This window comes from Clarias gariepinus, chromosome 21 (genome assembly GCF_024256425.1).
Source record: "Clarias gariepinus isolate MV-2021 ecotype Netherlands chromosome 21, CGAR_prim_01v2, whole genome shotgun sequence".
Classification (NCBI taxonomy): Eukaryota; Metazoa; Chordata; class Actinopteri; order Siluriformes; family Clariidae; genus Clarias; species Clarias gariepinus.
Window position 1 is genome coordinate 8,525,078 of NC_071120.1, and position 72,089 is coordinate 8,597,166.

Consider the following 72,089-nt stretch of genomic DNA (forward strand, 5'->3'; position numbering starts at 1 on the left):
ATTGCATACGGATCGAGAACGTTGACAGCAGCAGAACAAAAGTATCATTTGCACAGTGGAAAGTTGGAATTCCTGGCTCTAAAATGGGCCATTACAGAAAAGTTCAGAGACTATCTATACTATGCCCCAACGTTTACCGTGTACAGTGACAACAATCCCCTCACTTATGTCTTGACATCTGCCAAATTGAACGCGACAGGATGTAGATGGGTAGCAGAGCTTGCCAATTTCCATTTCACTATCCGGTATCGGCCAGGAAAGGAAAACATTGATGCTGATGCATTATCCAGATTGACCACGGTCTCAGAGGAGACTATGCCAGAGTATACAGAGGAACTTTCATCGGATTCGATTGGAGCGATGATACAGGTAGTGGAAGCCCAGTTGGAATCAGATGTGCCATGGTCCTTTGCTGTACCTTGCCAAAGTCCACCAATAAGAATTGAAATGTGTACGGCTTCAACAGAACCCCTGTCAAAGGAAGAAATCAGAAGGGCTCAAAGGGAAGATAAGGACATAGAGATTGTCATTAATCACTTACAATCAGGAGTAAGACTTCCTGCTAAACAGTGGAGGTCTGTGGGCCCCACCGTCAAAGGATTGATCAGGGGCTGGGACAAGTTGATGCTGGATGACGATGGTATCCTGCAGAGAAAGACAGCACAGAGAACTCAGCTGGTCCTGCCAGAGAAATTCAGAAAAATGGCACTTGAAGAATTACATGATAAAATGGGACACCAGGGTGTTGATCGAACCACAAGTTTGATAAGAGACCGCTTCTTTTGGCCCCACATGCAGCAAGATATTGAGCATTACGTGTTAAGATCTTGCGCTTGCATTAAACAGAAGAAACCGTATAGAGAGGTGAGGGCACCCCTTAAACCAATTACGACGACTTGCCCATTTGAGCTTGTCTCAGTGGACTTTCTTCATTTAGAAAAATGTACAGGAGGATACGAGTATATTCTGGTCATTGTTGACCATTTTACAAGATTTGCACAAGCGTATGCAACAACATCAAAGTCCGGCAAAACGGTGGCAGACAAAATATTTAATGACTTTGCTCTCAAGTTTGGATTTCCGCTGAGAATCCACCATGATCAAGGGAGTGAGTTTCAGAACCAGCTGTTTACTCAATTGCAAAAGCACAGTGGGATCACTACATCAAGAACCACCCCTTACCACCCCCAGGGGAATGGACAGGTGGAGAGATTTAATCGAACACTGTTGCAAATGTTGAAAACTCTCACCGAAAAACAGAAATCAACTTGGAAAAGTTCACTGAATAAATTGATCTATGCCTACAATAGTACAAAAAGTGAAGTGACTGGCTTCTCTCCATTTCAGCTCTTGTTTGGTCGCTCCCCGAGACTCCCCATTGACGTACTCTTCGGGTTTAGTGAAGGTAGCTCATATACGAGCCAAAGTGAATACCTGAAAGCATGGAAACAAGGGATGTGGGAAGCACAAGAGATAGCCAGGGAACATGCAAAAAAGGCAAGTGAACGCAATAAAAAGAATTATGACCAAAAGGTGAGATATACTGATCTGGACCCTGGCGGCAGAGTCCTAGTGAGGAACTTGACCCCAAGGGGAGGACCAGGAAAACTCCGGAACTATTGGGAAGAGCAAGTCCATGTTGTTGTACGTAAAGTGGCAGAGGATGCACCAATATATGAGATAAAGCCTGAACAAGGGAAAGGAAGGTCGCGAGTATTACACAGAAATCTTCTAATGCCCTGCGATCACTTACCTCTTGAGATGGTGCCCACGAGACACAAACCAAAGCGGAGACAAGTACAGGAGAAATCCAGCGTACCTGTAGACAGGATGGGAGAAAGTGAATTGGAAAGTGACAGTGACTCTGAGCATTATGTGCCAGTTGAGCTAGGACAGTTGAAGGAACATCCAAGTAGTTGTGGTCAGAGACAAGAGGAAGTACAAATACAGCCTGTTCCCACTGAGTTGCTGGCGCGTGAGAATGAATCGGACAATTCTGCATCACTAGAGCTTGAATCGGCGCAGTTACCTTCAGTAGAGACAGAACAAGATTTTCCAACACCCATTAATATACCTGTGCAGGAACCAGCTGAAACAGGAGAGTCAAGTGATAGGTCTGGGGGGATGTATTGTAAAAATTCAGTAAGGCAAAGACAACCACCAAAAAGATTCACGTATGACAGTTTAGGCACGCCTACCTGTTACAAAATCCAAATAACTGTTCCAGAATGTAATCGACCTATTCCTAATGTGTGGACACCTGCTGTAATGCCTTGGGTGCCAATGATGGTCGCCTACCAGGGACAACACTCGGTCTGTCTTTAAGCAGGCATTGACACTAAAATTACAATAACATATAAATTTTTTTTTTGGACTTTGAAAGAACTGGTACAGGACTGTGAACTTTTGCATACACACATACACTTGGGCTGCACAGTTTTGATTCCTGAGGAACATGGACTGTTTTGCAAGGCCCATGAGAATATTAAGTGAACATTTAAAAAAAAAAAAAAAAAGAAGAAGAGTTTTTGACACATAAGAGACTTTGAATCGTTATTTTTTTTGTTTGTCTACTTGGCACCGGCCTGGGACTTAACAGTTTTTATTGTTTTTGTGAGGAAGTAGAGATCCTGGACTTTAAATCCTTTTTTTCCCCCTCCCCTTAAACTGGACATGGTATATTGCATTTGGGGCACGAAAGACTTTTACCAGGTGCCCAAGATTATGTAAAAAAAAAAAAAAAAAAAAAGTAAAATGTTGTTAAAGTGTGTGACTGAATCTGCGTAGGTTGGAAGACAGTTCCTTAACGGAAAGTGTTTAGAAGTTTATTAGGACATTAGTGGATGTCGAGACGACATCTTATTCTGTAGGGGAGAGTGTGATAACTATAGTAAATGCACATTATGTTAAATGTTTTGATAAGATTGCTAAGTCTGCTTAGTGTGATATACAGTACATTGTATACATGTCATGTTGATGTGATTCTGAAAATGGTTGTTGACTGCTTACTTGTGCTTACTCAAGGAAAGGGTGTTCTGTGCCTTTAAATAGTGCTCCCTGTTAATCGGCATACCTGTGTCATGACGTCATCGCATGCCTCAGTAGGTGGCGCGCATGTGCTGTGCTTCATTCGTGTAAAATACAGCGTTGAGGAAGCCATCACTGCTGCGCATGTCTTTAATTAATTTTCTTAATTAAATCTTCTGTTCAGGTATTTGCAATAATTAAATGCACAAAACACACTTCCATTAGGTACACTGTTCATATTCATACACTGTTCAAGTGATATTGCTGAGTTCTGTGTTTAAAGTAGTGTTTAAAGTAGTTAATTGAACTAAATTGATGGTGTGCCATGAGGTCGGCATGCTAAGCACACGAATAGCATGGGTGCTTCGTGACTAGCACGATAGCCTGATAGTTATGAAAAACGGCTAATGTGCTAATGTTATTTAAGAATTGTTGATGTTAAGTTATGGTTTAGCTTGCCCTTGACCAATTTGGGTAACTTAACTCCATTTCTCTGGTCCATTATATCTGGTCACTGGGATTTAAGCATTGCAAATGTTAATCATTTAAGTGTGCCTTTGTTGTGTTGAATGTGCTGAATGCAATGGACTGCGCAAGTGTTTTGATATGAGTGTATGGCTAATATGGTAATTGTATAGTTGCATTATTAAGGTCATACAGTTGTGTCATTGTTGAGTGAAGATTATATATGCATATATTTATATAAGACTATATATTTTCTCCGTGTGCATATGTATTTTGAAAATGATTCTGATTCTGCTTGTCAAAGTCTAATGTTTGGGTGTCAACTGTGAATGACGTTTTTTTTCTGTTTAGTATGCTAATAGTGTGGAAGATGCTGAATTTCATAATTTCATGTTTCTTCTAGAGTAATCTAAATTATGTAGAATCTCATGTTGATAGCCAGTTACTACTGTAACCATTAATGTGTAGAGCTGTCATAGTTTCATTTTTTTATTGATTCGTGTAAAATACAGCGTTGAGGAAGCCATCACTGCTGCGCATGTCTTTAATTAATTTTCTTAATTAAATCTTCTGTTCAGGAGTGTTACAATCACGCACACACAGGTGTGTTATAAGAAGCTGTACACGCACGCTTCCGAACACAAAATAAAATATGTTTTACACACACACGGGGTCACAGTGTTATAGTAAACAGTAGATGCGTTCACGGACGTTGATTATACCAGTAAGAGACGAGCACTAAGACCCAGCAGGAGAGATGCTTACCCACAATTCTGCAGTGCAAGGGAGAGAAAAACCGTTGACTCAGTTGTGATGACGTGACGCTCGGCGTCAAAACAAGAAGCGCATGCGTGAAACATGATACTCAGTGCTCATAAACCAAGACAATGCTCGTTTTCCAAGTCAAATTTTATTAAAAATCTTTTAACCAATTTTTCCGCATTGTTTATTGACAATATTCCATATCTTGGCAATATTTCTGAGGTGAAAGAATGCTATCCTGGTTTTGCTATTTACATATGTTTCAAATGAAAGACTGGAATCTATAGTCACATCAAGGTCTTTTCTGTTCCATCAAGTGCAACAGTAAAGGCCATCTAAAGTTACAGTATGATCGAAAAGCTTGCTTCTAGTCACATATGGTCCTATGACTAAAACTTCTGTTTTGTCAGGATTAAGCAGACGGAAGTTAATTAACATTCCTTTCTCTTAATTCCTACTACTTTTTCCAATCTGTGAAGGAGATTAATATGATGAGTGGTGTCAAAAGCTGCACTCAGGTCAAGTAACATAAACATAGTGACAGAACCCTTATCAGAGGCCAATAGACTATGCCTATGTAGACATACAGTAAACATAGCTGCTGCGCTACCATCTTTTCCAAAATTTTAAAGAGAAGGGGGAGGTTTGATATATTGGCCTGCAATTGGACAGCTGACAGGGGTTTGAGGTCAGGTTGCTTAATTAGTGGATGTTCTCCTTCCATGCTATTTGAAATACTTACAATTTAGTTCATATAGTTTATGATTTAGTATCATAATATATATATATATATATATATATATATATATATATATAACAGAAAAACAATAACAAACATTATCTGTTCAAACTTTACAAGTACTATATATATTTTTATATATTCTGGTCCTCCCTCCATCTCTCTCTTGCATTTCTAAACCAGCTTTTTAAACTTATTGCCACTTCTAATGATGTGGATCAGCTGGTTTTTGACACAGCATCTAAAGAGAATAACAGTCAAAATATAAAAGCAACGTACCTGCATGTATGTCATGAAAAATGCCCATGATTATCGGGAGGGGGGATATTAATTCAAGGGCTTAAAATTACCTTTTGGGTCAGATAGTGATTGAAAATAGACATTCAAATCTATGGTATCACATGTGCATGTGCATGTACAGAACTGAGCTCATAATTGTGCATGTATAGAGGTCTCAACCTGACATCCAAAGATATATATACAGTAATAGTTGTAATTTTTCCAAATCTGTCTTAAAGAGATGGTTCTGATTTAAAAGTCTCTTTTAATTTTCCTGCAAACAGTCATATGGTTAGCCAGAACTAGCCATCTGGCTAAAAAGAACTAGTCTTATAGAACTATTTCTTTTTTCAACTAAATATAACATGATGTAGCTCAAGAGGACCATAGAAGCTTCGAATAAGCCCAGCTAAAAAATTTTATATATTTTTGCAAAGGACAAATGTTGTGGAAATTTACCCTGATTGCTTTCATTTTACCTGCATTCTGGGTGACAAATGGGTGAGTCTGTTTACAGAGTAGGAAAATTTATAACAACCAAAAACTACTGTAACATAATTATATGTACCTCAAATTTGTGACAGACAGGAAAAAAATCCCTTTAAAACAGAGGTGTCAAATCAAACTCAGAGATGGCTGGTGTAAGTGCTGGCCTTCATTCCAACCAAGCAGGAGCGACATAGGCATGCCTGCACCCACACTGTATAAGATCTTATAAATTTTTGTATAGGATTTGACTCCACTGCTTTAAAACATTGTTCTTTACAATTAAATTTAAACTTATTATTAAACATGAACATAACACACTGTACCTATGACTGATCTGCACAGCATCATTTCACTAAATGACACTTTCTGGCCAGATCCTTGCCAGCAGGGTTGATGGGCAAGTGGGTTTGTTAAGAGATGAACAAGGATCCATCTGGTGCTCTGGGCATTCGGTCCACCATTCGGGTTGCCAAATACTTGGCCGAAATGCAGATAGAAATGTATTAGTTTATTGACAATACTACACCAAACAGGAAGAAAAAATTAATATACCTGCATTTGTAGAATATAATATTTAAAGGGAACATCCAGAAACATGTTTTTAGTAAATGTTAATATGATCTTTAGGGTCCTAATGAAAAGTTAGTAATATATTTAATTAAAAATTCTCAATGGTTGTGTAAAAAAAAACACTACTTTTAACTGGTAAAAACTAGCTCTGTTCTCAGCAACCTATTTCAGTGCATGTTCCTTTAAATGCTTATGATCTGCTGAGCCCGCCCCCCTAGTTCTGTGGGGCGTGTCTTCACAAAACACGTGGGGTATAGCCACGGAAGTGTAGTCCAGTGCGGGCAATGCTTTGGACTGCATTACCCACAAAGCATTGCCCACAACGCAGTGCTTTGTGGGTAATGCAGTCCAAACTGGAAAACGCTGGAATATAGAGCCTGAGCCTGTTTTCTTCAGTCGTTTTTTGGTTTGATTTAAGTACGGAACCTACGCGGAAGTTTGTAATATCGCCTGACAACGCAGAAATTAAAAGAATGGACATGCATCGACTCGATTTGTCTTTCTCATCACTGCATGGGCATGAATTAACGGGCTGTTACGCTGCCGCGAGCAACAACAACATAAAGTGAAGAAACTTACTGAGAGAGATACGGACGCGATGTGTTTACTGATGTGTTTACATGACTTCTTAATCTTCGACAGACATCGTTATAAACCATCTAACGTAACAAAGGTAAGCATAATATAGTTTTCCGACTACGTACACCGTTTGCAACTAGACAATCACCTTAATGCATTGTTTATTATAAACGGGCGATTAGGGATTATATAGAGACGGATGTACACAGAGAAGAAGCCATGACCATGTTCTATGAGAGTGTAAGGTAACTTACACTCCGCATTCATCGTGATTATTAGAAAAGGCGATCTGCAAAGAGTCATAGAAAAAGAAATTACTCACTGAGCCTGGTGAAGATGAAGCAGGAACACGAAGCGTTAGTACAGATCCATTTTTTAGGAGCTGCTTTCTAGTAAAACCTGCTTTATATTGACCCGCGTTTATAAAGCAGTCTGGTGAAAAATGATTATCGCAAACATGAACGCATTTAGGTAGATCGGCGGGGACGTTAGCTTTAAAAACTAAATTCAGCCACTGCGTCCTCAGCGGCTCAGATATTGGTACACTGTAAACCCTAAAGCTTAAAGTAATTAAACATATTGAGTACTGTTAACTTAAATAATTACAATTAGTTCAAATTAATAGACCGTTATGAGTATTTAGAACTTTTTGGTATTCATGAGTTTGTAGAAATGACACTTTTCAAGTTAGCTGAACAAATTTTATTTTATGTATCTTTTAAGTACTTAAGTAACAGTAACTGTCACCTTAAAGTTCCACCAACTTAAAATCTTTTAGACTAGTGATTTTGTGTCTGACGTCATCAGGGCAATGGGGCACTGCTGGCTTAGTGGTAGGTGTTTCACCTGCCATGTGAAAGGCCCGGGTTCGATTCCCAACAACTGGATGAAGTGCCTGTCCCAAGACCAGATAAAATGGAAGGGTTACGTCACATCTGGTGTAAAACCTGTGCCAAGCTTGTGTGCGGTACGGATTGTCTGCTGTAGCGACCCATTGCCAGGAGCAGCCGAAAGACCAACAACAATTTATTTGATTTGCAACAACTAAAAAAAATGAGTACAACAAACTCAAAAACTTATAGTTCCATTTACTTAAAACTTTTGCCAACTTATTCGGATTTACAGTGTAGTGAATGACGACCGCTGTGTTCGCTATTACACCCAACAACTGTACACAACACTCGCTTAGGCGCCATTTTGCTCCAGCGGCGAAAAACAATGGCCGACAGCTTCTTCTCACTCGGGGCGGGTCTTTGCTAAAACACCAGTGTCAATCAACTATAGTACACTGAAAAAAATATCCAGCCTGATCTACTTAAAAAAATTAAGGTAACTTTTTGCATCAGATAATTATGTAGTTCAAGCAAGACCATTCTTTGTAGTTACTACTTACATTTCTTTATGTAAAAAATATTTTTTGCTAGTAAAGTTTACTTAATTTTTTTCTAGTTAAGTTTATTTAATTTCGCAAGTAAACCCTACTTAATTTAATAAATTCCCTAGTCATTCTTTTATGTCCATGCTACTTAACTTTAAGAGTTTCAAATATGTATTTTTAATTGAAATTTAACTATTTTTTTAAGTTTCCACATTACTTGGAGTGGGGCCTACTTTGTTTTATTTTTAAATGTCCTAGTCTCTTTTTAAAGTTATATATACTCACATTATCTAGTTAGGCATTTCTTATATATTATAGTTAAAATACTAGTTGTGTAATTTTGTACTTTGAAATGCAACTTCATCCAGCACAAAACTTGAAGTAAGAACCACCCTAAAAAATACTGGGTAAATATTGCTGGGTTAATTTAACCCAGCAAAATTGGTTATTTGTTTAACCCAGCAAGATGGGTTAAATATTCAACCTAAATGCTAAGTCACATTTAACTATAATGCTGGGTTAATTTTACCCAGCAAAATGGGTTATTTGTTTATAGTGAATCAGTAAAAAAAAAAAAAAAATGAATAAAAAAAATGTCTATTAAATAGTTAAAATACTTTTTTTTTAAGTTTTGCAAACCATACATATATGCAATAAACATCATACTATTAAATGTTCCTAGAAAAAATATTTATTTTTCAAAAGCACAAGAACAGATAATCAACAGCAACATCATTACTATACTATTACTCACAAGGGCAGAATGGAGTAATTGCACAAATAGGCTGAGGCAGCTTCTACAGAGCAGTAGACTCCAGAGCACACAGTCTCTGTGACTCCAAATATCTTTTTTGCAGAACAAAACTATCCAGCCCTGGTCTCATTTTAACATACAAACACTGTCTATGACTTTTCAAGTAAGCCTAGCTATTTTATAGCAACATTACGAAAAGTCCTATACAGAAGCACACTCCTTTGGATAGTTTATGTCAAAAATATAAAATGCCTTTAAGCACACATCAACCGCCCCAAGTAGTGTGCATTGCTCCAGAGCCTGTCCCACCAGAATGACGAATGCCTAAGAGCAGCGCTGGTCATTTTCTCCCAACGTCAGGATGTACAGTAGGGGTACGGCCTTGACACTTCAGCCTGCTGGAGGTATTTCACCATGTTGGTTCCAACCTTAGAAAGAAAAAAAATGAAAGAAAGTAAACAATTTTGTTGAATAGCAAGGATTAAACTGAATAAAAAATGACAAAGCTGTCCAATAAGATAGGGTATAGGTAACCTGAAACAAAAACATGGAGACAGCTACTTCTTCTTTGTCTTTCGGCTGTTCCCTTTCAGGGGTCGCCACAGCGAATCATCTGCCTCCATCTAACCCTATCCTCTGCATCCTCTTCTCTCACACCAACTAACTTCATGTCCTCTCTCACTGCATCCATAAATCTCCTCTTTGGTCTTCCTCTAGACCTCCTGCCTGGCAGTTCCAACCTCAGCATCCTTCTACCGATATATTCACCATCTCTCCTCTGAACATGCCCAAACCACCTCAATCTGGCCTCTCTGACTTTATCTCCAAAACATCTAACGTGGGTTGTCCCTCTGATAAACTCATTCTTAATCCTATCCATCCTTGTCACTCCCAAAGAGAACCTTAACATCTTCAGCTCTGCTACCTCCAACTCTGCCTCCTGTCTTTTCTTCAGCGCCACTGTCTCTAAGCCGTAGAGCATCGCTGGTCTCACCACTGTCCTGTACACCTTTCCTTTCATTCTCGCTGATACTCTTTTATCGCACAACACACCTGACACTTTTCTCCACCCATTCCAACCTGCCTGTACCCGCCTCTTCACCTCCTTTCCACACTCTCCGTTGCTCTGGACCGTTGACCCCAAGTACTTAAAATCCTGCACCTTCTTTACCTCTGCTCCCTGTAGCCTCACCGATCCTCCTGGGTCCCTCTCATTCACACACATGTATTCCGTCTTGCTGCGGCTAACCTTCATTCCTCTGCTTTCCAGAGCATACCTCCACCTCTCCAAATTTTCCTCCACCTGTTCCCTGCTCTCGCTACAGAGCACAATGTCATCTGCAAACATCATAGTCCATGGGGACTCCTGTCTTACCTCATCTGTCATCCTGTCCATCACCAGAGCAAACAAAAAGGGGCTTAGAGCCGATCCTTAATGCAGACCCACCTCCACCTTAAACTCTTCTGTCACACCTACAGCACATCTTACCACTGTCTTACAGCTCTCATACATGTCCTGCACCACTCTAACATACTTCTCTGCCACTCCAGACTTCCTCATACAATACCACAGCTCCTCTCTTGGCACCCTGTCATACGCTTTCTCTAAATCTAAAAAGACACAATGCAACTCCCTGTTACCTTCTCTGTACTTCTCTGCCAGCATCCTCAAAGCAAATACTGCATCTGATGTACTCTTTCTAGGCATAAAACCATATTGCTGCTCACAAATGCTCACTTCTACCCTTAACCTAGCTTCCACTACTCTTTCCCACAGCTTCATTGTCTGGCTCATTAGCTTTATACCTCTATAATTGCCACAGCTTTGCACATCTCCCTTGTTCTTAAAAATTGGCACCAATACACTTCTCCTCCATTCCTCTGGAATTCTCTCACTCTCCAAGATCTTGTTAAACAAACTTGTCAAAAACTCTACTGCCACCTACTACCAAAAGAAAAACAGCAAAATAAGCATGTCTTTTAGGATAAAGTTTTTTTTTTATGTCAGACTAGTTGATCTTGTGGTCTGCGTTAATTTTAAGCTAATTACCGAAAAAAATGTCATAGCTGGGGTCATACTGGCACAGTCACCCAAATATTAATACTTTCATCTAGTAGTTACCTGTTCAGCTGTGGTACTTTTTCCTGTGGTTTTTGTTAGGTAGTTTGTAATTAAATACAGTGGAACCTTGGATTGCGTGCATAATTCGTTCCAGAAATGTGCTTGTATATCAAAACACTTGTATATCAAAGTGAGTTTCCCCATTAGAAATAATGGAAACACTGATGATTCGTTCCAGAAACCAAAAATATTAATATAAAAATAATTAATACAAAATATAAAGTAAAAGTAAAACAAAATATACGATGACGGGCCCAAGCTCGGCGCCACCGCCACCCGGGCACACCAGTAAGATAGTGGGCAAAGAATGCACGTGCCCTTAAAGTGGATTGCCTAAAGGACAAACGTGACAGTTTGGTCTAATGAAACAGATTATAACAATGTCCACTAATGTCAAAAGAGACACAGTATCTAAACTCTGATGTCTAGTCTGACAGTGTGTGTGTGTGTGTGTGTGTGTGTGTGTGTGTGTGTGTGTGTGTGTGTGCATTTGTATGACATTAACAGCCAGTTTTCAGCATGAGGCATCACCATGGCTAAACTGTTTGAGATATTATAAATCCCATTGCAATTTTGCATCCTCAATGTTTTGAGATTATACGGGCCCGGTTCGGTGAAGATGATAATGGTGCAGGTGCTTGGGCCGGTCACTGTTTTTGCGGGATGTGCAGTGTGTGTGTATAGGATGTGTAATGTATGTAGTGCGTTAACGATGTGTAGTCAGTGTAGAATGTGTAGTGTGTGTAGTGTGTGTAGTGTGTGTGTGTGTGTGTGTGTAAGATGTGTAATATGTGTGTAGGGTGTGTAAAGTGGTGGGGTGGGGTGTGTGTGGTGTGTATAACGACGCCCTTGTACACCAGATTGAATGTTTGTAATGTTTATATCTTTTATTTCTGCATAGGTTTAAATTTTAAACATGAAGCCATATTAAAATAAAGCATGAAATGCTAGTTTCATCTAGTGGACATAGTTTAGTACTGAAGGAGTCAGGCCAAAACCATGTCTAGGAAATGGACTCATAAATGTAAAATATTGTTGTGAGCCATATGAGCATCACAAAATCATAAAACTAAACAAATTTATTCACAACCAGCTGTTCTTTCCACATAAAATGTTTTGAAACATTAGGACTTTCGACTTGTTAGAAATAAGTACCTTATCAAAATATCAAAAAGTCCTTTACAGTTTCAAATCAGCTGTCTTCAAATTATTGTGCCTCATTTTGAAGCCAATTAGCTGAAAAGTAGTCAAAATATTTAAGATAAAAAAAAATTAGACACTTTCCGCTGCCAGTTGGTGGCGCTATGAGTTATGCAGCTAAATGGCGCGTTGACTAGTTAATTTAGCCTGAGTCACAGGCAACTTTGGTTAAAGAGGGCTACCTGGTTAGCTTACATGCAATTACTGGTGATACATTTGCATACTTATCAAAGGGGGAAAGGTGTAAAATATTGTTATACCTCGGGAGAAATTTGAGTAAATTACTAACTAGTGAAAAACGGGAGGTTAGCAGGTGTGTATATTTGTGAGACGATCAATGTTTTGTATCACCCCAGCATTTTATTCTCTCAAGCAGTGAGATTAATAAAGTTCTAATCTTAATGTGTTTGCTAACGCTAGTAACCTAACTAAATGCCTGCGTCATGCTAGCACTACAGTTAACGGTTTAGCGTTCATTCATCACTTCAGCATCTTCGTCACTCCGCAAACATTCTACAGAGAAAGATAAAAAGCTTAGACATCTTATCCGTTTCTTTCACACACAGCTGGGGTTCTTTGGCTAACTATAGCAGCTATTGTCAGCTAAATTATCTTACCTCAGACCAGCCTGAAAGTTTAAGTGTAACCTTAACACGGTAACAGTAATAAATGTCACATATAGTAATAATTTTTCAGTCATATGTGACTTAGGTGAGTGAACATGTGTATACAGACCTTGTATTTAACGCAATTTTCCCTTAAATGCCCGAGGAGGATGAACCGTCATCAGCGGTGTGGGAGCTCAAGAGAGACACGAAGCTCTGACTGACAGCCGCTGAATCCACCGGTGAACTTTGGGGGGGAGCCAAGCAAACTTCAACCCAGCAGCTGGGTTACACAAAAACTACCCAACTCTCTGTAAATAACCCAGAAAAATTACCCAAGAGCGGCAACCCAGCGTTTGGGTAGAAAAAACAACCCGTTAAAACTTTTTACACACGAGGTGAACATAATGCTCTAAAGAGTTGTTTCCTACCGCAATGAGGCTTTGGTACACTAATTTGATACGGGGTTTCCCATGCTTTTTCCATGGGGAGGCAGTTTTATTTAAACAGAGTAAAATGAACAAGATTATTGCTTGTTGTGTGTGTCCACTTAAAAAGATTGTCAGGGATTACGTTAAAAATATATGTTAAGGAAAAAATGCACATTGTCTTGTATTCTTAACAAATGCAGGTTAGGTTCTAACTTAGATATATTTATGTAAACGTACAAACTTGATTATTTATTGTTGAATACACAGATTTAATTATGCTACATTTACAACATCTCAGATTCATTTTTTTCAGTGTAGGAGCGGCCTCTTGTGGTGTGGCGTCACATCGACAGGCATTTGCGATTGGCCTGATTTCAGAAGGGGCATGTTATTGTAATAAATGAAAAGAAAACCACTGGGCGGCTCTTTATCATCGTAGAGTGGTTGTGTACGCACTCTCCTAACACACAGTTCAGTCCAAACAGCTTAAAAAAAGTGCATGTAGGCCTGTATGACCCCTTTAAGAAACAAAACTTAAATATCATAACTTTATTACTTATTACTTATAACTGTATTAATTCACTATAGAAGACCTTCTCCTTAAGCAGGATCTGCTTGATTACAGCAATCTCTTCTTTTAGGTGCTTCAGTTGCCTGCTCACACTTTTATTGCTGTTGACAGTAAGTTATATGATGTGCTTCCAAGTCCATCTAATCTACACACATGGGGCATTGCAGAAACACCAGCATGCCCTTTGTGTTCCAAGAGAGGCACCTTAGAGCACATACTCAGCTGCTGCAGTACGGCACTTGGAGAAGGGCGATACCGGTGGAGACATGATCAAGTCCTGAAGACCATCGCTGAAGTTATCAGCACGGGACTGGTGTGGGCGAAGCAGTTTCGTCCCTCCAAGAAAACAATCGCCTTTGTTAGAGCTGGGGAGCAGGTAACCTCAGTCAAAAGAACTCCAGTAGGGATCCTGACCTCAGCTAGGGATTGGCAGCTTTTGGTGGACCTTGAACGACAGCTGAAGTTCCCCAGCCACATTGCTGTTACCACCCTTCGACCAGACATTGTACTTGTGTCTGAGGCTACTAAGCAAGCTGTGCTGTTGGAGCTTACAGTCCCATGGGAAGACCGCTTGGAGGAAGCCTTTGAAAGGAAGCTATCCAGGTACGCGGGACTGGTCAGTGACTGTCAGCAGGCTGGGTGGAGAGCAAGGTGCCTTCCAGTGGAGGTAGGATGCAGAGGTTTTGCGGCCCGTTCCTTAGCCCGAGCTCTAAGTAGTTTAGGCATCATTGGAGAGCGAAAGAGAAGAGCTATCCGCAGTACCACCGAAGCGGCAGAGAGGGCCTCAAGATGGCTGTGGCTTAAGAGAGGCCAACCATGGAGTCATGGTAGCTAGTTAGTCATCTGGACACAAGCTAGGGTCTGATCAACCCTGGCTGGGTCACCTGGTTGAGGGTGTATGATGTTGAAAGACCCGAAACACCCAATGATTCCAGGAACATCACTGAAGATGTGTCCAGATGCATCAGCAGATGTATTTACATAGTGTACACCCTGAGACATCAGTGACAGCCAGGAAAGACTGGATGACAACCATGAATAGTGTGGTGACTACTGGAGAGACAGTGACAGCTTGGAGAGACAGCAACCAGGGCAGAGTGGGCTGGCAACCCATTCTGTGTCCACCGAGAGGAGGACACCAATCTAGCTACTACGAATTCATTAGGAAAATACCCCCAGGGGTGCCCGAGAGGGGGGGAGGATGAGCATCCCAAACTGATGGACACATTGGTAACAGACACAGGCAACGGACAAACGACAATGAGCAAACAGTGTACATGTGGTAAAGTCTGCAAGAACATCCATGGCTTAAAAATCCACCAAACAAAGATGAAGTGTTTGTTGGGAGCAGGAGCAACACAACGCACAGGTGCTCAACCTGGTGAGACGCAGGAGGAGCCTGGCCCGGAGTCACCCCACAGTGCCCGGAACCTCCAAGTGCTGTCGACTAATCCCTTAAACATCAAGTCAGATCGGAGGCGGATTAAATGGCCTGCAGCCACCATGACGTCATTGTGGAAACAGTTTGACGATGATGTTGACCAAATGCTGGAGATAACAACAAAAGGAGAGGCTGACCGGAAACTTCAAGTTATGACTACCATTATTGTCAGCATTGCAGCTGAACGGTTTGGTGAGGAGGAGAAGCGAAGCTCCGGGACTTCTTACATAAAAAATCAGAGAGCAGCGAAGATACATGACATCAGGAAGGAGATGAAAGCTCTGAAGTCCCAGTATAAGGGGGCAGGGGAGGAAGGACGCATTGGACTTGCCCAGTTAATGTGTATCCTCCGGAAGAAGATAAGGGTTCTCCGCCGGGCAGAGTGGCACAGGAGGCGACGCCGCGAGAGGGCACGCAGACGAGCAAGCTTTATTGCCAACCCTTTCAAGTTTACTAAAGAGCTGCTGGGGCAGAAGCGCAGTGGAAGACTTGGCTCTTCTCAGGAAGAAATTAACCATCACCTCACGCAGATGTACAGTGACTCCTGTAGAATGCATGAGCTGGGAGAGTGTAATACTCTCATAGATCCACCAGAACCAGAGGTGCAGTTTAATACATCAGATTTGCAGCTAAAGGAAGTCAGAGAGGTTGTACACAAAGCAAGGGCGAGTTCTGCTCCGGGACCTAGTGGCACTTCATACAAAGTGTACAAGTACTGTCCCAAACTCCTACAGCGTCTGTGGAAAATTTTGCGAGTCTTCTGGAGGAAGGGAAAGATCCCAGATCAATGGCGAGTGGCAGAAGGGGTGTGGATTCCAAAGGAGGAAAACTCCACCCATTTAGATCAGTTCCGCATTATTTCCTTGCTGTGTGTGGAGGCAAAGATCTTCTTTAGTACCATTTCCAAGAGGCTGTGCACCTACCTTACAAAGAACAAATATATTGATACATCAGTGCAGAAGGGTGGCATATCAGGTATGCCTGGCTGTGTGGAGCATACTGGTGTGGTGTCACAGCTAATTCGGGAGGCCAGAGAGAACAAAGGCAACCTGTCAGTGTTATGGCTTGACCTGGCAAATGCGTTCGGCTCCATTCCACACAAGTTAGTCCAGCTCACTCTGATAAAACATCATGTTCCAAATAGGTGCAGAGACCTCATAGCTGATTACTACAACAATTTCAGAATGAGGGTCTCTTCAGGAACAACCACATCAGTTTGGCATAAGGTGGAGATAGGTATCATCACAGGTTGCACTATCTCTGTGATGCTGTTCTCCCTGGCCATGAATATGCTGACCAAGTCCGCTGAGTCAGAGTGCAGAGGGCCCCGAATGAATTCTGGACAACGGCAGCCATCCATCAGGGCGTTCATGGATGACCTAACAGTCACGACAGAATCGGTGCCAGGCTGCCGATGGATTCTAAAGGGACTTGAGAAGCTAATGGAATGGGCCCGGATGCATTTCAAACCTTCCAAATCAAGGTCTATGGTGCTGAAGAAAGGCAAGGTGGACGACAAGTTCCGGTTTTACATCAAAGGTATAGCCATACCAACAATCTCAGAGAAGCCAGTCAAGAGCTTGGGCAAGGTTTTTGACAGCTCTCTGAAAGACTCATCATCTATCCAGTCAACTTGTGCTGAGTTGGATGGCTGGCTGAAATCTGTGGACAAGTCTGGTCTACCTGGAAAGTTTAAAGCCTGGGTCTACCAGCATGGCATCCTTCCCAGAATCCTGTGGCCCCTCCTCATCTATTCTGTTCCAATTTCTACTGTTGAGATCCTAGAGAGGAAAGTCAGCAACCACCTGCGGAGATGGCTTGGGTTGCCAAAGAGCCTGAGCAGCATCGCACTTTATGGGCGTAACAACATACTGCAGCTGCCCTTCAAATCCTTGGAAGAGGAATTTAAGGTAACAAAGGCTAGAGAAGTGTTGCAGTACAGGGACTCTAGTGATCCAAAGGTGGCTAAGGCTGGGATCCAAGTGAGGACAGGCAGGAAGTGGAGGGCAGAGGAGGCAGTCCAGGAGGCTGAGGCAAGGCTACGGCAGAGGAGCTTGGTGGGAGCGGTCTCAAAAGGCAGAGCTGGCTTAGGATCCTTTCTAACTTCCCAAATAAACACCAGAGGGGAGGGTAGGCGGCGTCTTGTTCAAGAGGAGGTAAGAGCAGCAGTGGAGGAGACGAGATCCTGCAAGGCTGTAGAAATGAGGCTACAGGGGGCTTGGACAAGATGGGAGAATGCGGTTGAGAGGAAAGTGACCTGGACTGAGATCTGGAAAGCCGAGCCGCACCGCATTAAATTTCTTATTCAGGCAGTGTATGATGTGCTTCCAAGTCCATCTAATCTACACACATGGGGCATTGCAGAAACACCAGCATGCCCTTTGTGTTCCAAGAGAGGCACCTTAGAGCACATACTCAGCTGCTGCAGTACGGCACTTGGAGAAGGGCGATACCGGTGGAGACATGATCAAGTCCTGAAGACCATCGCTGAAGTTATCAGCACGGGACTGGTGTGGGCGAAGCAGTTTCGTCCCTCCAAGAAAACAATCGCCTTTGTTAGAGCTGGGGAGCAGGTAACCTCAGTCAAAAGAACTCCAGTAGGGATCCTGACCTCAGCTAGGGATTGGCAGCTTTTGGTGGACCTTGAACGACAGCTGAAGTTCCCCAGCCACATTGCTGTTACCACCCTTCGACCAGACATTGTACTTGTGTCTGAGGCTACTAAGCAAGCTGTGCTGTTGGAGCTTACAGTCCCATGGGAAGACCGCTTGGAGGAAGCCTTTGAAAGGAAGCTATCCAGGTACGCGGGACTGGTCAGTGACTGTCAGCAGGCTGGGTGGAGAGCAAGGTGCCTTCCAGTGGAGGTAGGATGCAGAGGTTTTGCGGCCCGTTCCTTAGCCCGAGCTCTAAGTAGTTTAGGCATCATTGGAGAGCGAAAGAGAAGAGCTATCCGCAGTACCACCGAAGCGGCAGAGAGGGCCTCAAGATGGCTGTGGCTTAAGAGAGGCCAACCATGGAGTCATGGTAGCTAGTTAGCCATCTGGACACAAGCTAGGGTCTGATCAACCCTGGCTGGGTCACCTGGTTGAGGGTGTATGATGTTGAAAGACCCGAAACACCCAATGATTCCAGGAACATCACTGAAGATGTGTCCAGATGCATCAGCAGATGTATTTACATAGTATCATGTTATACATAAAACTCCTCTGCATTACAGCACAGGGATTTTAACATCTCTTCCTGTGTAAAATGATTTAACTTGTATGACTAGCAGAGGTGGGTGGAGGAGCTAAAAATGTAATCTAGCTGTACTTAATAATGTAATAATAATATTACACGGGTAGAAGTAAAAAATAGTCATCCAAAATATTACTCAAGCAAAAGTAAAAAAAGTATTTGGTGAAAAGACTACTCAAGTACTAAGTAACAGTTTCAATCATAATATCCAATTAATTTTTTGTTTAGAAATTATATCCAAATCCAAAGAGGAGTTAAGAAAAATACCGTGGAGTATAGATTCACTGTCTTACTCTCTAAATCTACCCATGTTATAACTATCTGATTTGAAAGTGTTGGTTGTCTCTGCCTTCTTGACTTTTTTTCCCGGGCTCTCTCATAATACACTATCGACAAAAAGGCTGTTTAATTGTTATGACAATCATTACTGCTATTGCTATAATTTACATAATATAATTATATAATATTACATTGCTATAAATTTTAACTAATTAGTAGAGAAATGTAAGAGAACAGCATCCAACATGTAGCTGTGGGAGAGCCTGAATAGGTCACAAACCCTGCCCTTTCCACGATAATATCTGGGACCTATACTAAATGACATGCCTCTTTTGAACAGTGACCGGAGTTTGTACATCTGCAAGTCTGCTCCTAGCTGTTCATGTTGTAGCTGTGCTTGCTCAATGTGCTTGGGAAATTTGTATGGTGGCCAATAGCAGTCATCCCCACCAACCATCCAAACACTGTTTACTACCTCCAACTCACCCAGTCCCAAAATGTCCACCATGTGGAAGAAGGGGGAGCTCATCTAACGTACTGAATAAGACATTGTTAATTGGATTAATTATTTAATATTTTACATTCCAAAAAATATTTTAACTAGTAAATAGTCTGATACTAACTAACTTTATTTATTTGCTGGAAGATCAGACAAAACATACTGCTGTACATCATGTAAATGTAAATGAGTAATCTTCATGTGTTTTTAAAACAAAATAATATGTACTGATTATTATAAATTATTTTTTTATATTATACAAGAACACATAAATTAATAAAGAGGCAGTCAGACACAAAAGTGCACTTAAATCTAATTTAAGTGCAGCTGAGTGGTTGTTGCCCACCCAGATCAACAAGTAAAAGAAATGGTAAAGTGGTAAGAGAACATACTTTGTCTTAATATCACAAAGTTTGTACACATACTGTATATAAAAACGTTTCTCAGGAGTCAAGTAGACACTATGCACCAGTTTCCAGTGTAACTTTTAATGATTAGGGAAGACAATTTAAACATTCCCCATACCTAATCCAAAAATAGAACATGCACATCCTTATTAAGATTGATTGCCCAGACAGTTGTAATGGATAAGGGTTTGTATAACCCTCAGGTTCTGTTCGTTTGTGGCTCACACTCATAATGTTCCTGGTCACTTTTGACCTGAGCATTTTAGTTCTTTATAAATCCACAATAATACATATATTGTCAAATAATGTTGTATTGAATCTTTTTATGAACTTCAACTCTTGTGAACATTGCATGTTTTGAACTTGTATTTGTTGTGTATGTCCGGTAGGCCTCATTTTCCTGATCTCATAGCACTCATTTTTTCAGGGAAAAAAAACATTTCCTCAAAGATATTATTTTAATGACAACAAATACTAAGATGAAAACTATTGTACTATTTATCACAGAGTACTTCATTGAAATGTTTACCAAAGTCACTTTTTTTAAACAAGGTAAAAAATTTTAACTGTGGCACAAAATAACAACTTTTGTGTTCCCAGTCAAAACTGATTGGTATAAAGGTCCAAATGTAAATACACAGAGAAAACTTAACTGCATTGCAAATATAATGCTTTACCCACTCAATGTATGAACATATTTACAATTTTAAAGTAACCTTGCTGTCATTTCTAGGACCACCCCACCCACCAATTCCCCCGTTTTTCTCACCATCAGCCAGTTTGCCTGTGTACACTTGTTCCAGGCATAACATGTCGTCACATAACATGCTGTCTATATCTTTATACTATACTTAGATGGTTTGTTTGGCATATATTGCTTAAATGGTCACCATCCCCTTAAACCGATGAGATGCTCACACTCTAAAAAATAAAACTGTGCTGTACTCAATTTTTTTGGTGAAACATTTTTACACTTAAAAATATTGAGTAAATATAAAAAAATATAAAAATCATGTAAAATATACTTCATGAATTGAGTACAAGTCAGTAAAAAAGTTAAGTAGACCTGAATAACTATATTTAGTACAATGATGTACAAAATTTAGTAAATGTAATGAAAATCTAAAGTTAATGCAAAGTGAAAATGGGTAAAATAATTGAGTAGATATAATTGAAATGGAAGGTAGAATATACTGAAAATTATACTATTATTTAACAAACAAATGTGCTACATTTACTAGATATTTTAACTAAATGAAAGAAACAATACACACATTTTAATTTTAATGAAACATTTATTTGCCAAAATTAACAAGACATGAAGTCTAAACTTAACCTGGTTTACATGCAAATGACATGTAACAAGATCATAAACAAAGAGCTGAATTTATGTTATTAGTAAACAGTTTCAGAAACAATACTTCTGCCACAAGTATTATACAGTTGACACATGGAAAGTAGACTTTTGTATTAGAATCTAATGAGTCACATTTTACATCTAAAAGATTGCAAACCTTCACACTTCAGTTTCCTGCAAACTGTGGGATCCATACAAATGTGTGTGCAGACCTTCTCAGGTCTTAAAGAAGCAATGACAGTCTAAATGAACACAGGACACTAAATATCCATGACCAACAGTACCATGCTTCACTCGGTAATGATCGAAATTCCTTTTGATGATGCGACAAATGTGCAGAGCTTACAGTGCCATCCCATAATGCTGGCACCTGAAAAAGGAACAATAGTATACAAGTAAGTACAAGTGTGACTGTTAATATAAAGTCTACCAGACTGGTAAAATAGTACTTCTGTTCAAATACATACTTTTTGGACTAATAGTCTATTTCTATTTTTGATTCAATGGTTACACATTTAATACTTCTGTAACATTTAAAAAAGTTGATATTTACCTCCTGTTTTATCTCTATTCAACTTCTCTTCATTAGTGGTGTTGGTGCTGTGAAAGAGATATAGAAAATATATAACATGTTTCACACAAACACACAAAATCAATCAGTTTTAGGTTCTTTTACTTACATAATGTTTCACTTCAATATTTTAACTTCATATTACTTTCTCCCAATTCTAATTCTGAGAGAAATGTTGTATTTTCACTAAATCTTTATATTTCATAGCTTTAGTTACTAGTACAGTACTTAGCACATTTATTTTATAACATCTGCTGCTGCTGCTTGCTCAGTGTTTAATCATGTTAAAAATACTCATATACAGTAACGGATAAAACACTGCCAGAACCCGGACACTGCACCTCATTTCTGCTGTTTAAACCGGATTTGTTCTGAGTTTCTTCCTTAAAGTGTCGGAGTGACCGAGCAGACTCGCGGTTCAGTGTGTGAGGTGGACCGTTACAAATGCGTTAATTACTGTATTTGAACGTGTTAGTTTTATATCCTCGCCACAGTGGCGGTTGGCTGCACAAAATTATCGCATTTGGCGGAAGAAATTCAAAAATTGCGGCACAACCGCCGCCGGTTACACCGAGAAACCCGGAAAAAACCGGACATGCACGCGCTGCTGCTCGGTGTTAAATCTCTCCTTTTACACCAGAGTTTAAGTGTCTGTATTAAACGCGCTTTAGCTGAGCAGTTTGGTGGTTGGAACAAACAAGCTAAATCACTATGAACCCCAGGACTGGCCTGTTGCTAGCTATCGTTAGCTCTGGAGCTCGGCTGTGACAGGATTCAGAACAGTAACTCACACCCTATAAAGTTGTGTGTGCAGGCAGACAGAGTCATTATTACAGTAACTTGTGTTAGCTGTTTACTCACCAGGATTTATAAGGAGTGTTCCAGAATGTTCCAGGTGCTTCCTGTCCATTCTCACATCCTCACAGCCTTCTTGTCTCTGATGTTACACCAGACTTCCCATGAGCACTTGCACAGGGCAATTTACTCAATTATTTAAGTTTTTGTTGTTAAAAATAAAGAATATTGAGTTGGAATAATTTATAATTGTAGTTCTTGAAACTAATCAGTACAATTACTCCATTAACAGATATTTTGATTGAAATGTATCAAAAATATTAAGTGCATGTTAAAAATATAATTCAGTTAGTCAAATACTGATTTTTACTAGTGAAGTAAACTTAAATTATAGTGTAAATTTAAGACAAAATGTATAATTGTTTTTTTAGGCATTTATTTTGATTTGTCTAACTCAAACAATCATGTATGTGACTTTTAGAGATTTTATTAAGGTAACATAACTTTTTTATAACTGTGAAATTTACAAGGCCACAGAATCATTTTTTAGAGTGCATCAACAGCGATGTCAGGACCTATTTTGTAAATGATTGTTAGGCTCCACCCACTTTTGCAGTTTTTCCCAGCTTGTCTTGTTGACTTTGGGCTGCTCTTGGGTGGCGGTCATCTAGGCAAATCACACATGACAGTATATAGAAGGTCTGCAAAGACATTGCAGTATGAAAAATTGCCTGACCAATGTCCACATCCCATAAGCTGGATGCAGATTTGTTGCAGGATCTGTAGACACCACACAAAATCAACACATCCACATAGGCTTCAATACTCACCTGGTCTACCTGTTTCCAGGTTTTTCCATAAACCTTCTCCCCTCGAGGTTTGTCATATTCATGACAATGGTTAAAATGGAGTCTGTGAGGAAAAGTTAAAAACAGGACTGGATGTCATCCACTCGGGATATGGCATATCGGGTTAGTGTTAGTGTTTAGATTCATTTTTTGACTCTTTCTCCTCTAAACCCTTCTCACTGTCAACCTGGCTTCTCTCCGCCTGATCACTGTCCTTGTCAAATATAATTTCAGAACATCATGTGCAGTATATCATGCTGAACTGTGCGTAAGATTAAAAAGCTTTGTCTACCAGAGCTGCAAGAAAGTTCTGTTATTGAAACAATCTTGCATGTGCTTAAACTATTTATTTTTGAACTGATTATATCTATTCATTTCTATGATTGAACTAAACTCTATCTATTCATTTACAATGACCGGTCATTTTCGACTGAGGACACCATAAGTGTATAAAGTTCTATAAGACACACAAATTTTTTTTTGAAAATGTATTACAAATGTATTTTATGTGTTTAAATGACATGTGCGAACAAAGTCATTGAACCTTATAAGAGATGGGTAAAATTTACTGCATTTTTTAGTGAAGAAACATGCATGAGGGATAAATGCTCAAACAGAAATAAATACTGAATTAGATGAGGTAAAATCCTCAGAAAGGAGGATTAATTTGCCTGAAGGGTATATAAAGGGTACTGTACACACACACACACATATATATATATATACAGTACAGTACAGTACAGTACATATATATATATATATATACAGTACAGTACAGTACATGCAGGGAACAGGTGGAGGGCAGGGAACAGGTGGAGGAAAATTTGGAGAGGTGGAGGTATGCTCTGGAAAGCAGAGGAATGAAGGTTAGCCGCAGCAAGACGGAATACATGTGTGTGAATGAGAGTGACCCAGGAGGATCGGTGAGGCTACAGGGAGCAGAGGTAAAGAAGGTGCAGGATTTTAAGTACTTAGGGTCAACGGTCCAGAGCAACGGAGAGTGTTCAAAGGAGGTGAAAAGGCGGGTACAGGCAGGTTGGAATGGGTGAAGAAAAGTGTCAGGTGTGTTGTGCGATAAAAGAGTATCACCGAGAATGAAAGGAAAGGTGTACAGGACAGTGGTGAGACCAGCAATGCTCTACGGCTTAGAGACAGTGGCGCTGAAGAAAAGACAGGAGGCAGAGTTGGAGGTAGCAGAGCTGAAGATGTTAAGGTTCTCTTTGGGAGTGACAAGGATGGATAGGATCAAGAATGAGTTTATCAGAGGGACAACCCATGTTAGATGTTTTGGAGATAAAGTCAGAGAGGCCAGATTGAGGTGGTTTGGACATGTTCAGAGGAGAGATTGTGAATATATCGGTAGAAGGATGCTGAGGTTGGAACTGCCAGGCAGGAGGTCTAGAGGAAGACCAAAGAGGAGATTTATGGATGCAGTGAGAGAGGACATGAAGTTAGTTGGTGTAAGAGAAAAGGATGCAGAGGATAGGGTTAGATGGAGGCAAATGATTCGCTGTGGCGACCCCTGAAAGGGAACAGCCGAAAGACAAAGAAGAAGACAGTACAGTACATCTCTTCTAATCTATCTGTCAATGTGTTTTCTTTATTTTCATGACCATTTACATTGGTAGATTTTCACTGAAGGCATCAAAACTATGAATGAACACGTGGAGTACTGTCAGACTAATCTGTCAGTACATATATACAGTATATATATATATATATATATATATATATATATATATATATATATATATATATATATAATCTGGTATAATGTATATAGCAGCTGAAGAGCAACCTGGGCTTCCATAACACCTCAGCAGTGCCACAGACTGATCGCCTCCAAGCCGCATTGCTGCAGTAAGTCATGCAAAGAGAGCCCGGACCAAGTACTGAGAGCTGTACACTTTTTTAATTGGTCTTGAGTAATATTCTAATTTTCTGAGATTTCTGAATTTTTCATTTTGGATTTTCATTAGCTGTAAGTCATAATCATCAAAATTAAAAGAAACAAACACTTGAAATATTTCAATCTGTGTTAAAAAATCTACATAATGAGTTTTACTTTTCGATATTCAACTTTAATAGAGAAGCACCTACACTCAAAAAAATGAACATGGCTACCTGTTACATGTACTAAAATGTAATATGTGTTTTGTACATAATAATTTCATGTTTCCAAGATAAACATGAATAAATTATGTTGTATTTACATGAAATTCAACAACTTAAAATGTATTAGATTTAATCATGTTGAGATAAACCAAAGAGATCTTGTCACTATGAAAACCGGAAATAGCAAAACCGGAAATATCGCGAGAAGACATCGCGAGAAGAGAACACAGCGTGTTGAGAAGACAAACGTTTGGCGGGCGTGTGGAAAAGGTAAGCAGGAATTAATTCCCGTCTTTCTAAATAGAAACGAAATACTGAACATAAATGTCACCTTCTGTTTAGCGATGTTTAGTCACGTTATTTTGGTTTAAGCTATTCATTGTATTTTTAATCACACTTAAAATACAGACGGTTATATGCGCGTGTTTAATCTGCGGTTCGGTTCTGGTTTCGGTCTGTTCTCATGAGTTGTGAAGCGAGAGGAACAAAGTATAAATATTGTTCATTTGATAAATTAAGTATCATAAATTTTAATTGAATCTATTTCTGTATTTTTTCACAGGGGTTTGTGAGTGAAAGTGTCCTGTCTGCATCTGACTTCAGGAGTTACCTCAGTGACCAACCGTCTCTAACGGTCATATTTAAGTCATAACGGACAGTTATAAAGTACAAAACTTTCTGTTGGTGTTAAATTTTTTTCTTTGATTAATACTTATTTGTGGTGTTTTATGTTTTGTACATCTTTTCAAATTAAGACTTCATTTGTAAGTTGCTGCTGGTGTAAAATAAAAATCTCCGTTTTATCCCGTTTGTCTTATGCTTCCTTCCTTCACAGAATTCTGTTGACCAGGTCATGAAATTTAAATTTACTTGTGTTGGATCAACTTAATTTACAACTGAGAAATGTGTTGTACCAACGCTATTCATCTATGTTAACAGTATTAAATTATGTTGGACGCAGCTGTAGTAAATAAGTTAAATGAACCTAATAAAATTAATTTGACTGAACCTAAGAACATTAAGTTGGGCCAACAAAATTGCTTAATGCTAAAAGAAAGCCATTAAATCAGGTGGAAATTCTTTCCATAATTTAATTACGTTCATTCAACAAGTTATTTTTTTGAGTGTATAATAGTTGTGTAGGACTGTCATAATCAGATCAAAATAACTAAAAAAGCGAAACTAGAAAGATGACAAGAGCATTTTGCTTGTGGAGAAGGTAGGTGAAAGTAATAAAATAATTAAAGAAAAAATCTGGCCTGAATCTGAGTGGACGGAAAGACGGAGTACGAAAAACGGGAGTATGCAGTGTTAATGCAATTATCAAATGCTGCAGGGAATAAAAAACAGTTGTGTACACTTAAACATAGTTTAAAATATATTTATATAAAATAATTTTTAGAGAATTTATATATAATTTTTATGTGTGCCATGGATAATGTCCACAGCTCCATGAATGCAGTTCCTTGTTTTTTGATCCGGTTCGAGGACTCCACGTTGGCTCTGCCTCCCGTCTTCAAGGACTAATTATCGAGATTTCTTCATATATTTTAAATAGTTTAGTAACTGCATTCTGTTAAATATGTTTTCATGAAGACAATCAGGCTATCAGTATACGCATTTCTATCATTTATCCTGTTCATTTTACTTCAAGGATCTTTAAGTCGTTTTTTTCCATCTATTTAATTAAGGAGTGATTGCAATTATATAAAGTGTAGAACTTAATAGGCAACCTTTTTATTTTCTATAAATTTTACTAAGTATTTGTTAGTCCACTATTTACATTAATTTGTGCATTTAATGTCCTATATAGAATTTTAATTATGCAAAAAAATATTCAGGAAACCACAATTTTTCATAACATCCCACAGGTACTCTCTTGATGAAAAAGTTTTTTATTCATTTATTTTTATCTAAACCTATTATGGACAAATAGTATTATTTCTTAAGTTAATTTTTGTTTGGTGTGTTTATTATGAGGTCTCATGTTATACCAAGATTGTCCCACACAAATCTTCTTTAATCGCAGTTTTTTTTTTTCCTGTATACGGTTTTTAATTATTTTGGTAAGGATTTTCTAATCAGTATTTAAAATTCTTATTCGTCTTCAACTGACAAAATAAAGTGGGTCATAAAACAATTTGTGGGTTTTCTAAGTTAGATAGGCTATATTAAGTCCAGCTTTATCAAGCAAGATAATTTCATCACTTACTTCTTCTTTTATTATTATTATTTTATTCAGTTTTAATGTTTAAGATGAGTCCTGATTTTCTTTTGTTTGGTTGCAAGAATTGATCTGTAAGTTTGTTTTATTTCCCTCTCTCTCTCTTTTTTTTTTTTTTTTTTTTTGCTGATGGAGTATTTAACATTTCGTTTTAAAAAAAAGGTTGTTATTTTATATTTAAAAATCACACAGATCTCGGCGCTTAGTCTTGTAAATATTACAAGACCAATTAACACGCTCTTTTTCCTTATTCAGGTCGTGTATTTTTTTTAAATGATTTTAATTTCCAAAAACTACAGTGTTTTTCAATTTTTAAATTTATCTTGATTGATCAGGGTAAATGATTAGATTATTGGACGTGTTTCGTTTTATAGTGGGTCAACTTATACTGTCCTAGATACATAAATATAATAAATTCCCGTTTTATCCCCTTTTTTTAATCAAACCAAGATGAACCATTGGAGATCTTTTCTCTTTAAGTATTAGGTCAAATTGCACCTACTTTATTACAGACATTTGCAGGTATTTGTCGTTGACATAAGTGGGGCGGTGATTTTTTATATATATATTGTTAACTAGTAGTAGTTTATCGGGAATGATTTCTCTATATTAAGTTATTTCAGTTGAATAATTGAAACAAATAATTCCCTTGATTTCTTAGCCTTTTAAGTCTCTCAATGAGATATTCTGCCCCATTCTTTTACTTTAAAATGTCTAATAGATTTTTTTCTTTTGTTTGTTTCAGTTCATGTTAATTAAACGAAAGTCTTACTTATGATGTCCGAGTTGTATTTCTTCAGCCGAGCTGGTAATGGTTGAATTTCTCAGTATGTCAATATTTAATTAATTAATTGTGTTTAATGTTTTGGTTTTGTGTCTCGCTTCTGTTGTTGTTATGATATTTTGTCTTTAGGTTGATCGTCAGTGAAATTATTTTTGGAAGATGACCCAAACTTCTTACTTCCTCCTAGGAGCCCTCCTCCTCCTCCTCCTCCTCCTGACCGTGGATCTTCTGCGTTTTGCGGCTTTACGCCTCGCTCCTCTCACCTTCCTTCTTCGCCTCATGGTCATTCTCTTTGCTGAACGTCTTTTCGCCCTCCTCCGCCTCCTCCTCCTCACTCTCCTGGGTGCCCTTCTAGTAGCTCTTCTACGCCTCCTGGCTGGCCTCCTCCTCCTCATCGCAGCGCGACTGCTCACCTTAAACGACCTGCGCGCTCCGGCCCTTCCGGTCTGCACGAGCAAACCTCTCCTAACGAGCGATCTGAGCGCGAGGTTGACGCGCGAGTTGTTCTTCTTGACATCGTACCCGCGGCCCGCGAGCGCCTTTTTCAGCGCGACCAGAGGCACACCTTTGGGCGCGCGAGACGCAGCCACGGCTATCAAAATAAGATCTGAAACCCTTGGGCCGGTCTTCCTCCGCCTTGATCTGGATCTCCTTTTCCTCGCTCTGGCAGTGGAGACTCTTCGTCTTCTCGCGGTCCGTGCCATGGTTTGGGCGCGTTGAAAATTTGATGCGAATGTGTCGTCGTGTCTTCTTGGTGTGAATGTTTACGACGTCTGAAATTACGAACTTAGTGATAATTGTTACGGCAAAATTAAAATTAGCCTTTTCAATCAGTTGCATTTGTGACGTTTAAAAAGTTGAGGGAAACAGAAACCTGAGGACCTTATATACTCAGCTGAGCGCGCGGCTGCTCCCTGTACAGATGTGTTTTCTTTGATTTCCCGCTTCAACGTGAAAAAAGTTTAGTACGAATTTGCACATCTTTTTTTTTTGACTCAACTTATTCAGACTTAAACATTTAAGTCAGCTCAAGTAGTATTGGTTGTGTGCTCAATTATATTTATTTTAGGTTAACAAGACCCCAACAATTAAAACACACGAACATTACCTAAAAATATTTTTTTCCAAAGTAGTTAAAGCTAAAAGAGTGATTTGCATAAAATAGGAGCATTGAGGTTCTATTTTGTTTAAGGGTCAATAAAATACCTGGATAATACCAGCTGCCTATTATGAATAAAGCTAAAGACACCAGACGTTTAAAAGATTGTTTCTGGAATTTTAATGATGGGTTAGAGCTACGTATTGCCTTATATTTAAATGGGTTTAAAGCCAAACTAATACAGACATTTTTATATTCCTTAACTAACCAAGTACTGAAGCCCCACTTCTTCTTCTTTGTCTTTCGGCTGTTCCTTTTCAGGGGTCGCCACAGCGAATCATCTGCCTCCATCTTACCCTATCCTCTGCATCCTCTTCTCTCACACCAACTAACTTCATGTCCTCTCTCACTGCATCCATAAATCTCCTCTTTGGTCTTCCTCTAGACCTCCTGCCTGGCAGTTCCAACCTCAGCATCCTTCTACCGATATATTCACAATCTCTCCTCTGAACATGCCCAAACCACCTCAATCTGGCCTCTCTGACTTTATCTCCAAAACATCTAACGTGGGTTGTCCCTCTGATAAACTCATTCTTAATCCTATCCATCCTTGTCACTCCTAAAGAGAACCTCAACATCTTCAGCTCTGCTACCTCCAACTCTGCCTCCTGTCTTTTCTTCAGCGCCACTGTCTCTAAGCCGTAGAGCATTGCTGGTCTCACCACTGTCCTGTACACCTTTCCTTTCATTCTCGCTGATACTCTTTTATCGCACAACACACCTGACACTTTTCTCCACCCATTCCAACCTGCCTGTACCCTCCTCTTCACCTCCTTTCCACACTCTCCGTTGCTCTGGACCGTTGACCCCAAGTACTTAAAATCCTGCACCTTCTTTACCTCTGCTCCCTGTAGCCTCACCGATCCTCCTGGGTCCCTCTCATTTACACACATGTATTCCGTCTTGCTGCGGCTAACCTTCATTCCTCTGCTTTCCAGAGCATACCTCCACCTCTCCAAATTTTCCTCCACCTGTTCCCTGCTCTCGCTACAGAGCACAATGTCATCTGCAAACATCATAGTCCATGGGGACTCCTGTCTTACCTCATCTGTCATCCTGTCCATTACCAGAGCAAACAAAAAGGGGCTTAGAGCCGATCCTTGATGCAGACCCACCTCCACCTTAAACTCTTCTGTCACACCTACAGCACATCTCACCACTGTCTTACAGCTCTCATACATGTCCTGCACCACTCTAACATACTTCTCTGCCACTCCAGACTTCCTCATACAATACCACAGCTCCTCTCTTGGCACCCTGTCATACGCTTTCTCTAAATCTAAAAAGACACAATGCAACTCCCTGTTACCTTCTCTGTACTTCTCCGCCAGCATCCTCAAAGCAAATACTGCATCTGATGTACTCTTTCTAGGCATAAAACCATATTGCTGCTCACAAATGCTCACCTCTGCCCTTAACCTAGCTTCCACTACTCTTTCCCACAGCTTCATTGTCTGGCTCATTAGCTTTATACCTCTATAATTGCCACAGCTTTGCACATCTCCCTTGTTCTTAAAAATTGGCACCAATACACTTCTCCTCCATTCCTCTGGAATCCTCTCACTCTCCAAGATCTTGTTAAACAAACTTGTCAAAAACTCTACTGCCACCTCTCCTAAGCACTTCCATACCTCCACAGGTATGTCATCAGGACCAACAGCCTTTCCACTCTTCATCCTCTTCAACGCTCTTCTCACCTCACTTCTACCAATATTTGCTACTTCCTGTTCGACAACAGTCACGTCTTCTACTCTTTGTTCTCTTTCATTTTCCTCATTCATCAACTCCTTAAAATACTCCTTCCATCTTCCCATCACCCTCCTGGCATCTGTCAGTACATTTCCATCTCTATCTTTAATCACTCTAACCTGCTGCACATCCTTCCCATCTCTATCTCTCTACCTTGCCAACCTGTACAGATCCCCCTCTCCCTCCTTACTGTCTAGCCTAGCATACAAGTCCTCATATGCTTTTTGTTTGGCCTTTGCCACCTCTACCTTCACCTTACTCTGCATCTCCCTGTACTCCTGTCTACTCTCTTCAGTCCTCTCAGTGTCCCACTTCTTCTTAGCTAGCCTCTTTCCCTGTATACACTCCTGGACTTCCTCATTCCACCACCAAGTCTCCTTGTCCACTTTCCCCTTACCTGATGATACACCAAGTACCCTCCTACCTGTCTCCCTGATCACATTGGCTGTAGTTGTCCAGTCAACTGAAAGCACCTCCTGACCACCCATAGCCTGTCTCAACTCCTCCCTAAAGACTTCACAACATTCTTCCTTTCTCAGCTTCCACCACTTTGTCCTCTGCTCTGCCTTTGTCCTTTTCGCCTTCCTCACCACCAGGGTTATTTTACACGCGACCATTTTGTGTTGTCTGGCTACACTCTCCCCTACCAACACTTTGCAGTCACTGATCTCTTTCAGGTTACAACGTCGACACAAGATGTAGTCGACCTGAGTGCTTCTGCCTCCACTCTTATATGTCACCCTATGTTCCTGCCTCTTCTGGAAGAAAGTATTTACCACTGCCATTTCCATCCTCTTTGCAAAGTCCACCACCATCTGTCCTTCTACATTTCAGTCCTGAAGACCAAACCTGCCCATCACATTTTCATCACCTCTGTTCCCTTCCCCAACATGTCCATTGAAGTCTGCACCAATCACCAGTCTTTCACCTCTGGGGATGCTCTGCATCACTTCATCTAACTCACTCCAGAATTTCTCCTTCTCTTTTAACTCACATCCTACCTGTGGGGCATAACCACTAACAACATTGAACATTATCCCTTCAATTTCCAGCTTCGGACTCATCACCCTATCTGATACTCTCTTCACCTCTAGAACATTCCTTACAAACTCCTCTTTTAGGATAACTCCTACTCCATTTCTTTTCCTATCCACACCATGGTAAAACAATTTGAACCCTGATCCTAAGCTTCTAGCCTTGCTACCTTTCCACCTGGTCTCCTGGACACACAGTATATCCACCTTCCTTCTCTGCATCATATCAACTAACTCTCTTCCCTTCCCTGTCATGGTCCCAACATTCAAAGTCCCTACTATCACTCCTAAACTCTTGCCTTTCCTCTTCTCTCTCTGCTTACGAACACGCCTTCCTCCTCTCCTTCTTCGACCAACAGTAGCCCAATTTCCACCAGCACCCTGTAGGTCAACAGCACCAGTGGCGGTCGTTGTTAACCCGGGCCACGACCGATCCGGTATGGGAATTATATTCTTGATTCGCATCATTAATTTGGCAACAGTTTTACGTCGGATGCCCTTCCTGACACAACCCTTTGCATTTACCCAGACTTGGGACTGGCACAAGAAGACACTGGATTGTGCCCCCCCGTGGTCCCCCCCACTACAGTACTCTTAAACTGTTAAGCATTTCTGGGATTTTCTCAAACTTTCGTTAGCTGAGCGCTCTTGCGGCCATGTGTGCTGGGTTGGAACAGGACATGAAGTTAACGTTACCTAAGCTCACCTCAGTAATGTCAGGTATGATGTCAAAATAATTTTCATTTTATTTGATTTTACTTTTCCATTAGACCTGAAAAAGTCCTCGTCCAGAATAAGCACCGAAAAAAAAAAAAAACGTCTGTTGGATTTATATGAAAAAAAACTTTGTACATCAGTTGCATATATTAAAGTTATGTTTACTTCAAATGATTAATATTTAATAAATGTACTATTTTTTCATTAACTAAACCTACGTTTTTATGTTAATATAAATTAAAAAATTTAAGATTTGTATATTAAACAAATCTTATGTTAAACAAACATGACTTTTTTTTTGTTAATCTAGTATTTTGTATATTTATCCATCCATCCACTATCTGAACTTATCCTATTCAGGGCCTCAGGGGTTGGAGCTTATCCCAGCTGTCATTATGTGTATTTATTTACCTTATATTGAAACAACAGTGGTTTAATATGAAAAAGTACATGCAGCACTGTTCGGTTAAATAAATCTACTGTGTGTAGCTCAAGTCTACAATCAAGTCTCATAAAGTTGAAATCAGCAGCATACTTTGTTTTAACTCTGTAAGATGACCCGACTGAAATGTGTAACTGCTACAATAACACGACAAACAAAACATTTATTGCAGCAAAAGAACTATATTCAGTCATCTGGACACTTTTAACATGGGACTCCACCAAACACATGCTCCATAATCAGTATATCTTGGATCATATAACTGCACCGTGTTCCTTTAAGAACCATTTATAAAAAAACAAAAAGGGTATTTCAAAGGCTTTTTGGCAAAGTAAATGCAATTTCAAAACAAGAAGAAACCATAAGGCGATTGCAATAAACAGTTAGAACCTTAAAAAACAAGTTTTAGGAAGCAAGTGTTCTATATACAACAAAAAGATTCAGTGTTATAAATCTGTCAAATGACTCTCTCACCTCTAAATATCTTAGTATTTAAATTAAAAACTGCCCAAACAACAAACAAAAAGTATAAAGGAGTGTACACATATATGTTTTCAGAATATAAACACAGGAGTGTGTATATTCTGAAAACATTTAAATGCATAACCTTTAAATAAACAATTACCATACACATCCTCATAAAAATAAAAAAAAACTAAGAGGAGGCAGTCCTTAAGCATAGTTTTTCTCAACTCAGAGCTTTACATTTAAATAAAATGTGAAGTAGCATACACATTGTAGTGTATTTAATAAGTGAAATATGAAATATGCTTGTTTAAAGGTGTTCATCCAGACACGAAATCTCTAATTTGTTCTGGTCATGTTGGACAGAATGTACAATATTTTCCTATGTTTATCTTCTTAAAAAATTGACGATTGTTCTTTTATTGCACAAATTGTGGATTCCATGTCTTGATGTGCACCTTTGGACAAGCACTTTAAGAATACACTACAACTTGTATGCTACCTTATATCATTGCAGTATTTAAGCATAGTTTTTCTCAACTCACAGATCTTCTATACCTATTTCAATAAAATGTGAGGTAGCATACACATTGTAGTGTATTCAATAAGTGCTTGCTCAAAGGTGTCTATCCAGACATGTAATCCACAATCAAAATAAAACTAAATTTGATATGGTAATGGTAATTAACTAATTTTAAAAATATAAGATTACAATCAATCTGAAATGTCACCACTTGTTATCTAATTTCAATATGATTTTTCCTAACACTTAACATGAACAAATGTAAAATCACAATTTAAAATACAGAAATCTTGTACTGATGGGATTACTTACTATGTACTCTCTAACCAGATTTTGTGGGTCCCCACTGAGGTACACACAGTCCCTTGAGAACACTCTCTTGCAAGATTACCATCATTCTGTGTACACTGAAAATGTGTACTTTATTTGAAGAATGCATTCCTACTGCAGATATGGGGTCCATAATCCTTTTCAGTTTTCATCCAATTTGGCCTCCTCTTTTCCAAAATAGGTTCATGAGTTTTTCAGATAGGACCTGTAGCTGCGAAAGAAATCTGGATTGTAGAGGCAGGGTGGTAATGCACTTAAATTCGGCATTGATCTGAAACAAGACTAATAAAAGGAATAAAATTACAATAAAAACATAAGTTGCCAGGAACATTAGTGAGGTAGTTTGTAGTGTCTTGATTCCACAATTGATAATTTCTTTACTATTTAATTACCCACTTAATAGTAAGTCTAGTAAACTCTAATAATCTTTTGTTGTAATTATTTAAGATTTACTGCGATGGATTTGCAACCTGTCCAGGGTCTACACCGTCTTGTGCCCTAAGTCTTCTGGGATAGGACCCAGGACCCACACGACCCTGAATACAGGATCATTAACCTCATTAAGTTCAATAACAGATCCAGGAAGTCCATTTTAAAAGTCAACCTTTGGCTGCTGTTGTCACTCATTGTTCTCTGTAAAGATGATGGAGAAGGAAAAAAAATAGGCTGTTGCATAGTACTTACAGTAGTAAAGACATTTTTCTTATACAGTTGTGTTCAAAATAATAGCAGTGTGTTGAAAAAAGTGAGTAAAGCTCCATATCCAAATAATAACTTTTAATTTAAATCACACAAATGCATTGGACACCCTGCACATTCTATTCTAAATCCCAACATGAAGAAAAATGTGCTTAATGGATTATTAGTTTACAGAAAGTGAAGAAAAACAAATATTAGTCTGTTCAAAAAAAATAGCAGTGTCATCATTCATCTTTACAAAGTGATAAATTTACAGTTTAAACAAAAATGCTTAAAGTGTAATCTTTCTTGTGCATCTCTGAACTAATATTTAGTTGTATAACCATGCTTACTGAGAACTGCTTCACATCTGTGACAATTGTACTACATGCCACAATTCCTCTACATTTCTTGATTTTGCCTCAGAAACAGCATTTTTATTGTCAGGCCACAACTTTTCTAATGGATTAGGGTCTGGGGATTGGGCTGGCCTCTTCATAACGTCAATCTTGTTGGTCTGGAACCAACAGCTTGACTTGCTTACTAGTGTGTCTGGTGTCATTGTCTTGTTGAAACACCCATTTTAAGGGCATTTCCTCTTCAGCATAAGGCAACATGACCTCTTTAAGTATTCTGATGTACTCAAATTGATCCATGATCCCTGAAATGTGATAAATAGGCCCAACACCATAGTACAAGAAGCATATCCATATCATGATGCTTGTGCCTCCATGCTTCACTGTCTTCACAGTGTACTGTGGCTTGAATTTAATGTTTGGTGGTCACCTGACAAACTGACTACGGCCTCTAGACCCTAAAAGGACAATCTTGCTTTCTTCAGTCCACAAAACATTGCGCCATTTCTCTTTAGGCCAGTCAATGTGTTCTTTGGCGAACTGTAACCTCTTCAGCACTTGTCTTTTTTCAACAATGGGACTTTGCGGGGGCTTCTTGCATGATAGCTTGGCTTCACACAGCCATCTTCTAATAGTAACAGTACTCACAGGTAACTTTAGGTGTTCTTTGATCATGCTGGAACTGATCATTTGCTGAGTCTTTGCCAATTTTGTTATTCTTTGATCCATTTGAATGTTAATTTTCCATTTTCTTCCACATCTTTCTGGTTTTGATTTTCATTTTAAAGCATTTGATATCATTTTAGCAGAGCAGCCCATCATTCTGCACTTTTTGGTGTGTTATTTTCCATCTCTAATCAACCTTTGAATCGAAGTACGCTGTTCTTCTGAACAATGTCTGAAACAACAGTTTTACTTTGATTTTTAGAGGGAAATGCACAGGACAACTTTTTCTGCATTTGTCCTTGAATTAGGGGAACTTGTTTGACACCTGTTTTTTTTTAGCAGCAATAACTGCAATCAAGCGTTTGCGATAACTTGCAGTGAGTCTTTTACAGCGCTCTGGAGGAATTTTGGCCCACTCATCTTTGCAGAATTGTTGTAAATCAGCTTTATTTGAGGGTTTTCTAGCATGAACCGCCTTTTTAAGATCATGCCACAACATCTCAATAGGATTCAGCTCAGGACTGACTAGGCCACTCCAAAGTCTTCATTTTGTTTTTCTTCAGCCATTCAGAGGTGGATTTGCTGGTGTGTTTTGGGTCATTGTCCTGCTGCAGCACCCAAGATCACTTCAGCTTGAGTTGACGAACAGATGGCCGGACATTCTTTTTCAGGATTTTTTGGTAGACAGTAGAATTCATGGTTCCATCTATCACAGCAAAACAACCCCAGACCATCACACTACCACCACCATATTTTACTGTTGGTATGATGTTCTTTTTCTGAAATGCTGTGTTACTTTTACGCCAGATGTAACGGGACACGTACCTTCCAAAAAGTTCAACTTTTGTCTCGTCGGTCCACAAGGTATTTTCCCAAAAGTCGTCTTGGCAATCATTGAAATGTTTTTTTTAGCAAAATTGAGACGAGCCTTAATGTTCTTTTTGCTTAAAAGTAGTTTGCGCCTTGGAAATCTGCCATGCAGGCCGTTTTTGCCCAGTCTCTTTCTTATGGTGGAGTCGTGAACACTGACCTTATTTGAGGCAAGTGAGGCCCGCAGTTCTTTAGATGTTGTCCTGGGGTCTTTTGTGGCCTCTCGGATGAGTTGTCTCTGCGCTCTTGGGGTAATTTTGGTCGGCCGGCCACTCCTGGGAAGGTTCACCACTGTTCCATGTTTTTGCCATTTGTGGATAATGGCTCTCACTGTGGTTCGCTGATGTCCCAAAGCTTTAGAAATGACTTTATAACCTTTACCAGACTGATAGATCTCAATTACTTTTGTTCTCATTTGTTCCTGAATTTCTTTGGATCTTGGCATGATGTCTAGCTTTTGAGGTGCCTTTGGTCTACTTCTCTGTGACAGGTAGCTCCTATTTAAGTGATTTCTTGATTGAAACAGGTGTGGGAGTAATCAGGTTTGGGGGTGACTACAGAAATTGAACTCAGGTGTGATAAACCACAGTTAAGTTATTTTTGAACAAGGGGGGCAATCACTTTTTCACACAGGGCCATGTAGATTTGGAGGTTTTTTTCTCCCTTAATAACGTAAACCTTCGTTTAAAAACTGCATTTTGTGTTCAATTATGTTATCTTTGACTAATAGTTAACGGTTTTTGATGAGCAGAAACATTTAAGTGTGACAAACGTGCAAAAGAATAAGAAATCAGGAAGGGGGCAAATAGTTGTTCACACCACTGTATGTCTTGGACTATATATATATATATATATATATATATATATATATACAGTTGTGTTCAAAATAAATAATATATGAATATATATTTATATGTCTATATCTATATTGTGGTGACCAGCATGTCTTGCGGGGGTTTCTATGTGTTCACCCTGTTGGGGAAGGGTGTTTGGGATAGTGGCTTCGGCCATGTTTGTTTGTTTGTGTGTGTGTGTGTGTGTGTGTGTGTCTCCTGTTGAATGTGCTCCGGTTCATGCTTAGGCTGAATTGGATGTAGGCTCTCGTGTGAATGTGCTGCTCATGCTATACATGCTGTGTACAAAATAAAGTACTCCCAGCCCTTGCATTGGGCAGCAATTAAACTCACTCGTCTCTCCAAAAAAAAGTTCAAAAGCTCTGTAATGTTCAGTGTACCACTCACACAGCATTTGCACAATGAGGAACACTGACTTATTACACACACATGTTTGATTTCAGCAAGTCCACCAACTGATTCATAAGCAACCATCATACCTTTGCTGTAGGGTATGCCATTACTTCATTCAGCCTCAGCCAAGTGCACTTCAGATGTGTTTGGGTATTTTGACCCTCAAATATATCATGAGCAACATTAGGAGGAAAACCAGAAACAACAGCAAAATAAGACAAATTCTTGGTAAGGACACATTCTTGCTTAACTCCAAAACAATAGGCATTATTCTCAATAGCTGCTCTTAAATGATCTGCATGGACCTCTTTAGATCTCAGGCTGAAAGCACCAGATGCAACCAGACACAGTAAAAGCTAATATCACATCTTTTTGCAATGCAATAACGGCAGAAAAAAAATCACCTGAAAAATTCTCATAAAAAATTTACTGTGTGCTCACAAGTTATCAGCCACAACACACTGCCCTGTTTAAAAAAAAACAAAAAAAAAACCTAAAGACACATAAACACCATGATCCTCCAGTATTTTAAGATCTTGCAGGAGAGGTTCTAAAACTTCACTGTCATAACCGTACGCTTTTACATCACCACTTTTGCAAAGTACTGCAAGATAAATAGATGATAAAGGTCAGTGAGAACCTGGTGGCAAATTACCTAGTGTCCAATAAACACCACAAAGCTTATGTTTCTTTCGAGAAGTGCCTAGGGAATTACAGGTCTCAAAACCATTAATGTAAAGATGCAATGTTATTTTTAACTTTTTTTCCATTTAAAAAGCTACTTTTTTATAATGCAAACCATCTTCAGGTCACCTTAATTCAGAGGATGTTGTCCTCTGTGATTTTCAATAACATTATCAACAATTGTTTTATTATTTAAAATCTGCTGCAGGGATTTTAAGATCGGGACATACTGAAAGGTGTGTTTGTTTTTATGATCAAGTATGTAGGTAATTGGTTTTACAACACAGAATTGCTCCTTGTTATATTGTTTACATTGATAGAAGCTGTAAGAGGACTACCTTTGGCAATTGCCTTTGAAATCAGGATAGACGAGCAAAGTTCTGTAACTACAGATTCATCAACTTGGACATTGTGACAATGTCATGGTCCTGTCACATCAACCATGGTAAAAAAGGCCCGACAATCGTCTCTACCACCTCAGACGCTTGAGAGACTTCAGACTGCCCTCTAAGGTGCTCATTTCCCAACATTGACTGGACAATCATGGACAATCATGAACACATTCATACACACTTGCACTACATATTTATACATCTGGATCATTGCACAAGACACTTTAATAAGTCACTTTTCATGCATATTTGCACAACCACTGTCACTTTTAAATTTTTATATATATACTTTTTTCTTCGGTATTTATATATTTTGTGATATTTTTATTATACTTATTTGTACAGTTTATTTTACTAGTTAAATTTTTCTTTAGTATATCTTTTTATTCATATTTTTTTTCTTACGTATAAGTTTTTATTTTTTTAAGGTCACTGGCGGTCGTATAAGCATTTCACTGCATATCGTACTGTGTATGACTGTGTACGTGACAAATAAAATTTTTATTTGAATATCTGGGAGTTCCTTGTGTTGAGCTCTCCGATCTAGGGCACTGGACACTTCCTGTTCTACACACTCCTTGTCCTGGCCTTCTGCAAATGAGTCATCTAATGGTGGAAATGCTACTGTAGTTGTTCTCACAATATCAGGTTTAAAATTAGTTAGGCTCTTAGGTGTGTGTCAACGACTCTTATGAGATTTAAAAGTTCCATAAATACTGGTTTCAAAAGAACAGCCAACAAACATGCAAGATATATTTTCATTTCCTTTCAGATGTGCATTGATATGAACAAAGTTGTCATGATTTATGCCCTGTCTGCCTCGTGGTTCCTTTTTTTTCCCACGCTGTCACTTATATATTATAGATTTGACATTGATATTGCTCTGGTCACAACCATAACATGTCAACACCATACGTCTTATCATATTAAATTTGGGGTAATATTTGATAAAATTTATAAATTTCAAGCACATTAAATATGCATTTAGCAAAATAGACAGCATTAGGAATTTTGTTAACATGATCAGACATTAACACTGTCAAGAAATTTATCTGATAAGGACCCTGGAGGGGCAAGTATAGAATAATAGTAATACAATGGCTTACCTCTTTCACTCTCCTTGTGGTTACCCAAGGAGATATAAGTATATACAGTGGTGTGAAAAACTATTTGCCCCCTTCTTGATTTCTTATTCTTTTGCATGTTTGTCACACAAAATGTTTCTGATCATCAAACACATTTAACTATTAGTCAAAGATAACACAAGAAAACACAAAATGCAGTTTTTAAATGATGGTTTTTATTATTTAGGGAGAAAAAAAATGCAAACCTACATGGCCCTGTGTGAAAAAGTAATTGCCCCCTGAACCTAATAACTGGTTGGGCCACCCTTAGCAGCAATAACTGCAATCAAGCGTTTGCGATAACTTGCAACGAGTCTTTTACAGCGCTCTGGAGGAATTTTGGCCCACTTATCTTTGCAGAATTGTTGTAATTCAGCTTTATTTGAGGGTTTTCTAGCATGAACCGCCTTTTAAAGATCATGCCACAACATCTCAATAGGATTCAGGTCGGACTTTGACTAGGCCACTCCAAAGCCTTCATTTTGTTTTTCTTCAGCTATTCAGAGGTGGATTTGCTGGTGTGTTTTGGGTCATTGTCCTGCTGCAGCACCCAAGATCGCTTCAGCTTGAGTTGACGAACAGATGGCCGGACATTCTCCTTCAGGATTTTTTGGTAGACAGTAGAATTCATGGTTCCATCTATCACAGCAGGCCTTCCAGGTCCTGAAGCAGCAAAACAACCCCAGACCATCACACTACCACCACCATATTTTACTGTTGGTATGATGTTCTTTTTCCTAAAATGCTGTGTTACTTTTACGCCAGATGTAACAGGACACGCACCTTCCAATAAGTTCAACTTTTATCTCGTCGGTCCACAAGGTATTTAAGTCTTGGCAATCATTGAGATGTTTTTTAGCAAAATTGAGACGAGCCTTAATGTTCTTTTTGCTTAAAAGTGGTTTGCGCCTTGGAAATCTGCCATGCAGGCCGTTTTTGCCCAGTCTCTTTCTTATGGTGGAGTCGTGAACACTGACCTTAATTGAGGCAAGTGAGGCCTGCAGTTTTTTAGATGTTGTCCTGGGATCTTTTGTGGCCTCTTGGATGAGTTGTCTCTGCGCTCTTGGGGTAATTTTGGTCGGCCGGCCACTCCTGGGAAGGTTCACCACTGTTCCATGTTTTTGCCATTTGTGGATAATGGCTCTCACTGTGGTTCGCTGGAGTCCCAAAGCTGTAGAAATGGCTTTATAACCTTTACCAGACTGATAGATCTCAATTACTTTTGTTCTCATTTGTTCCTGAATTTCTTTGGATCTTGGCATGATGTCTAGCTTTTGAGGTGCTTTTGGTCTACTGATCTGTGTCAGGTAGCTCCTATTTAAGTGATTTCTTGATTGAAACAGGTGTGGCAGTAATCAGGCCTGGGGGTGACTACAGAAATTGAACTCAGGTGTGATAAACCACAGTTAAGTTATTTTTTAACAAAGGGGGCAATTACTTTTTCACACAGGGCCATGTAGGTTTGAAGTTTTTTTCTACCTTAATAACGTAAACCTTCATTTAAAAACTGCATTTTGTGTTAAATTATGTTACCTTTGACTAATATTTAACAGTTTTTGATGAGCAGAAACATTTAAGTGTGACAAACATGCAAAAGAATAAGAAATCAGGAAGGGGGCAAATAGTTTTTCACACCACTGTATATATATATATATATATATATATATATATATATATATATATATATATATATATAATTAAAACCTTTTATGTATGTGTAACTGCCTGATTATGTGTGATATTTACATTAACCTTTTCCAGCTATGATTACTGCCAATAATAAGAAACTTACTTACATTTTTAGATCAAACATTGGAACGTGGAAGAGGCATCCAATAGAGAGACAAGTCCATTACTAGTAGTGCAATATAAGACTGCTTGAATCCTTTCATGGTGATTTAAAATGGAACTTCCAAAGTACAAAAACTTTTCGTATTGTTTCACTTATAACTTTTATGTCAGTAGTGAGGTACATTCTTGTCCCGTTGGATAAATTGCATAGACCTTTTGTTAATGCTGGTTATGTTCAAAATTGATACTGGACTGATTACGAATTTGTTCTCATTTAGTGTAAAAAAAAAAAAAAAAATTGTAAAAAAGTTCTTGATTTTCCCTTTACCATATGTAGTATTAAATATGATTTTGAGTACTTTGACAATCTTTTCAAAGACAGTTGTTAATGTGTTTCCCGGTGAACATGAAAATAGATAAGCTTTTTCTTTTGAATCTGATATCTTAATTTGTTCTTCTTTTTTCAATCCACCCTAATGCACCAAGAATCTAGATGTTTACTGCCTGTTTGAAACAGAATCATTCTTTCTTGGACACACTCGACTATCCATTTGGCTTCAAATTTCTTGACATTTAGTGGCAGGTTTTGTGCACTGTATAATTAAGGTTTTAAATTAAAAGGTAAAGTTATTTGTACACATACACTGGGGCAAAAAAGTATTCAGTCAGCCACCAATTGTGCAAGTTCTCCCACTTAAAAAAATGAGAGAGGCCTGTAATTTTCCTCATAGGTACGTATACCTCAACTATGAAAGGCAAAAAAATAATTTTTTAAAAATCCAGAAAATCACATTATAGGATTTTTAAATTTTACAAATTATGGTGAAAAATAAGAATTTGGTCAATAACAAAATTTCATGCCAATACTTTGTTATATACCCTTTGTTGGCAATGACAGAGGTCAACCGTTTGCTGTAAGTCTTCACAAGTTTTTCACACACTGTTGCTGGTATTTTGGCCCAGTCCTCCATGCAGATTTCCTTTACAGCAGTGATGTGTTGGGGCTGTCCCTGGGCAACGCAGACCTTCAAGGCCACTCCAGGACCTTGAAACGCTTCTTACGAAGCCACTCCTTCATTGCCCATGCGGTGTGTTTGGGATCAGTGTCATGCTAAAAGACCCAGCCACATTTCATTTTTAATGCCCTTGCTGATAAAAAGAGGTTTTTACTCAAAATCTCACAATACATGGCCCCATTCATTCTTTCCTTTAGACGAATCAGTCATCATGGTCCCTTTGCAGAAAAACAGCCCCAAAGCATGATGTTTTCACCACCCCATGCTTCACAGTTAGTATATTCAACTCAGAATTCTTTCTTCTCCAAACACGAAAAGTTGAGTTTTTACCAAAAAAGTTCTATTTTTGTTTCATCTGTCCATATGACATTCTCTCAATCCTCTTCTGGATCATCCAAATGCTTTTTAGCAAATTTCAGCCTTGGTCCCAGCTCTCTGCAGGTCATTCACTAGTACCCCCCATGGATTTTTTCGCTCACAATTTTTGTGATAATTTTGACCCCACGGGATGTGATCATCTTCCCCAGGTCAAAGGAGATTATTAGTGGTCTTGTATGGCTTCCATTTTCTTATAATTGCTTCCACAGTTGATTTCTTCACACCTAGCTGCTTACCTATTGCAGATTCAGTCTTTCCAGCCTGGTGCAGGTCTACAATTTTGTTTCTGTTGTCCTTTGCCAGCTCTTTGGTCTTGGCCATAGTGGAGTTTGGAGTGTGACTGTTTGAGGTTGTGGGCAGGTGTCTTGTATACTTATAACGAGTTCAAACAGATGCCATTAATACAGGTAACGAGTGGAGGACAGAGGAGCCTCTTAAAGAAGAAGTTGCAGGTCTGTGAGAGACAGAAATCTTGTTTGTTTGTAGGTGACCAAATACTTATTTTACTGAGGAATTTACTAATTAATTCATTAAAATCCTATAATGTGATTTTCTGGATTTCTTTTATATTTTGTCTCCCATATTTGATGTACTATATGCCTATGATGAAAATCACAGGCCTCACATCTTTTTAAGTGGGAGAACTATCACAATTGGTGGCTGTCTAAATACCTTTTAATAGTAAAATTGCAAAAAAAAAAACCCAAAAAAACAATTAAACAAAAAAGGACCATGTTGTACTTTATTTGAAAAAAAGTTTACAATCCAACTTAAATTGAAACATTGGGAATCTTGTTTGATATTGTTCATTTCTTCATGTTTTTAGTCAATTATATTTCACAGCAATGTTAATGTTTAGAAATAGAAAGTTCCACTGTTACAGATTAGTAGTCTAATTTTTTCCTTTTGTTGTTCATTTTAAGATTGTACTGTAATGCTATAAAAGCTGATTTCCTTACTACATTTTGCATCAACCTTACTACACTATGTCACAGTTTTTAGGTTATGTAAGAAATGTTATAACAATCTTGAGTTTGTGTTAACAATTTATTGAACATGTGTGTTCATAGGAATTTATGAAAATTTATGATTTCTTTTCTAAGCTTGCTTGTTTCTGGTGAAGTCGGTTCGGGTTTCAGTTTGGTTTTCTTTTCCTTTATTGTTTTTTCTGGGTTTTTTTAATCAAATGTCTTAACATCTGCAACTATGTCGTGTCTGCGTTCCCTTTTTACATGAAAGCTGGTATAACGTCCTTAAAGAAAAAGTTATTTTACTTTGTTCCTCCGAGATATTTGGATATACATAAGAAATCGTTACCTCTCTGCTGTTAAGCAATATATATTTTCCACATATTTAGTTTAATCTAATTATGGAGATTTCTTCATATATTTTAAATAATTTAGTAACTAAATTTTATTGTAAATTGATTATTAATAAAGACAATCAGGTCAGAATACGTATGTTTATTATTTTCGCTGTGGATTTTACTCCAATGATATTTGGGTATTTTAATTTTATTAAATGTAGCACTCATTGGTAACTTTTTTACTTAAAAAATGATTTTCTAATCTAAATTTAATATGAATAAATATGTTTGTCTATTTCTTTGTGTTTGGCGTATTTATTATGAGGTCTTGCGTTATACCCAGATTGTACAACATAAACCTAACTTTGATTGCGCACATAAATCTTATTTAGATTTCTGTTTTAATTATCACGTTAAGGGTTTTCGTATACAGTGTGTGATTATTTTAACAAGAATTTTGTAATCAATATTTGTGATAAAAAGGCAACGGAGAAACCTCTAAACCTAATTATAATAAGAAAATAATTCTCTTGATTTTTTTAGCCTTTTAAGTCTCAGACGAAGATGCCCTGTCCGTTTTTTTTTTTTTTTACTTTGGAAATATCTATTAAATTTCTGTCATTTCAGTCTGCGTCGAGATGTATTTCTTGAGTCGGGCCGATGATGGTAGATATGTTCTTGTATTTCTAAGTTCAGTAGTGATTTTTTATTATTTTCTCAGTTATGTTTTTATTGAATATTTTTAGGTTGAATGTCAGTGCAATTCTTTTTGGACGGTAATGGAGTCTCTTACTTCTTCCTGACAGTTCTCTTCCTCCTAACCTTGGACTTTTTGCGTTTTGCTGCTTTACGCTTCGCTGCTTTCACCTTCCTTGTTCGGCTCATGGTAACTCTCTTTGCTGAACGTTTCTTCGCCCTCCTCCGACTCCTGTTCACTCTCCTGGGTGCCTTTTTAGTAGCTCTTTTACGCCTGGCCGCTTTAGATTTTTTTAGAGCACGCCTCTTGGCTGGTTTCCTCACCGCATCGCGTTTGCTCACCTTGAGCGGACTGCGCGCTCCGGTCCTTCCGGTCTGCACGAGCAAGCCTCTCTTAACGAGCGATCTGAGCGCGAGGTTGACGCGCGACTTGTTCTTCTTGACGTCGTACCCGTAGCCCGCGAGCGCCTTCTTCAGTGCGACCAGAGACACGCCTTTGGGTTCGTGAGACGCAGCCACGGCTTTCAAAATGAGATCTGAAACTTTCGGGCCGGCGTTTCCACGCTTTGATCCGGATCTCCTTTTTCTCGGCCTGGCAGTGGATACTGCCCGTCTGCTTACGGTCCGTGCCATTGTTTGGGAGCGTTGAAAAATTTGATGCGAATGTCTTGTCGTGTCCTCTTGGTTTGTATACGACGTCTAAAAAAAACAAGCACTTGGTAACAATTGTTACGGCAAAATTGAAACTGGCCCTCTAAATCAATTACATTTATTACGTCAAAAAGATGAGAGAGACAGTAAATGTTTTTGTTTGTTGATAATATATAGCCTAACTTTTTAAAATTGCAATGTTTTTCTGCATTAATTTGTCAGCAGAGAGTTTTTCTGCATTAATTTGTCAAAATATAATTCTTATATTTAAAGTAAATAGTGTAATATAACTTATATAACGGATATAACGTGGCTAAAATAATACCTGATCTAAAACAATATATCATACTGATACAATACATGCTGAAAGTCCGATATGTGTGTGCTTTAGTACCATTTAAAATCAATGTTTAGACACACGTTCTAATTTAATATTATTTGTATCTCTTTATAAGGCATCAATCACCTATACATGTAACAAAACTGTAGTTGACGTTCTGTACATTGGGGATTTTTGCGATTTTTGTTTGTTTGTGCACACATCACGTAAAACCTACTGAACGAGTACTGACTGAATGCGCAATTAAATTTTACGCGAAGTGGCGGGCACATCGAGTATGCCATAACATTCTTTCAATCCTTACTATGAATTGTGTCCACTATAACTGCTCTGTAAATCATAATGGATCTTGACTTGGCCATCCATCATATATGACTTTCCCGTTGTATAGTATATTTTTATATAACCATTTGTAAAAATTTGCACATAGAATGTATGTATTATTATAAATAAAATAGTACATAGGATTTGCTACTAGCTGGTTTAAATTTTGTAGTAAAATAGTAACAGTGTTCATATTCGTTATTGCAGACAGATTTGCCTGATTGCACAGCTTTAACTTTTGTCTTAACTTTGCTAAAGTGGGATAGCACTGTCTTTCGAGTGTGTTATGCCATCCCCAATGAGCGAGCATTTCGAAAAAGAAAAAAAAAGATGCGGCTGGCAGGCACGTGGTTCGGAGGAAATACGTGAAAGTCTTCGGTCTTCCCTGACTGGTAGTCGTAGCCTTGATCGGGTAAGGCACCAATGGCGGGTTGGCTGGATACGACTAGATTAAGGGCGAACAAACGGGTAAAATAAGATATAATAATGAAAAATAGAAATTAATAGAAATTCTAAAAGTAAACTTTGATATCAAAGGTGCGTGGAGAAGAGTTGTTTTTGTAACACTAAATGACAAGGAGCTTATAAATGATACGTTTGGACAAAAAATATTATTTAAGCATCGCGTTAATCAACGAATATGTCATATGCTGTCTCCGCAGGGGACTGCTACTTTTTTAGTAACAGCGGAGATGCGGTTTTGGAAAAGTGACACAGATGACAGTGTCAGAAATACGAAAATAAACTTTGCTCGTACAGCACCATTACTTGATATATATCAAGTAATATGTATAATTGTAGTAGTATGTATAATTGTAGTATATTGTGGGACCAATGAGTAGCGCAGTATGTTCTCTGTTTGGGTAGAGACTATGCCAGACAGGCTGAGGGAGAGGGGGGTTTCCTTCTATTTCGATTTTCCGTACTTCTTATAAAAATCACATTATCCTAGTAATCAGACCTTTAATATTTCTCTCCCATAGATTTTACTTTGATTCTCAAAAATTGTGACCAACTAACCGATTCCGTATTTTGTCCCAATTTTCGTTATCGTTGCTTTTTTCTTTTAATTTTAAGTCTTCAGTATTGTTTACAATGTGCAAAGAAATAAAATTCAGGAAAGACCGGTGAATTAGAAGGTGTTTTTAAAACTTTTAACTTTTACTGTACAGTTGTTGTTCGAAAATCCATCTGTCAACATTGTTATGAATGTTATCTCATTATAAAGTGTCTACATTTAACGTTTGATCAATGAAAGTGAGTTAACTGGTGCAAAAGTGTTTTCAATATTTTTCTATTCAAAATACGAATAAAAAATATTTGGTTACAAATTATGAAACCTACAAAAACCTTTTAAAATATAAATTGCGTAACATGTATGGGGAAAAGCAGTATGACGTGTTCCTTGTGAAAATATAAATTATTTTATTAAAATATATAATTAATTACTATTAATTATAAAATAATGAAATAAAAGTCTAAATGAAATTATATGAGATTATGTAAAATTGATACATGACACAAATGTTTTATTTATTTATTTATTTGGAATACATGACACAAATGTTTTATTTATTTATATATTTATTTATTCATTCATTCATTTCATGATGTGTTCAAAACAAATATATTTATTTCATGGTAGCTAGTACGACATGTACTATGAAATTTCTGTCAGTTCTGACACCCTATGCTCCACGTCCCTGATTTGTGTCTGAACTTTGCAAGTTTAAGGGTTCGCGTTTGTATGCCGCCAGGGATCAAGCATAAAACATTTGCTCCGCCGCCCGGGTTCGAGGACTCAGCGTTTTCTCTGCCGCTCGGGTTGTTGCTCCATTTCTTGCCTCACTGTCCAAATCCAAGGAGGCCATGTCATGGTTCCTGTAGTCGCTGTAGTTGTTTTTGTTGTAGATTGTTCGGGATTCAGTTTAGTTATATTTGTTCTTGCTTATTTTTCCTCTTTTTTTATTAAATGTCTTGACATCTGCTACATTTATACTACATGTCTGCATAATGAGATTTTGTTAGATATTTTAAATAGTTTAGTAACTGCTGAATTTAATAAAGGAATTCAGTTTAAACTTTTTTATTTTTTTTAGATCTATTTGGCGGAGTGTAAACTATATTTATTATTAGTATTGTACATACATTCGACTAGTAGTAATCTCCCAGAAATTATCGAATCACTGAAATTGGGACAAGCTCCCCGCGACCTTGAATACAGGATTACGCGGTAATGACGAATGAGTAATTGAGTGAATGGATATGACATTTGAAGACATTATCGTTAAAAAGAAAGAAGCTTATTATAGTAAGCAAATGATTCCCTTAATTTCTTAGTCCGTTCAGGCTCAACCTTTAACCCTTTATCCCGTTATTTAAATCGGAAAATATTTAATAGATTTGTCTTTTGTTTCAATTCATGTTATATAAACCAAAGTCTTACTTTGGATGTCCGCGTCGAGTTTCTTGAGCCGAGCCAGTGAGTTGTGTTCTTGGATTTCTCAGTATGTTCAGTAGCGATGTGCTTGTGTTTTTTTTTTTTTTTTGTCTTATTTTCTGTCTCAGTTGTGTTCATATTTTGTGATATTTTGTCGTTAGGTTGATTGTCAGTGAATTTCTTTTTGAAGGATGATGTCCCTTACTACTTCCTGGCAGCCCTCCTCCTCCTCCTCCTCCTGACCAGCAGATCTAGCGATTTGCTTGTGTTTTTTATTGAATTGTCTCATTTCTGTCTCAGTTGAGTTGTCCTTATTTTGTGATATTTTGTCATTAGGTTGATTGCCAGTGAAATTATTTTTGGAGGATGATGGAGTCTCTTACTACTTCCTGGCAGCTCTTCTCCTCCTCCTCCTCCTCCTGACCGTGGACCTTCTGCGTTTTGCGGCTTTACGCCTCGCTCCTCTCACCTTCCTTCTTCGCCTCATGGTCATTCTCTTTGCTGAACGTCTCTTCGCCCTCCTCCGCCTCCTCCTCCTCACTCTCCTGGGTGCCCTTCTAGTAGCTCTTCTACGCCTCCTGACTGGCCTCCTCCTCCTCATCGCAGCGCGACTGCTCACCTTAAACGACCTGCGCGCTCCGGCCCTTCCGGTCTGCACGAGCAAACCTCTCCTAACGAGCGATCTGAGCGCGAGGTTGACACGAGAATTGTTCTTTTTAACATCGTACCCGCGGCCCGCGAGCGCCTTTTTTAGCGCGACCAGAGACACGCCTTTGGGCTCGTGAGACGCAGCCACGGCATTTAAAATAAGATTTGGAATCCTCGGGCCGGCCTTCCTCCGCCTTGATCTGGATCTCCTTTTCCTCGCTCTGGCAGTGGAGACTGCCCGTCTTCTTCTGGTCCGTGCCATGGTTTGGGCGCGATGAAAAGTTTGATGCGAATGACTTCTCGTGTCCTCTTGGTGCGAATGTTTACGAGGACTGACAAATGTATGCTCTTAGTGATAATTGTTACGCCGAAATTAAAATCGACCTTCTCAATCAATTACATTTATTACGCTAAATAGCTGACAAAATAAACTACCGAGAACCTTATAGACTCAACCGTGCGCGCGGCTGTTCCCAGTAGTACAGAGTGGACTTGAGATGTGTTTTCTTACCTTCAGAAACGCTTTAATTTCCGAACAAATTATCTATAGATTGTGCTGCTTACCGACACCTCAGTTGCCGGTTTGCATGTCTGGTCCCCCGTTTGCTCGGTTTGCCAGAACATTTTGTTTAAAATGACCAAAACGCATCCAAATTCAATTCAATTCAATTTTATTTGTATAGCGCTTTTAGCAATTTTCATTGCCGCAAAGCAGCTTTACATAGTCAAAAGAATTATTTAAGTTTGTATGAAATGTGAATTTGTATGAATCAAAATGGTCAGTTTGTCCCTGGTGAGCAAGCCGAGGGCGACAGTGGCAAGGAAAAACTCCCTGAGATGGTAATAGGAAGAAACCTTGAGAGGAACCAGACTCAACAGGGAACCCATCCTCATTAGGGTGAAACAGAAAGCAGTAAATGATCTGCATTTATACAGTGTGTAGGGTGGGAGGCAGTTCAGCTATAATAGCTGATGTTAATTGATGTTAATATGGAGTCCAGGTAGTTATTGAAGACCCACGTAGACTTGTAAGAAGTTCCAGTCATGAACTATCGAACTGTCAAGTCCCCAGAGAAACAGTTGCCAACACTAGTCAAGGCCAGAACCATTTTCTAGGTAGAGAGAATCGTTCCCAGACACCAGACGCATCCCAGAGAGACACACGGGGCATCCATGTGACGAGATCTTCAGCCAGAAGCGGGGCACCAGGATGGGTCAGACAGGTCCGGAGGGCAGAGGGAGTCTGGATCACTGGCAGCTCAGGAACGACATGTGTAGTTCGACAGGGAGAGAGAAAGAGTGAAAGGGGGGGACAGGAGGAGAGAGGAAAAAGAAAGAGGGGGGGAAAGAGAAGAAGAGGAGAGATGGCAGTTAGGTATGGTCACAGTCACACAATGTATAATGTGAATGTATATTAACTGTAGAGTGCAAGCAGAGACTCCGGCAGGACTAACTATGACAGCATAACTAAAAGGGAGAGCCAGAAGGAAACACAAACATGAGGGCTTCCTGACATGTAAAGCAAACAATCACCTCACCGTCAGCAAACCTGAGTGATCAATGAGAGTGAGGAAGACAGCATCCAAACATACCAGTTCACCATAATACTCTACGTCCATGAGTCCCCCAGATCTGCTCCTTTACCTATCCAAATCAGCAGAGAAACTGAGTAGTGGAACCTGTACTACTTCTATTCTCTTAACGTTTACGTATTATACATTTTACATATTGTAGCGTTTTTACGCCGGGAAGAATGCTGGAGAGACGAGTGAGCTTATTTGCTACCCAATGCAATGGCTGGGAGTACTTTATTAAGCACACAGCATGTAAGGCATGAGCAGCATCTTCACTCAGGAGCCTACATCCAATTCAGCACTAGATTGAACTGGAGCACATTTCACACGTCACACACCCCTCACACAAACAGGGCCGAAGCCACCAACCCAAACACCTTTCCCCAACATGGTGAACACACACCGACATCCCCGCAAGGCATGCTGGTCGTCAGCCGCCGCCCCGCCCACGCCACACTGCCCCCACCCGAGCTGTGACCGTCCCTGGTCACCATGAAGAACTCCGTTTCGGAGGCGTGGATGCGGTCGGCGCTGGCGGTGGGAACGCCGGCGTCCTTTGGCAGGTGAGGGGTGAACGCGAATGTAGTCCTGAGGCGGTCCGGCCTCCAGAGTTCGATGGTTACCCGGCGTGCGGCTGTGGAGGCGCAAGACGGTCCCGGTGGGGCAAAACTCGTGCCCGCCCTGCCAACCGCACCCGGTAGATGACATCGAAGAGCCGAGCTGGCTGTGAGTGTCCACGCCCATTCGCCCCTTCTGCCTGGCGATGAGCGGTTCACAGTTCCACAACCCGTGGGAAACAGTGGAGCCGGTGTCCACGAGCGCCCGCAGTAAGACGCCGTCCGGCACACAGTCGATGTAAAACCCCGCGGGGCTCCCCAACCGTCCACCCGGCGCTAGTTTAGCGGCTGCTGGTGTACGCTGTTCCTCAGCGTTGCAGTGGTAGTCCGGCGGTCCCTGGCCTCGGCGTCGTCGCGGAATCTCGGAAGCGGTGTCGAGGCCTAGCCGCGACGGGTAGCCCTGTCCCCGGCTAGGTTCACCTACCAAGCGCCACTAAGCTGCGGGCGGTCGCTCGGCTCTTTCGCCGTAATGTGCCGCCATTATGGGCTCAGCGCGCTCGACCTCGCGCAGCGCCTCCTTACGATCACCCACGCCGTCGCCTCGCCGCGAAACGTCGGAGAGCTGCTCGTTGCCTAGCCGCGACGGGTAGCCCTGTCCCCGGCTAGGTTCACGAACCGAGCGCCACTGAGCCGCGGGCGGTCGCTCGGCTCTTCCGCCGCGATGTGCCGCCAATATGGGCTCAGCGCGCTCGGCCTCGCGCAGCGGCAGTTCGCTTTGCCGGCTAACAGCGCACGGAGCTGTCTCTTGCTCCGGCTCTTGCGCAGCGCCAGCCTCCGCCCCGAGATCCAGCGCCGGGATTTTCTGCTTCCCGCTCCGCGTTGGTTGACGTGGTGTGCTCGCGCTAGCTCCGCCAGGAAAACGCTTCTTCTGCGCGAGTAGTCGCTCCGCTACTCGGCGGCCCGCTTGGATTTTTAAAAGGTCCTCCTTTGTGCGCTCGAACCCGTTATTCTCCATCCCACTTCTGACACCAATGTAGCGTTTTTACGCCGGGAAGAATGCTGGAGAGACGAGTGAGCTTATTTGCTACCCAATGCAATGGCTGGGAGTACTTTATTAAGCACACAGCATGTAAGGCATGAGCAGCACCTTCACTCAGGAGCCTACATCCAATTCAGCACTAGCTTGAACTGGAGCACATTTCACACGTCACACCTCAACACACACACAACAGGGCCGAAGCCACCAACCCAAACACCCTTCCCCACCATGGCGAACACACCGACATTCCCGCAAAGCATGCCGGCCGTCAGCCGCCGCCCCTCCCACGCCACAATATTTTATTAATTCACAGAAAAGACAGAATCCATGCACCCATGGTGGTTTTATACAGATTTTTCCTAACACCGAATAATTTTTGAGGATTTTCGGTTATGGAGGTAGCACACTTCAACCCCGTTGCCATTTGATCCTGACTTAGAGACTTGTTTTATCCCTGCACGGAACATTAATTATGTCCCATTTTGTCGAACATTTTAGCAAAATAACACAAGCAAGACGCAAATACATAAATCCTTCATACACTACAAGCAATTTAAGAACGCTAATCAGCCTAATCTGCATGTCTTTTGACTGTATGAGAAAACCAGCCAAGCACAGGGAGAACTTGCAAACTCCATGCACACACCCCAAGTTGGGAACATTACAATGTTACAATGATAAATGGTTAGGACACCTCCAGAGCTCTCCTGCATTTTGGTGGTGATAGGAGTGAGTTCCTACTTTAAGAATGTTGAGAAATAGCTCTTACTCCCACACATAGGACCGAAATTGCCTCACTCTGGATGTTCTGTCCCTGCTAGGTTGCACCTCAACAAGTGGATAAACAGTATGTAAGCAAAGAAAATTTTAAAAACAGAGTTCTTTTCCAGTGTTTTACATAAAATCTTCATCTGCTCAACATTGAAATAAATTTTTTAAACTAAAATGCAAAAAAAAAAAAAAAAAACATGTGTAGGTATAAAATGAGTAAATGTGACTTTTAGAACAGAAAACACATTTTAGTATTAATATGCCCAAAAGAATGTTAGTCAAATTTTTCCTTTTTCTGAATGGCACGAAGCACTTATTTTTATTTTTTATTTTTTTTTACAAAGAAAACAAATTCAATAAACAAATAAATTTATAGATGATGGCCTCTGTCATAAAATAACAAAAATATAGCCTTTGGTAATCAGGGTGATCTACAGCATCAGTGCTATTTTAAAATGCTACCATGACCTGTAACCTAAATCACATGCATTGTTTTAATCAATAGATCTAAAATTAAATGACCATATAAACAGTTTAAACACTCCTGACCTGGTATTTTAGAAATACCACTATTATTAATAAAACACTCACTCACTCTCACTTATCGTCTATACCGCTTTATCCTGTATTTAGGGTTGCGGGGACCTGGAGCCTATCGGGAGGTTTTGGGCACGAGGCACGAGGTGGGGTACACCCTGGACAGGTGCCGATTCATCGCAGGGCACACACACATTTACACACTACGGGTAATTTTGCAAAAACCAATCAGCCTAACCTACATGTCTTTGGACTGTGGGAGGAAACCCACAAGCATGGGAAGAACATGCAAACTCCATGCACACAGAGCCGAGAATCGAGCTTGGCCGGGAATCAAACCCAGTTCTTTAGAAAATTAGTTCTTCTGTTCTTCTGGTGACAGAAGTAGTATCACTTTTATAGGTATTATAGACTGAGATATGAACAACGTGCATATGCAAGCCTCAGCATCTCTCTACTTTTTGCATTTAGTTACTTCTTTTATTCTTTGCTGGGTTGTTCACTCGAAACAGCCTTGCTTTAACATCCTACAGCAGGCAAGAACTATTAGACATTGGATTATGCCATTTTGCTATTTTTAATGCTGATCTCTAATTCATCTCAGAGATCTCCAGAATACCGGAGGCTGCTCGCACTGCCTGGCTGTGCGGACGGGCTCACAGGTGACATCGTGACTGTAAACAAAGCTGGTCTAAGCTTAAGCTAATGGCTCATCAGCTCTCGCTACCCAGCATTTTCCTTGATTTGGTTGATTGCTTCGAAAAGCAACGACTGCACATCTCCAGCAAAAAGAGGATTATGAACTCAACTGACTCTAAACTACAGGACCAGTTTCAACACACTGACTGGAACATGTTTGCCACTCAGGCAACCTGTGGTTCCCACTTATTCCTCTTTATCCTGGACTATATTAACTCCACGACAAACAGTGTCACCACTCAGAAACAAATCACTATGTACTCAAATTAGAAGTCTTGAATGAACAAAGAGTTTCGCCTCTTACTGAAAGCTCACAACGCCTTTAGATCTGGCGATGCACAGTACAGCCAGGGCCAAACTGAGGTGATGCATTTAGATGGCCAAGTACTGCTACAAGCTGATAATTGAAGAACACTTCTCCAACTCCAATCCCCAGCAGATGTGGTGGGGCATTTAAGCCATCAGCACCTATAAGCCCATCACCCCCTCACCCTTGTCTGCTAATATCTCCTTTTTCAGATATGAGCTAAGCAATTTCAATGCTCATTTTGAAAGAATTAATCTGGAGCCAGCAATCAAAATTGAGTTCTTTGCAGACTACCAACCACTCACACGCTTCGCAATGATCTCAGCGCAGTACTGAGCAGGACCAATGCAGGAAGAGATGCAGGGCCTGACGGTATCCTTGTACATGCCCTTAAAGCATGTGCTGAGGAGCATGGAGGGGTCCTAATGGACTTGATCAACCTGTCTCTAGCTCAATCTATTGTGCTCACCTGCCTTAAGACCACCTCTATTAAGCCAGTACCTAAACATTTCACTGCAATGTGTCTTAATGTAGCACTCACCTCCATCAACAGCAAGTGCTTTGAGCAACTGGTCCTGGCACACCTCAAAAACCTGTCTTCCTGCCACCCTGGACCACCGATTTGCTTACTGTCAGAACAGGAGCATGGAGGATGTAGTTTTCAAAGTGCTGCACTCAGTTCTCTCTCATGTGGACAATAAAGACACCTATGCAGAAATTATTTTCCTCGATTTTGGTTCAGCATTTAACACTGTCATCCCCTCTAAGTTAGTCACCAAAATTTCTGGCCATTAATGCATCACTATCTTGGACTTTCTGACCAACAAGCCCCAGCATGTTCAGGTAGATCAGCACTGCTCTTCCAACCTCATCCTTGGCACTGAAGTACCACAAGGCTGTGTGCTGAGTCCCTTCCTCTACTTTCTCTTCACCTACGACTGGAAGCCTGTACATGGTTTCAACACATTTATCAAGTTTGCAAATGACACCCTGGTGATTGGACTAATCAACAATGAGTCAGCTTATAGAGAAGAGATAGCTTCTAGCTAGATAGATCTAGCTGCGTGGTGTGCTGGCTACAACCTGCTGCTCAACAGCAAGAAGACCAAGGAGCTCATAGTTGACTTCTTCTAACTATCGCTGCACCATCTGGAGCATCCTGAACAGCTGTATCACTCACTGGTATAGGAACTGCACCGTGTCGGACCGGAAAGCACTGCAGAGGGTGGTGAAAACTGCCCAATGCATTGTAGGAGCTTCACTTTCTAAGATTGAAGACATTTACTGGAAGTGGTGTCTCAGCAAAGCACACAATATCATAAAATCAACATTCAATGGTGTAATATATACCTAATTACACTCGTTAAGTCTTGGCAGTGACAGGCATTGACATTCATAAATACAACTTAAAACCCATTGGCTCTTCTTCCAGAAGTTTCCATCACCCCGCCAAAACTGTGAAGCGTGTATGGATGTTTAATTCCTTTTACTTTAAATATGTCAAAAAACTCAGATATTGATTATCTTATTAACCAGAGATTGATAACTTGCATATAACTGTGTAAATCTTCACCTTAGAATCTGGAGAGCCTTCAGGATATACAGTGGGGCAAAAAGTATTTAATCAGCTACCAATTGTGCAAGTTCTCCGACTTAAAAAATGAGAGAGGCCTGTCATTTTCATCATTGGTATACATGAGAGACAAAATTAGAAAAAAAAATCCAGAAAATCACATTGTAGTATTTTTAATTAATTAATTGTTAATTTCCTCTGTAAAATAAGCATTTGGTCACCTAAAAACAAACAAGATTTCTGTCTCTCACAGACCTGTAACTACTTCTTTAAGAGGCTCCTCTGTCCTCCACTCGTTACCTGTATTAATGGCATCTGTTTGAACTCATTACCAGTATAAAAGACACCTGTCCACAACCTGAAACAGTCACACTCCAAACTCCACTACGGCTAAGACCAAAGAGCTGTCAAAGAACATTAGAAACAAAATTGTAGACCTGCACCAGGCTGGGAAAGGGAACTAGTAAATAAACTGCAGAAAGCGGGGACCAAAGTAACAAAGGCTACCAGCAGTAACACATAGATGCAGAAAATCAAAGCTCAGTCATAGCAAACTGCTAGTGTCTTACGAACCGCCACGCTTACTTCGATCAAAGGATGCAGGCTGCTTGACAGTACCGCGTATTATGAAAAATACAGCTGGGGGCAGAGCTTTTTCTTACAAAGCCGCAAAATTATGGAATAGTCTTCCAAATAGTGTTCGGGACTCAAACATAGTCTCAGTGTTTAAGTCCAGGCTAAAAACCTATTTATTTAGCCAAGCATTTTTATAAATAGATTTGCCTTAGGTAAAGGAGCAGATCTGGGGGACTTATGGACGTAGAGTATTATGGTGAACTGGTATGTTTAGATGCTGTCTTCCTTACTCTCATTGATCACTCAGGTTTGCTGACCGTGAGGTGATTGTTTGCTTTACATCTCAAGAAGCCCTCATGTTTGTGTTTCCTTCTGGCTCTCCCTTTTAGTTATGCTGTCATAGTTAGTCCTGCCGCAGTCTCAGCTTGAACTCTACAGTTAATATACATACTCATTATACATTGTGTGACTGTGACCATACCTAACTGCCATCTCTCCTCTTCTTCTCTTTCTCCCCCTCTTTCTCTTTCCTCTCTCCCCCTGTCTCCCCCTTTCACTCTTTCTCTCTCTCTGTCGAGCTACACATGTCATTCCTGAGCTGCCAGTGATCCAGACTCCCTCTGCCCTCCGGACCTGTCTGACCCATCCTGGTGCCCCGTTCTGGTTAAAGATCTCGTCACATGGACCCCCGTGTGTCTCTTTGGGATGTGTCTGGTGTCTGGGGATGATTCTCTCTACCTAGAAGATGGTTCTGGCCTTGGTGTTGACAAGTGTTTCTCTGAGAACTTGACAGTTTGATAGTTCAGGACTGGAACTTCCTACAAGTCTACCTGAGTCTTCTAAAACTACCTGGACTCCATATTAACATCAATTAACATCAGCTATGAACTGCCTGCCACCTAACACATTGTATAAATGCAGATCATTTACTGCTTTCTGTTTCACCCAAATGAGGATGGGTTCCCTGTTGAGGTTCCTCTCAAGGTTTCTTCCTATTACCATCTCAGGGAGTTTTTCCTTGCCACTGTCGCCCTCGACTTGCTCACCAGGGACGAACTGACCATTTTGATTCATACACATTCACATTTCATACAAACCTAAATAATTCTTTTGATTGTGTAAAGCTGCTTTGCGGCAATGACAATTGCTAAAAGCGCTATACAAATAAAATTGAATTGAATTGAATTAACACACTGCACCACCATGGACTCAAATCCTGCAGTGCCAGGCTTGTCCCCCTGCTTAAGCCAGTATGTCCAGGTCAATCTAAAGTTTGCTGTAGAGCATTTGGATGATCCAGAAGAGGATTGAAAGAATGTCATATGGTTAGATAAAACCAAAATAGAACTTTTTGGTAAAAACTCAACTTGTCGTGTTTGGAGGAGAAAGAATCCTGAGCATTCAAAGAACACCATACCTACTGAGAAGCATAGGGGTGGAAACACCATGCTTTGGGGCTGTTTTTCTGAAAAGGGACCAGGACGACTGATCTGTGTAAAGAAAAGAATGAATGGGGCCATGTATGATAAGATTTTTAATGAAAACCTCCTTCCATCAGCCAGGGCATTGAAGATGTGGCTGAGTCTGACTTCTTCTTCTTCTTTGTCTTTCGGCTGTTCCCTTTCAGGGGTCGCCACAGCGAATCATCTGCCTCCATCTAACCCTATCCTCTGCATCCTCTTCTCTCACACCAACTAACTTCAAGAGTCTGTGTCTGATAATGGTTCCAAACACACCGCCCAGTCAACAAAGAAGTGTCTTTGTAAGAAGCATTTCGAGGTCCTGGAGTGGCCTAGCCAGTCTCCAGATCTCAACCCCATAGAAAATCTTTGGAGGAAGTTGAAAGTCTGTGTTGCCCAGCGACAGCCCCAAAACATCACTGCTCTAGAGGAGATCTGCATTGAGGAAGGGGCCAAAATACCACCAACAGTGTCTGAAAACCTTGTGAAGACTAAGAGAAAACGTTTTACCTTTGTCATTGCCAACAAAGGGTATATAACAATATTGATATAAAATTTTGTTATTGATCAAAATACTTGTTTTTTTACCATAATTTGCAAATAAATTCCTTAAAAATATAACTGTGATTCTCTGGATTTTTTTCTTCTTATTTTGTCATTCATAGTTAAGGTATACCTATGATAAAAACTTCAGGCCTCTCTCATCTTTTTAAGTGGAAGAACTTGCACAATTGGTGGCTGACTAAATATTTTTTTGCACCACTGTACTCTTATCAGACATACTGTATCTTAGAGCATGATTTGGGTACTGGACTCCACAAATCTCTGTGCACTGTGAAGAGACATTATCATGAAGAAAGATATCAGCCTTGCCTTAATGATCTGATTGGGGTCTTTTAGTGGTTCATCAAGGATGATTGAAAATTATTAATTCTTTACTCAGCAGTGGCTATGTTCCAAAATCTTTAAAATAAGCAGTTATTAAACCATTAATTAAGAAACCTGACCTCGACCTCTGTCAGCGGTCCAATTACAAGCCGATATAAAACCTCCCTTTTATCTCTAAGATTCTGGAAAAGATAATATCACACCAGCTATGTTCCTGTATACATAGGAGTAGCATAGCAACAAACTGTTAAATAAATAACAAACTGTTTCAGTCAGGATTTAGGCCTCATCACAGCACAGAGACAGCACTTGTTAGAGTATTAAATGACCTTCTATTGGCCTCTGATCAGGGTTGCATTTCTTTGCTTGTGTTACTTGACTTCAGTGCAGCTTTTGACACAATTAATCATAGTGTCCTCCTTCACAGATAAGAAAAGGTCTGTAGGGATGCCAACAGGCCACCGCAAAGTGAGCGATCAATCTATCACATTCCAAAACCCCACTAGCAGAATAGTGCCATCCCGCTAACATTATCTCATCTGTGACACAAAGCAACGCCTGTTACACAAAGCTGCGGGAAACTTAACCCAGTCAGGAAGAGGAAGTCTGCTGTGCCTGGAGCTACAGCAAGTCCATGACTAGGCTTAACCTTGACTACAACGGTATAAATCGGCAATCCGATAAACAAAGGAGACAATTTTATATAATCAAGTGGGGGAGAACCCTTCCCAACTCATACCACTGGCACTTGTGTTGTCCACCAAAGCAAATGCCTTTCTGCAGGAACAAAGAGACTGCAATTGCACGGACACTTCCAAAGACAATCATTTAAAGTATGCCATAAATAAATAAATAAATAAATTAGAAAAAAATTTCCGCCCCTGCAGGCGTTCTTCACTGTCGTCTTTTCCCCGCTGCACCATCAAGTGATCGAGTCATCCGTTTTCCAAGAACTCTCAATAAAACGTCGTAAGAGAACTCCAAAGTCTGGCTGTAAACAAACCTTCAAAAGAAGTTCCAGAACGTCGCCGTGAGTAACCAAGCAACCATCGCGTCACCGAAGGGCTTCCTCAAAAGACGTCATCCCAACAAGGGCATACCAACCAATCAGCAATGTTGTGATTTCCTTCGCTGGAGGCAAACCACCGGTTTGGAAGGTGCGTGATCCAAACTAAACCGTTAGATTAAATGCAAGGCTCTGCCCTTGTGAATTTCTCAGATCTAGTAAACAGTACTAGAAGAATTCCATTAACTTTCACCTTCCAACTGTTTGTATGTTTGTGTGTATGTGTGTGTGTGTGTGTGTGTGCGTTTTTTAAGTAGCGTAGTTTCATGTATTGTAAAGTAGTTCAATAAAGTATTGTTTCTATATAAAGAACTCTTCGACATGTATTTTAAAGTTTAAGCATTTGCTCAGATCTGTTACCTTTGTCATAAATATAAACCCAGATTTTATATAGATTTGACACGTCATTATCAGTTTGTAAATTTAAATGTTGACTATTCAACCTGTTCTTAAGTAACACTTGGTGTTCCACAGGGTTTGGCTTTACAGTAGGCCCAATGCTTTTTCTCTTTACATGCTTCCTCTGGGCAAAATACGTTTTTCAAAAGTGTGATATTAATTTTCACTGTTAGGCTGATGACACAGTTATATGTCTCAGCAAAAACAGATGAGTAAAAAACAGCTCAATAAGTTGAGCAATATGGGAAGGACATAAGAGACTGAATGTTAATTAACTTCCTTCTGGTTTATCCTGACATAACAGAAGTAGTCATAGAACCAAATGCAGCTAAAAGCAAGATTTTTTATCACACTGTAATTTTGGATGGTCTTTCTGTTCTATCAGGTGCAACATCATTTAAAGCTCATGTACAGTAGATAATATTACCAGGATAGCATTCTTTCATCTCAGAAATATTGGCAAGATAAAAATATATTGTTACTAAATGATAAAAAAAGTTCATGGTTTTACTACCTCAAAGTTGGACTATTATAACGCCTTACTGTCTAGTTGTTCAACTAGGTGCATAAACAAGCATAATTTGGTTCAGAATGCAGCAGCAAAATTCCTCACTAGAACCAGCACATACAAGCACATCTCTCCTATCATTACCACACTGCATTGGCTTCCAGTGAAATTGTGCACAAATGAAAATACTACTTTATAAAGCATTAAGTCTTGCACTGCACTGCAGCTACTAGTGTCTCACGATCTGCCATGCCTACTTTGAACAAAAGATGCAGGCTGCTTGCAGAACCACGTATTATAAAAACTACAACAGGGGGCAGCTTTTCGGAAGTTATCGGGAATCAGACACAGTCTCAGTGTTAAGTCTATTTAATCAAGCATTTGTCTTATGAGCAGACACTGCAGTCCTTTTTTTTTTTGCTTAGAATCTGTTTTAATCTGCTCAATGCTGGATGTGCCATTTCCAAAGTGTGGATCATTTGGAGAACATGGGCCTGACAAACAAAGTCAGTAAAAAAACGTGATAAATCCATTTTTCTTGCAAGTGCTAAGGTAGCTTCTCAACAAATGACTTGACCCCTTCCTGGATGTGTCTAGATAGAAAAGTCCTGACCATTCACCTTCAGCTTTAGCTGACTGAATCTCACATAGCAGATCTTCAAACTCAGAGAATCCTGTCTACTGATTTCTTGAGTTCACAACGAGCACTTGCTAAATCACTCATTTTAGCTTCTCATTGGAAAGGTAACTGAACAGGAGTGTAAGAATCATAAGTCTGTGCAAGGGGTCAATAATTAATTGGGCTGTATGTGGCAGACTGACAGTTTTCAGTTTTGACAGTGTTAGGCTTAAAGACTGAATTATTGCCCATTTTAATACAGCCGGGTGGAGCGCCACCTGGAGAGCTTTTTTTAAAATAACTTTTTGCAAATTCTCAGGAAGAACTCTACTAGTGAGTGAATGCTAATAATCACTGGACCTGAACAGATAGCTAAACAGAATGAAGATAAAGAGAATGGTCGAGAGTGAAAGAATTCTTTTGGATGTTGTTTTTTTCAAAAGCTTCAGCCGCACAACATTGTAATTTATTATTTTGTAAAACTAAACAGCAAACAAAAAAACATACAAGTATAAACAAAGTAAAAGTGACTTTTACAACAGAAAACACAATCTAGCATTAATATGCCCAAAAGTATGGAACTCCAAAGTGTTCAAAATTAAATAAATAAATAGGACATAATAAAATAAATAACTCTATGAATACACGGATATGTAATATGAGAATGATATTGTGAAATAATGGAACACATTTTGAAAAAAAAAACCTTATTATTGTGAAATATATTGCATTCTGCTATATTAATTTACTTATTATTATGAAATAATATTTCATGGTCATTATTTTTCCCAATAACAGAGGCATTTTATTTAATTCCAGCTGTTTTTAAAAAATGTCATTTTTTATTTCAAAATCCAGTTTTTCCCGATGCCTATTTATTTCATAATGCGACTTATCAGCAGAATGAGTCGTTCTGTCATTCAGCGCCAGTGGGATGGACCTGCGCGCCTGTTCTGATCCCTTAACAGCGATTAGTTTCCCTGGATACCTGCTCCGCGGACTGCTGCTACAGCTAGCAATAACGTGCTAGGCTCCAGACTGGCCATCTGGAGCACCGGGCGTTTTACCGGTGGGCCGCTGGTCAATATGGCCGGCCCAGTTAGTACGTAAATTTGCGCCGCCGACAAAGAGCGTGTGTTTTGTAATGGCCACTACTATGTTGTATATCACATTATGTATGTTTGTTTCCCTTTAAGATGTGCTGCGCATGTGCGCTGAGGAGGAGAGAACTCAGGTGTGCTGCTCCCCCCTCGAAACGGTCTATTGTTTTACCCTTTTCCTTACTTTTACTGTATGTTTTGTATTATAATTTTGTGACACTGAAAAAGCCTGATAAAGTTTTTTCCCTGGCTATCCGGCGCAAAGCGTCACAGTTTGTGTGCATGTAAATGTATTGTAATCCTATTCCATACGTTTTCTGAAACCACGCCCCATTCACTTTGAATTTACAGAGGGGGAGATATGGATCCTTTCTCGATACAGCAAAGAATGAATAATTTTGTTTGTCTTAAAGTTCTTTTCTTTGTTTTACAAATATGACCCAATATATGTTCAGGGATACTTCAAATAATATGCTTAAAAAGCATTTATTTATGTATTGCATTATAATTTTATACTTGTAAGTTGTGTTAAAAATAAATCTTCACGTAAATGAGCCAATGTATTATAATGTGGGATGTGGTGGGCTGCTGTGGGCCAGAAGGTCCAGGGACACTTTTTGGTCCCAGTCCACCACTGGTGCTAAGTCAAAAGTCATGGAAGATGGCGGACTGGTGTGACATTCAGTCAGTTCTGCTCATTTTAGCAGATCAGATAGAGACGGATAATTTACAATTAGACACTGTACTGCCACCTACTGCATATGATACGTATTGCACTATTAGACCTAAATCGATACTTCATGCGCAAATACTTACTGTACGTCTGAATAAAGGAGCAACCAATCACACAGCTGGCTCCGCCCTATCGCTCTTGATTGACAGACAAAGTCATTTTGCTGAAAAGTTGCATTATGAAATAAATAGGCCATCGGGAAAAACGGGATTTTAAAATAAAAACTGACTTTGAAAAAATGACATTTTGGAATAAAAACAGCTGGAATTAAATAAAATGCCTCTGCAATAATCTCTGTTATTGGAAAAAATAATGACCATGAAATATTGTTTCAAAATAATAAGTAAATTTATATAGCAGAAAGCAATATATTTCACAAGAAGCTTTTTTTTTTCAAAATGTGTTCCATTATTTTACAATATCATTTTCATATTACATATCTGCCTGATTTATTCATGTTATTTATTTCATCATGTCCTATTTATTTAATTTTGAACACTTTAGAGTTCCATACAAAAGAGATAAAACAATAATCAATCAATAATCATCTTAATCAAATGCACAACAAACGTTTTCCTTTTTCCAATAGCATGAAATGACAAAAATATAGCCTTTTGTAATCAGGGAGACATCTGCTGCATCAGTGCTTTTGTGAAATGAAATCTAAAATAGCTCCCATGACCTGTAACCTAAATCACATGCTATGTTTTAACCAATAGAATTAAACTAAAATTAAATGCCTATTTATATAGTCAGAACACTGAGATTTATTTGCCACTTATTTTACGAGACAGTTGGCAACCCTGGCGCATGTCACATCTACATGAACGGGGAATAATCACGTGCCTGTACTAATCACCTGGAAGTTATTATTGTTAGTCTTATATTAGATCACTCACCCTTCTCTTTTGGAAAGAGACATTTTTGCAAGTTCTTCTCACTGACCCACAATGCAACGCCTGCAACTATGTGGCCTAACTGGAACTGTAGCATAGTGATTGACAAGATCCATCTGTCAACACTATTAGGAACGTTATCTCATGTGCCACAGGGGTTGTGAGGGTGAGTGAATTGATTTAAAAGGTTTTTTTTAGTTTTTCCTTATATTTTATGCAAATGTAACCATAATAAACGTTAAGATAGGTATTATAATGTTGTTGAGGATCAATGGGTTTCTTTCATTTTTAAAGCCATGTCAGCTTATGGGTATATTCATGGAGAGATTAAGCCGATATTAAATCTAGATAAGATTTAATTTAAGATTAAGGTTAGAAGATTTTTTAACAACTTTAAAACAAAATTTGGATTTACCTGTTTGCCAACTTTTTTAAAAACTGTCAACAGAATAAAACAACCCAGCAAACATTTGGACGTTGAATGACCGTTGAAATGACGTCCCTCCGACACGTCCCGTCATGGTTGAAAAATAGTTCCGAAATGAAAGTTGAACGGACGTCTTTGACTTGCCGTGTATTCAACGTCTTTTCGGCGTCTTTTCTGGACGTCTAATGTGTGGTCGTCTGGATGTTTTTAAGATGTGTTTCTGCGCAATGTCAGTGTACTTATTAGCCTGAATATAAAAGTCCTTATTGTGAAATGCACATCAGAATATAAATGGTTCAAAAAACGTCCAAAATCAGTCCAGTCAGACCTCAACGTCGATACAACGTTTAATCGATGTTTACATTACAAAACATTTATTTGTATTAAATAAGAAAAAAAATATATATTTATATAACATATACATACATATAAATATACAAATAAATATATATATATATATATATAATATATTTTAATTTTTATGTGCATCATATATAAACACATACAAATATAAACGTATACAACATTTTTAAACAAAGGCAAAATATATAGTAAAACAGTAACCATTAGAACAAGAACGAAAAGAACAAGAACATGAACACACATGAATGTGTGGCTCATTTCTTATATCCGCCACCCCCAGCTCTTCCTGGAGCATGTTTTAAGTGTTCAGCCATTGCTGCCTCAATCTCTGAGTCTGTTGCATTTGCGCTCCATCGTTTTACTGCATCTGAGGGAATTGAATAAAAATAAATAAATACAGAGCAAAATTGTCTTTATGATCCTACAACAACATTAAAAATACATATGGGAACAACATTATTAGTTTCATTAACGAAACATTAGAAAAAAGTAATCAACATGCATTACACAACATTTTTCTGTTGAATAATCTTTGGTTAATAAAATGTTCTGCATTAAATGTGTGCTAGGTGAATGAAAAAAATTGCATGTACTCTTCCTTTTCAAAACCACTGTGGTTGAGCAAGTTCCATAAGTAGGTGTGTAACTGTGTGAAAGTAAACAGGACATTTCTGTGGCCTTTTAGACAATATTCCTTGAATAGATAAAAGGTACCAATAAAAAAATTAAATTAATTTAAAAAAAAGTATAAAATTTCACATCATAAGGCCAAAATTACCTTGAATTATATTAAATATGATTGTAGCTTTAAACGGCTTCTTTTGCAGTTGGCCACCACCCCTCATGTTAAATTTTGCCATTAAGGCATTCGACATGAGTCTGTAAAAGAAATTACTCAGGATTACTTCACCATCAGGAAAATTTACATGTAAGGTCAATATAACAATTATTGTAGTTGTAATATTATCAGCGTGTTACTTGCATGCAATGTTAAATCATAGATTTTAACAACCACTCATCTGTTAGGTAACAAGTTCCCTGAACTATGTCTAATCCATATCCACATTTTTTGAGACAACTAATTAGTCATTAATGGCTTACACTGAAATTATGTTTTGATTTTTTGGTTTTCAGTAAAGTCAGTAAGGACATCTAAAACCTTCTGAATTAGACAATAGGCATGTATGTGAGGAGATATAATGTGTGAAAGATTAAATATGTAAGCACATCCAGAAGCTCATTTAATGCCTTGTGGGTCTGGTTTGTAGCAGTAGCCCAACTAGCCAAGTCCTTGTGAAGAGATGGTGTTTCAACAATTGAACGTGAAGCCTCATCCAACTGCTCAGACTCTGTTTCAGTAGAATCAGTATCATAATTGTATTCTTCTTCATGTCTAATTGACACCACTGCTGTGCTAACAGAAGAACTACAGGCCACCATAGGATGTAATTCGTCGTGTGTTGATCCCTCTGTGAGGGGACTGCCCTCTCCCGCTAAGGCTGGCTCCACTGACCCCTCAGATTCAGAGCTGCTATCATATTCCACTAAGGAATCAACCTTTGCCCTTCGTCGTCTCCACTTCCTCTGGTACTCAGAGGACATGTTTAAAAATATTTTGTAATTTTAGATTTGCTAAAGGTAGTTACTGAAAACATCCATGTTAAAATTCATTTACAGACGCCAGCCCATGTTATTCTTGAGCTCTTCCTACATTTTGCTCAACATTTCACATTCTCTTTTAGGTAATTTACTCTTAAAATCTCAAAAGGCAACAGTAAAACTTACTGGATCATTAAAACATACTGGTATGCTATTATCGACTGCATTTCATAGCTACTACAATATTTACCATTTGCTTGGGTTTTAACAATTATTTTTTTTACTTTATTTAAAAGATCGTTCACTAAACATCTTGCTTTAAATTTAAGCAGTTACAACAGCACCTCTACAATCACTGTCCAGGAAATACACCACCTGGTACTTAAAGCTCTGCATGTTTACAAACTCTTCTTGCCCTACCAAACGCACTACTGATTTGCCCTCCCCCACTCCAATCTTATCTAAAATGATATCTTCCAGCTTCTAATTGACTGAACACACCTGATCCAGGTAACCAGCAGTGGGTAGGACAGGGATAATTGGAAAACAAATAGGCCAGGTGTCCTGGTGACCAGGGTTGGGAACCCCATATCTATTAAACCATGTTCCTGCAGTAGCATGAAACTGCTCTGCTCATTTGTAATTATTTTTAAGGCAGTGAAACAAAATCCAGCAAACTTAACATTTTGGGGACTTGGTCATTTTGCTATCAGTTTTCCACCAAGAAGTTTGCTCTACTGCATAAAATAGCTCAACTTAAGTGTAGAGACCGCATGGGGCTTTATACTTGCAAACTGATGCTAACAGAGTTTGTTTTAGGAGCAGCCTAACTTTTAGCCTGCTAGTTCATTTTAGCCAAACTCAAACTACATTTTAATTCCTTCGTGTCAAACAAGCAAAATTTATAAAACAATACAAAATGGACTTACCCAACAGTAGTTTTATATATATATATATATATATATATATATATATATATAGATGTATTAACTTTCACCCTCCTCTCTTCTTGTCAGTAGACTCGTGAAAACGTGTTAACTTTTCCTCTCTCTCTCTCAAGATAATCTGGAATATCGCGAGACTGCCAACTAGTGGCGGCACTGTTTCCAAATTCAAATAAAAAAACTTTATGTATCCACATGGGAAAATGAAATGCACGCAGAGTAAAGTGATTAATTTTTTTTTTTATTTGACAATCCACATCCAATTCGGACTTTAAATGGTAACCAGATATATACTTGCTCATATGTAAATGCATAAATTTCATAAACATAATAAAAAAAAATTAATATTCGACAACACGGGCGCATAATGCCAAATGCAGTGGCTTCACAATCACAGAGCACATTGTAAAAAATTTGTCATAAAACAATATGTAAATAAACATTATTGTGCATTTCATAAAAAATATATACACCCCGCCCCCTTAAGTTCCTCGGTCTGTTTAAAAAAATCATGAATTGCAAAACATGTAGAGGGTTTGTGCATCGTCAAAAAAATTAATTACTTTTACAAATAGAATTAATATTACCTATTGAAAAATAAATTAAAATTAGTATTAAATCATTTGACATATTTTTTTTATATATTTATTTTAATTGCTATGTAAATGTTTTATTTAATTATTTATTTTGATGATTTGTTCATTTATTATTATTTTTTTATTTCTTAATAGCTAGTTGGACATGCAAACATGAACTTTCTGTCAGATCTGACACTGCATCCCCGGTTTTTGTCTCCTCAGCCTCCCAATTTGAAGACTCCTTGTTTGCTCCACGTCTCGGGTTCCAGGACTCCTTCCTTGCTTCGCTGCCCTGGTTTGAGGAGACCGTTTTCTAGGACTCGGTTTTTGCTCCGCCACTCTGGTTCGAAGACTCTGCATTAGCTCCGACACTCGGGTTTGCGGACCTTCTATTTGCTTCATTGTCGGTTTAAGGATGCCATGTCATGGTTCCATCTCAGTGGCAAGCCCCTGCTCAGTCAAGGAAAACGCAAAACAACCTATGTGTATGATTCGGGGGGTGTCCTGGACTCCCCGGGGAGGGGGGTTGGGGAGACATTTATGTCGGGGATAACCCCTAAATCGACCTTATATTAGTTTTGTACATAGACTCAATATTCTTTTTGTTTTTAGTTTTTATTATATATTTATATAAAAAAAAAATTTTCATTTGCGTCTCACGTCTGGTGTCCTTATTGTCGTAGTTTCTCTTGTAGTCTGTTCGGGTTTTAGATCGGTTTTCTTTGTTCTTGTTTGTTTCCTATTTTATTAAATGCATTAAAAATACAAGATCGTTGCATTCCCTGTTTACATAGAAGCTTACATGACTATCTTTAAAAAAATATTTTTTTATTTTATTTTCTATATAAATAGATCATTTGAATTTTCATGAGATCGTGTTACTTCTCTGTTGTTAGCCAATATACTGTATATTTTACACATATTGTGTTTAACCTAATTATGGAGATTTCTTCTTGTGTTTTAAATTGTTAAGTAGCTGTATTTTGTTGAAATTGTTTTTTATGAAGACAATCAGGTCATCAGCATACATATTTTTATTATGTTCATTTAATTCCCGGGTTTTTATTTTATTTAATGAATGAGTGGTTGCAATTATATAAACTATAGCATTTAATGGGCAACCTTTTTTCACTCCACTGTGAACCTCAAGTATTCGCTAGTCTACTATTTGTGCATTTGGTCTCTTGTAAAAAGTAAAAAAAAAAAAAACTCGTCAGGAGGCCATGTCTCATGGCTTCCCATAGGTACTCTTTTGAAATACTGTGAAATTAAGCGTTTTTATTTTAATCTAAACTTTATATGATTAAATCTAGTTTTTTCCTGTTTCGTCCTTTCGACCAAGATTGTGCCACATAAATCTTAGTTTGATTGCGCAGGTTTGTTCTATTTCAATGATCTCGTTTAAGGAATCTGATATACGATTTGTGATTATTTTGGCCAGTATTTTCTTATTAGTATTCATAATACTTATTTGTCTCCAGTTGACAAGATTATGTGTGTTGTTAAAACGTATTGTGGGTTTCTTAAGTTAGATGCTTGTAGCTTGTATTTCTACACGTTTGTATTTGTGCTTGTATTTCTAGCTTGTATTTGTGCAGTTAAGATGACTTCCTCATTCAATCTTTTTACTCTTGAGAATGAGAATGTTTCAACGAGATAAGTGGTAGTACTTTTTTTTTTAGTTTGGAAATGTCTAATATTCCCTTCGTTTCAGTTCATGTTATATAAACCAAAGTCTTACTTTGGATGTCGAGTTTCTTGATCCGAGCCGGTGATGGTAGTTGTGTTCTTGGATTTCTCAGTATGTTCAGTAGCTATTTTTTTGTGTGTGTTTTAGTTTAATCGTCTCATTTCTGTCTCACTTGTGTTGTCCTTATTTTGTAATCCTTTTTAGGTTAATTAACTATAAAATTACTTTTGGTCAATGATGGAGTCTCTTATTTCTTCCTGGCAGCTCTCCTCCTCCTCCTCCTGACCGTGGATCTTCTGCGTTTTGCGGCTTTACGCCTCGCTCCTCTCACCTTCCTCCTTCGCCTCATGGTCATTCTCTTTGCTGAACGTCTCTTCGCCCTCCTCCGCCTCCTCCTCCTCACTCTCCTGGGTGCCCTTCTAGTAGCTCTTCTACGCCTCCTGACTGGCCTCCTCCTCATCGCAGCGCGACTGCTCACCTTAAACGACCTGCGCGCTCCGGCCCTTCCGGTCTGCACGAGCAAACCTCTCCTAACGAGCGATCTGAGCGCGAGGTTGACGCGCGAGTTGTTCTTCTTGACATCGTACCCGCGGCCCGCGAGCGCCTTTTTTAGCGCGACCAGAGACACGCCT

General features: G+C 39.2%; 5 protein-coding genes across 5 annotated transcripts in view; 1 reads left to right on the forward strand and 4 right to left on the reverse strand.

The window, feature by feature from the left end:
- The first annotated feature begins 15,186 nt into the window (after nt 1–15,186).
- LOC128509770 (uncharacterized) lies at nt 15,187–18,444 on the forward strand. The gene has a single exon (XM_053481605.1). It carries the CDS (start codon nt 15,190–15,192, stop codon nt 18,442–18,444), a length of 3,255 nt encoding a protein of 1,084 aa, XP_053337580.1. The 5' UTR covers nt 15,187–15,189.
- Nucleotides 18,445–28,597: 10,153 nt separating this feature from the next.
- On the reverse strand, nt 28,598–29,266 carry LOC128509861 (protamine-like protein). Its single transcript, XM_053481718.1, has one exon. It carries the CDS (start codon nt 29,230–29,232, stop codon nt 28,702–28,704), a length of 531 nt encoding a protein of 176 aa, XP_053337693.1. The 5' UTR covers nt 29,233–29,266; the 3' UTR covers nt 28,598–28,701.
- A 15,673-nt stretch (nt 29,267–44,939) lies between these two features.
- On the reverse strand, nt 44,940–46,832 carry LOC128509712 (histone H1-like). The gene has a single exon (XM_053481546.1). It carries the CDS (start codon nt 46,782–46,784, stop codon nt 46,245–46,247), a length of 540 nt encoding a protein of 179 aa, XP_053337521.1. The 5' UTR covers nt 46,785–46,832; the 3' UTR covers nt 44,940–46,244.
- Nucleotides 46,833–50,288: 3,456 nt separating this feature from the next.
- On the reverse strand, nt 50,289–50,816 carry LOC128509771 (histone H1.4-like). Its single transcript, XM_053481606.1, has one exon. The coding sequence runs from the start codon at nt 50,814–50,816 to the stop codon at nt 50,289–50,291; it is 528 nt and encodes a 175-aa protein (XP_053337581.1).
- Nucleotides 50,817–71,704: 20,888 nt separating this feature from the next.
- LOC128509772 (histone H1-like) overlaps nt 71,705–72,089 on the reverse strand; it is a 522-nt gene continuing 137 nt past the window's right edge. The window contains exon 1 of the mRNA XM_053481607.1: nt 71,705–72,089. This exon is cut by the window's right edge and continues 137 nt beyond it. Within this exon, the coding sequence (XP_053337582.1) occupies nt 71,705–72,089 (385 nt within the window).

Bases quoted from the DNA above. Each gene is read 5' to 3' on its own strand.
- LOC128509770 (XM_053481605.1), top strand. From the start codon at position 15,190: ATGGACACATTGGTAACAGACACAGGCAACGGACAAACGACAATGAGC.
- LOC128509861 (XM_053481718.1), bottom strand. From the start codon at position 29,232: ATGGCACGGACCGCGAGAAGACGAAGAGTCTCCACTGCCAGAGCGAGG.
- LOC128509712 (XM_053481546.1), bottom strand. From the start codon at position 46,784: ATGGCACGGACCGTAAGCAGACGGGCAGTATCCACTGCCAGGCCGAGA.
- LOC128509771 (XM_053481606.1), bottom strand. From the start codon at position 50,816: ATGGCACGGACCAGAAGAAGACGGGCAGTCTCCACTGCCAGAGCGAGG.